The sequence below is a fragment of the Callospermophilus lateralis genome, unplaced genomic scaffold (assembly GCF_048772815.1).
Source record: "Callospermophilus lateralis isolate mCalLat2 unplaced genomic scaffold, mCalLat2.hap1 Scaffold_530, whole genome shotgun sequence".
Lineage (NCBI taxonomy): Eukaryota > Metazoa > Chordata > Mammalia > Rodentia > Sciuridae > Callospermophilus > Callospermophilus lateralis.
In genome coordinates this window covers 344,407-416,495 of record NW_027514463.1, presented here as the reverse complement: position 1 = coordinate 416,495, position 72,089 = coordinate 344,407, and the positions used below count along the sequence as shown (strand labels likewise).

General features: G+C 39.4%; 1 protein-coding gene, 1 long non-coding RNA gene and 1 pseudogene across 2 annotated transcripts; all 3 read right to left on the bottom strand.

Annotated features, from left to right (window-relative positions):
• Positions 1-10,022: 10,022 nt before the first annotated feature.
• Positions 10,023-11,347, bottom strand: LOC143389288 (ras-related protein Rab-12-like). Its single transcript, XM_076842446.2, has 3 exons — positions 11,305-11,347; positions 10,990-11,245; positions 10,023-10,794 (listed from the first exon to the last, which is right to left on the bottom strand). Exons 1-3 carry the CDS (start codon positions 11,330-11,332, stop codon positions 10,368-10,370), a joined length of 711 nt encoding a protein of 236 aa, XP_076698561.2. The 5' UTR covers positions 11,333-11,347; the 3' UTR covers positions 10,023-10,367.
• Positions 11,348-40,525: 29,178 nt separating this feature from the next.
• Positions 40,526-44,884, bottom strand: LOC143388278 (melanoma inhibitory activity protein 2-like; annotated as a pseudogene).
• Positions 44,885-64,823: 19,939 nt separating this feature from the next.
• LOC143389274 (uncharacterized) lies at positions 64,824-70,327 on the bottom strand. Its single transcript, XR_013090124.1, has 3 exons — positions 70,105-70,327; positions 69,228-69,398; positions 64,824-64,914 (listed from the first exon to the last, which is right to left on the bottom strand). It is a non-coding gene; the product is annotated as an uncharacterized LOC143389274 (long non-coding RNA).
• Between the last annotated feature and the right edge of the window lie 1,762 nt (positions 70,328-72,089).

Sequence of the window (72,089 nt, the reverse complement as noted above, 5' to 3'; positions counted from 1 at the left end):
CACTCCACTATGTCAGCTGGCACACTTGGATTCATTGAGGCTCCACCTATATTGGGGCCTGCTGTGATGGCTTCTGAAGGGCAGGTGAGATGATCTATGAAACCAGGAGACTTGGATAAAGCCTGCCCACCCACCTCATCTCCGAGCTTCCTGTACTCCCTGCTCACTCCTGTGTGTCTCCTGCCACTCATCCCTTCTCTCTAGAGGAAATGTGGGTGGCATTTTAAAGCATAAGTCTTATCCTAAGAGGTCCCCACCAAGCTGCTCATCACCAGTCCCTGCATGATGGCATGAACTCACTCAGGAAGTGTGCAGGTCTCAGAGGGGCCTGGCTGCCTGCCCTGGTGGCAGAGCTGATGGGGTCCTCTATGAGCCAGGTCCAAAATGCCCATTGTGTATAGAAGATAAGGCAGCTTTGTGTCCCTGTGACCAGGTGTGGGCAGACTCAGGGCAACCAGGTAGCTTACTTTTCAACAGGGACACTTTCATGGTGTCCCTGTTGAATTGATAGGTCAAGACTGCCCTGGGCAGATGGGCATATGACCAACCTTCCCACATAGGACATAGCACCAGCCTGAGCCTTTGTGAGGACAGTACAGAGGAGCCCCTGAAGCACAACAGGATCCCAACAGTAAAAGTCTATCATGGGTGGCTGACAGATGCAAGGAAATGGACAGGGCTTCAGAGGGGGACAGAAGTGAAATAAACTTCTTCAGATCTGTGCAGGTCTTGTTAACTTTAATGTGGTAGCTTTTGAAGATTTTTGGTGATAAAAACATGAGCCCTTGGCCTTTATGTGTAGGTCAAGGGGGGTGGAGGGAGGGAGAAAAGAGGGGGAGGGAAAGAGAGAGATAGGGAGAGGGAGACAGGGAGAGAGGAGAGAGAGAGAGAGAGAGAGAGAGAGAGAGAGAGAGAGAGAGAGAGAGAGAGAGAGAGAGACTGCAACCCTACATCTATTCTGGTGTTAAACCTGCCTGGCATTTCATGTTACAATCTCCTGCTAGTATTTCATTAGAGGTGTTCTTCTAGGTGTACCTTGTCACCTACATAAATAGTTCAAATGCAGCCTGCATAATATGCATAATTTTGAAAGAGGCTCAGTGTCAAGCCCTGCAGCTGGCTGTGTTCGCTGTGGAATGATGTGAGCTCAAGGCTTACCTACAGGAATTGCCGGGACTTGCTGTCCAATAAAATACCTAAGCAGTCTTCTAAATTAACCTCGTGGACAAATCCCCTAGAGCCTAAGATGTTTCTTAATGGAGGAAATGAGGTTATTGGATGGGAGGGATTACCTGGGTTAGCTGGCAGCTCAGAGGATCTGGAGGCCCATCTCTTGCACCAAAGCAGGTACCAGGTGGGCATCTGAAGATGAAGAGGGCTGGGATCTGACTTGGAGATGGTCTACAGCAGATGGATTAATGAGGATCTTAGTTGAGATCTGTGTGGCTGATTCAATGCCTCTTACTAGAAGGGCCCTATTGATTGCTGACCTTTCATTTTTCCTGTGTGATAACAATGTCACATGGCTAAGCATTGTGTATGGATATAAATTGGGTGTGATATATTTCCTGCAATGACTTTGTGACCTCAGATGACAACTGTTATAAATTTTAGCCTGTTTTTACTCACTACTATTCACTATTGCTCTTTCAGTTTAGAGTAAAACTTAAAGTAAATCAAAGCTCTCATCTAGCAGTCATTTAATTTCTTCACAGACCCAAATCCCAAGCATTCCAATTGGAAAGGTAAATCTCACACAAGCACCTTTGCTCATTAGCTTATTCTTTCATTGTGGTGAGATGACTTCACCCCTGATCTACCCATCTAACACCACTTTAAGGGCACCACACATATTACTAACTGCAGTCATAGTGTCAAACTTGTCCCCAGCTTGCTCATCTTGTGTAACTGAAACTTTACACCTGCTGGACAGCAACTGTCTGTCCACCCCACCCCAGTCCTGTTGATTTGGGAATGGCACAAAGCCTCTCCACCCTCATTTTCCCAGCCACACAGTGGGAGCACTGCAGGCTGTCCCTGTCAGGTGGTGACTGACATCTGTTTCTGGCAGGCCAGAGGAGACATTCTCCCTCCCAAACTGAAGTGGAGGCCACTGGCACCATTGGTTATACCTTACTTATCTAGGAACCTGACCACTTGAGATGTCCCATGTGAGAGGACAGTATTAGCCCCCTCTGTTACTGGCTTATCAGCATAGTGACCTCTAGATACATTCATGGTGTTGCCTATGGAGGGATTTCTTTCTTTCTTAGGTTGAATAACATTCAATTGTATATATTAGAATTTTTTCAGGGTGGAAAATGTCATTATCATAAGAGACAATCTTTCCTTCAACATGTTTTCATTTTTAATTGACCCACAATAATTGCATATACTGTGAGGCTCATGTACCTATACCATATGCCCAGTTTATAATGGTCAGATCAGGGTTTTCAGCATATCCATCTCCTCAAAATTTATCATTTCTTTCTGTTGGCAAGCTTTGACCTCTCCCTCTCTATTCCTCTACCCTCTAGTACTGACCTCCACATTGTCCCTTGCAGAGCATGGTAACATTTCTCAGCCTTGGCAAGAAGGCCATACATCTTTCTGCATTTACTTAGAAAATTCTGTTGGCAGTCTTTACTCAATAATTTCAAATATCTGCAGAAATCCTGCTCTATCTGATATTTTATCTACTTAACTTCCTCATGTTCAAGGCCTAAAAACCTAGGACACAGGAAAGACTTGGAAAGATGGAATAGCAGAGTTCACAGAGGGGCTTCTGCCCACTCCTTCCTCTCCTGGGAGCAGCTTGGGGAACTTCCCTCTCAAATCTGCACAATGTTTGAAGGTGTCAGTCATTGTGGATCCAGAAAACCAAGACAGCAAACTCTCAACTGAAATATCAAATGCTTTACTTAGTCAAAGAACAAGATAGAACATTCCAGAAGATGTGGCATCTGGGGTCATTTTAGTCTCCCTTCCCCATACTATATAAAAATGTTAGTTTTCATAGGCTGAGGGAGGGAGTGGGGCCATTACAGAGAGCATGAGCTTTTATTTTGGGGAGTGCTCCAAGCTCTGTCCAGATGGGGACCAGCCACCATTAGATGGAGAAAAAGCTGGAACTTACTTGGCACCTGACAGCCATTTTTCATTCCAGGAGCACCATGGATCACCTGCACCAGTGTCTGCCCTCACCTGTGTGACCTCCTGCCACCCAGGAGGACTGTTTATCACAGAATGCTACACAGACCTCAGTAAGTCTCAAATACAGAGGGCTCTGCATCCCAGGGAGTACTTGTAAATGTGTGGGGACACTTCTAATTGTCACAACAAATAGAAGGTGTCCTGACATTCAGTTTCTGGGAACCAAGGGATGTTGAAGAGCCTGGGAGAGGTTGGGCATTTCCATAAATTAGAGATCCTTCCCTCCACCACATCAGGGGTGCCCAGGGTAAGCCCATAGACCTGAGCCTCTCTGTGTCCCAGGATTGATCCCACCAACATCTGACAGTCACTTGCAGATCATGCACTCATCATGGCCCCGCATGTGAAGCCTTTTTTTGTTTTGTTTTGCCATGGAGAGCAAAGGCTTGCTCAGGGCATTTGAGTGACCAATCAAGGCTGCACAATGGCATGATTCTATATCTTTCAGGCTCAACCTTTTCCTGTCACTCATTTTACTTCCATAATTCAGAGCTTACTTTCTTCAGTGGCCAATTCTGTGCTTTTCACCAAATGCATTTAATTAGCGTGCTGCCTTGGGTATGGAACTTGAATTAGATTAACACAATGATCAGTTTAATTTTGCTCATTTTACTTTGGCTAGTTGTGATGCATGTGACTGAGAATGTCTCTTCTTATCCCCTGCAAGGGATCTGAAGGGCTTCTCCTGTCTTGTGCTGTACCACATGGGATCCAATAGCAGTCAGGTAAGCCTGGCATGCATCTGCCACAGGGCCGTTGTGGGGACATTTATAATCAATATCAGTCAGCCTCATTATTGCTGTTAGTTCTATCCAGTAATTACTCCTCATTATTTCTGTGGTTGGTGGATAAAGCCTTGGTTGGAAGTGAAGAGACCTGGCAGAATGTCACCCTCTAAAACTGTGCTGACTTGGGAATGGCACAAAACCTCTCTGCCCTCATTTTTCCCAGCCACACAGTGGGAGCACTACAGCTTGTCCCAGCCAGGTGGTGACTGATATCCATTTCTCGGAGGCCAGAGGGGACGTACTCCCTCCCAAACTGAAGTGGAGGCCACTGGCATCCTCTTGATCACTCCCTGAAATAGCAATGGGGTCTCCTGGGGAGCCCTGACCTAGCATCTTCAGAACCTTGCCTGGATGGCTGGGACTCCTCTGATTTCCAGATTATGAAGTGGACAGGATGGTGCAAATGCCAGATCCCTGGGACCTGAGCTGCAAGTTGCCCACCCCTCAGGGAGTAGGGCTCATGCAGTCTTCTGATGCCAGCAGAATTGGCTCCCATGCTTGGGTGTCCAGCAGGTGAAGGTCAAGGCCAGGATGGCAGTCATGTTTCAGTGTTTCAGTATGGCAAAGATATAAACTCTTTATGTATTTATTTATTTCATATAGGGGGTTCAACTCAGGGACACATGGCCACTGAGCCACATGCCCAGGCCTATTTTGTAGTTTTTAGAGACAGGGTATCACTGAGTTGCTTAACACCTCTCTGTTGCTGAGGCTGGCTTTAAGCTTGAGATCCTCCTGTCTCAGCCTTCTGAGCCACTGGGATTACAAGTGTGAGCCACTGCATCCAGTCTTCATGTTTGAAGATAGCAAGACTCTTTGTTCCCAAAGCTGTGGCCACCCTTGCTACAGCACAGTCTTCTGATAGGGCTGGATTTCACTGTAACACTGTTGGCTTTTAATACCATAGTGAATGAGACTTGAAATAGGATAGCCATCACACACTGTAATAGGCTACTATCCTTAAAGAGTGACACCAAAGGCTTCTAGACACATACATCAGCCCTGAGTGAGGAGACTGGTTCTTATTTCATCACTAGCCTGAAAGTGCTACAATTAAAGTGAGTGTACTACTCTTATCCACTGCCCAACCCACTTGTTTTCTGATCTCACAAATGTTCCTGGAAATGATCTACTGGAGGTGGTGAGATCTTCACATGAGATCAATGCAGCTCCTGAAAAACACATAGCAACATTTTATCTCTGCTGTGTTTCTACTGCATATATATATTAATGTATCAAGACAGGAAATTCAGAGGTCCTTTTTTTTCACTTGGAAATTTTCTGATTATTGGAGAGAAATTTAGACAATGTACTTTGTTTTATTTTGGAGGGACCAGTTCAAGTCATCTCTAATTTTTTCCACCAGTGCTTTTCTATGTGGTAAGGAGGTGTTGGTGTTTATATATATATTTTTTAATTTTTTTTTGCTGTGTACAAACTGTGTTGACATAATCTGGGTTCTAGACAAGTTCAGGTGTATAGATGTTTTCAGTGACTTTCTAGATTCCTGGGGTTGCATGCAGCGAAAGCCAGCTGGACCTGTGGAGGAGGGAGGACCTGGTGCTGGAGCCCCGGGATGTGGCTTGAAGAACCCACTGTCATTTGTAGACAAGATAAAGAGCTTCAGGGCTCAAACTCTCTTGCAAAACATTGTGCAGAGTGAGTAACAAGCCCACGGTGCCCTTCCAGTCTCCCTTGGTTCCTGCCGGGTCTTTCCGGTCTATAAAAGCATGGTCTCATGCTTGTTCTAGTCCAAAAACTGCCTGATTGCCTTCCTCCCAGGGTACCCCTCCATCACCCTGGGGCTCTAAGTAGGAGGGTCAGTTATTATGCCACTTACAGGGGAGAGAACTGAGGCAGAAGCAGAGCCACTGGCCTCCAAGCCCTTGCAGTTAGCGGGAGGCAGAGATGGGTGCTAACTTGGATAGGGCGCCTGGTGTCATGGATGATACCACCTCTGGTGCAGCCTCTGAATATAGCTGCCAGATCCCAAAACAGATTTGTGTGGCCCCTTGGAGTCACAGGCTCTGGCTTAAAGCTCCATCAGGAAATCTCTGACTGTGCCCATTGCATAGGTTTATGTCCCAAGGGAGGGACATGCAAGAGTTTTCAGTGACTTTCTAAATTCCTGGGGTTGCATGCAGGCAGAGCCAGAGCTCCCACTGGGAGGACCCATGATCTCCAGGGGTTAGTTTGCAAAGTATTCAACCTGGCCACAGACGACTCCCTGAACTCACTGAATTTTGCTTCTTCCAAAAGTTGGAAAATGATAACAGTAATAGATACATCATAGAAAATAGATACAATGTTCCAGACATACTTGTACAGCGCACACACACACACACACACACACACACACACACTAAAAAACTTAGATGTATTTCCCATGTAACATGAATGTAGTGTACTCCCATACAAATGAAATATGTGTAATTCATATCTTGCAGACATCTAGAGACCCGTGCAGACATGAAGAGACCTTCGTGCATCCCTGTGTGTGTTGCTCTCATCCCCCTCTCAGAGGTCACTTAGACACAGAGGGTGGAACAACTTGCAGGTCACAAGTAATTTTTGCAGGTGGAGGCAAATTAAAATCCAGGACCTGCAGCTACAGAGCTGGGCTCATGTGTGACTACCTGCAGCACTGCCTCCCTTTCCAGGCTCTGAACTTCTTTGTCATTCAGAGGTGCTCAGAGAGTAAAATCTCACCATTAGCCTCTTGGATACGCTGCCTCCCATGTCATCCCCCCCTACTTTTTAAAATTTCTGGTGAGTACATTCAAAAATATCCTTTAAATTACTCTGCCAGTGAGAATTAATATTCTCCATTTTGCAGCACCCACTCTGTTCCAGGGACTAAATAATGTCTCAGGAGAACAGTGCATGAGGTTGACATAGTTAGTACCCTTGTTCTCTCAGTAGCTCTGAGTAAATAAGCACAGAGAGGTTAAGTAACTTTCCCAGGTTCTCACAGCATGTAAGGGGCAAATTAAAACTGGGAGACCAAGGCCTGCATCCCTAACTTTCCCAACCTTGCTGACACCTCTGGGATGGTTACCATATGTATACCTGTGCCTTGGATGTGGCCCCTGACAGTACTATTCCTTCATGATACTTCAGCTTCTGGTGGAAGCCCATGCAGGTGCATCAATATAGAGCTAGGTAGAATGAAAGGAGTAACCTTGAGGCCCCAAACATGCAGCCTCAGAGGCTGGGTTTTATCCACTGTACCATAGAGAGGCTCCCCACTTCCCCATGACCTTCCCTTGCCTTGAGGGAAACCCCTGGCCCCTTCCATATACAAACCAAAAGGGCAATTTTTTATTTAAGCTTTATATTTGCTGTTTACAGGAGTTTTCTTTGATTTACTGTGTCAAGATATTATTAACATCATCAATTGAAGATGGGGAGGCATCATGTCCCTAGCCAGAAAGAATCACATCATTGCCATTAAAAATTCCCTAATGAAGTTTATCAGTACTTTTACATATTCATACCCAGTATAAAAATGCATCATAAATTCAACAAAAGTGGTGAGGAATAGATTACATTAACAGGAAAAGTCAGATTAAACTGAAGGCTAGGAAGTAAATGGGCTTAGAGCATCAGCTAAACCAAAACCCATGTTGTAAGGGGTGTTTGGCATAAGCCTTCATGTGGATTCAGGGCCCCTGGATCCTCTCATTCCCTGCACTTCCCATGGCCATAGATCATCAGATTCTGTGCTCTTCCCTGTGGCTACACACTTCCACTTTGTAGCTGTCTTGGAGTTGTCCATCTTCTGTCCCCCATAACCTGTGACAATGTGGGAGCTCACAGGTGATAGCAAGTGAAGGGCTGTGAGATGGAAGAGATGGCCCCAGAGTTTACAGGTAGGAACATAACCACAGAGAGACTCCTGTCAAGAGAGATCAGGTGAGAGAACACTGGGATAACCCAGAAAGAGGTTGACTGATTTGCCCATCAGCCAAGGGATGAAGCTACACCCAAAACCTGCACAAAGCAAGGGAGTTAATTCTCACTCCAGAGGGAAATAGCCTGTCTACACCCTGATCTGTTTCAATGCTGACTCCCAGAGCTAAATAATAAATCCATGTTGTAAGCCATTGCACTTCCATTAATTTGTTATAGCACCTACGAAACACTCATACATTCCTCTTGATTCTAAGTTCCCTAAGGCCTGGCTTGGGCCTTTATCATTAATTTCTGCAAACTGATGGCCACAGACAGTGTTTGGACCCACATAGGCATCATACATATGAATTGAATGAATGAACAAAGGACAAAATGAATCCATTTTGGCTGAAAATGTGTTAAGAAGCCATAACTCTAGGTCTTATTAACCAAACAACAAAAAAGACCTGTTCCTGCTATGTAACACTGATGCTGAGAGCAGAGACTGCATCCAACCAGCTCTGGGGGTGCTTCCCTCTGCCTATAGTTCTGGAAGATTCCCCTGTGGTTTTCCACTAAAGCAGAGAGCATGCATGATTGGCCACATATAACATGTACATGGAGACTATAAAGTTTCAGAATTTACCCTGTGCAGATAAATCAATTGACCAGAATCTATATGGCAGCTAGAGATGATTTGCCTATGGTCTAGAGCATGAGAGGCATAACTGAATCACTGGAAAGGTGAGCATTAGGCATCTAAGGAGAAGAGAAAAGGCCCTCAAGCCTTGATACATGCTGTAGATGTCAGCAGGTGAGGAATTTCCACAATGGCAGTTCTTATGCATCCAAACAACTTGGCATGTATAGATGGAACCACATCCCTCAAGTCTAATGTGTGAGTGGCAGAAGATGCCCATAGATATCCATCACAGGTTTCCCTCACCCCACAGAGCAAAGTACCTTTTCTTATCCCCCTAGATTACTACTGTATTAATTCAGACAGAAACCAATTCAGAAAATAAGCATCCCCTTTACATTAAAAATTAGAATGATGTACTTGTAGAGTAAGCCAGGCATTGAAATGTAGCATGTTGATCAAGGCAATCAAAAATGCAAAATAGGAAATAAATATGTAGGAGGAGCTGTGAGGAGCACAAATTCCCAGGCAGTAGAGGTCATAAGGCAGCTGAAACCAGGAGACCCTGAACAGAGTGCATCAAGCTCAAGGCAGACAATGGCCCAGCAGACAATGGCCCAGCAGGTGAGGCACACCCGCTTTGCCTGGGATAATTCTGCCGAATCAACTTTTGGAAAAAGTACCTTTATAAATCATCCTCAAAGCAGAAGCTTCTTTTTTTTTACATAAATACAAAATTTTATTTGCACTTCATTAGTGTAGAAAGACCACAATGCTTCTCATACCACAATACTCAGGACACGCCAAGTTATTCAAATACATACTTACTTATTTACCTTGACTAAACACAACAGTGCAGTTTAATAAAAGATATACCAAAGATAGAGTTCACAAATTCATTATCAGACAAAGAAAAAAAACAAAAAACAAACAAACAACAACAAAAAAACAAAAACAAATATTGAACACAGTCTATGCTTAATAGGAATAGGCTTCACCATAAAGGGGAAAAGTTTTATCATCACAAAGATACAGGATGTTTAGCCTAATACATGTATGTTCTTTGATATAATAAAATGAATCTCTTTAAAATTCCTTTAAACAGGATTTGTTTAGGACAGCAGCGTTGTTTTAAAATCTTTTTTTTCTATAGTTTCAAAACACTTCTTTATTGAATTTTTGTCTTTCTTAAAAGCATAGGATACATCTATCAGGAAACCATGAGAGATTCTGTGGCCTCAGGACCAAGTCAAATCCAACCCTCTAGCTAGGAATATCCTATCATTAGAGAACACTAATAAATAACCTTCAACAGCTATGAGTGGAGCTTTGCTTTGTGGCAGAAACACTCCAAAGATGCTACAGCTGGGGAAACGTCTTGTAAATAAAGAAAAAAGCACTTAACGTAGCTTTTTTTTTTCCACAAAAGTCTTTAGTTTTACAAATTTTCTTTAAAACAGTAAGCAAAGCACCACATTCTCTCTTCTTATCAGAATATCTTCTGTCCTCATAGTATAATTAACAAGGACAATTATATTATTTAAGAAACATTATACTTTTCTTCTCTCCCATTCTTCATATTAGAAGTACTATGTTTCCCAGTGTATGTACACTAGACACTGGGGCTATGAATGAAATATAATTTGGAGGGAAATATGTAATTTATAACCCAAACTTACCCAGGATTGCATATTTGCATATTTACAAGTTAGTGTATAGCTCTGACTTGGATTACAAAGTGCGAAAGGAAATTGTCAAAATGATTGTAGTGCAGAATAGAATGTTTTTTCCCCTTTTCAGGAATCATTTCCACCTTGTTTCAAAGTAGCAAATCAACAACATCGGACATGCGGTCTTGGTGGAGGCAATTCTGGCGGGATTTCAGGTTCTGGTTGTAATGAGAGAATGCTATTGGACAACTCATTCCTTAAAATATCCAGAGGCATCTTTTTCAGAATATTGTCAACAAGTTTCAGAAATATCTCGTCCACATTGAAGTTGTCCTTGGCACTTGCTTCACAGAACCGCATCCCAGTTATCTGCTGTCTGGTGATTTCTCTGTCCGATTCACAGTCCATCTTATTTCCAACTAAGAGAAGTTCAGCATCTTCTGAAGCATACTTATCAATCATCTTCATCCATTTTGGCAAATCATCAAACGTCTCCTTCTTAGTGATATCATATACTAATATGATCCCCTTGGCACTTCTGTAATAAGCTGAGGTAATGCTGTTGAATCTCTCCTGACCTGCTGTGTCCCTCAGATACTTGGAAGGCGACCAGTGCTGGCTCAGCTCCAGCAGTGCCCCAGACAGGGACATGGATGAAGGATGGAGACATGGCACTAACATTCAAGCGTTAGATGACCGGCGATGCCACAGATGAAGCAGCGATTAACGAAGATGAAAGCAAACACACACAGATGGTGGACAGACAGTCAGAGCTGAGGGTAACCAGATTTGCAATAGAATGTTCTTTCCTCTTAGTTCTACAGTTTTGATTTTAAAGTCAACAGCCACGGTGGACTTGCAGGCCTCGCAGAAGGTGTCGTCGGTGAAACGCTCCATCAGGCTGGTCTTTCCCACCCCGTGGGAGCCGATGATGATGACCTGCAGCTTGAAGTCCGCGGGCCTGGGGGCCTGTTTCCTCCGATGCGCTTGGCCGCTGGTCAGCACCGCGAAGTCCGCGCCCAGGCCGCCACCGCAGCCGCCGCCGCCGCCGCCGCCCCCGCCCCCCCCCCCCCGCTGCCCCCGACCCCCCCCCCTCCCCGCTTCTGCAGCGCGGCACCTGGATCCATGCAAGCATACGGCTCCCGCTCGGCCAGCCACCCGCCCGCCTCGCAGCCGCGGGCCCCAAGCCCCGGTGCCCCCTCGGCCTCCGCTGCGCGGGGCCTCGGCCCCGAATTCGGCGTCCGCCCACTCGAGCGGCCCCGGCGGCCCGCGGGTTCCCCGCTGTAGCTGCGCCGCCCGCCGGATTCCCGTGCCCCACTCCCCGCCGCCGCCACCGCCGCTGCCGCCGGGAGAGGAGGAAGGCAAAGCAGAAGCTTCTTAGGAATACATCTGGTAAGACTAAGTGTCTTGTTTGTCATTTTCTTTTTTTTTTTTTTTCTAAAAACTAAATAAAGATTAGTTTTTAGTTTTTAGTTTCTAAAACTAAATGAAGACAGCAGAATTCTGGCCTGATCAAGGGTAAGAGCCTTTGATCCTCAAAGTTCTTTAGAAGGAAAGGGACCTTGAGTGTGACCTGCAATCTGAGCCACAGGAGGGAGAGGCAGGGTGTGGACTCCTCAGGCTGAGTCCAGCAAGCCAAGCTCAGGAAAGCCATGACCTTGACTGTAGATTAAACCCCTGCTCCCACAATATGCTAAACTTTATTGATTTTCCCATTGTTTGTGCAGTTAATCTTTTGTTTGTAACCAGGGTTTCAGCTGAGGACAAACAGATGGATTGAAACCCAATCTTCAGGAGCTAATGACCCCTTCTTTCATTTCAGTGGTCCCTGCTGGAACACAAAGGATCGAATCCCAGTTCAATCATGTTTATCTCTGCCTGGTCCTGAGCCCATGGTAGCCTTCAAGTTAGTTTACTATTCACTTTTCTGTTTTCTTTTTTGAGAATTCAGTGATATCAAAAATAGTAGTTTAAGTTTATTTTCTTATATTCTTCCTTAAAATATGGATTTTGCTCTGGGGATAGATGATCATCTTGTAACCACTCACCAACGTTGTATTACAGTGAACTTCAGGAAGAAAGGCCCCTGCTGGGTGAAACATGGAGAATTTGCTCCTGTGTTCTGTCTGGCTCAGGGTGTCCCAGGGGCCTCATCACCCAGCAGGAACACCAGGTCTCCAGGCTTCACCTGGGGGTGAGGCCCACTTCTGGTGAGTGCCCACAGGGGGCAGGGAGGCTCCTTCTCTAAGTTCATCCTGATTTGGGGATTTCAGCCTGTGGATTTTCAGTTGCTGTTCAGCTACAAGCAGGAGGCACCTGGGGAGGGAAACTTCTGTTGGGGCTGTTCTGGGCCAAGAGGAGGAGCTGACCAATAAATGCTCCTGGAGAGGAAACCCTACAGCCACCGGCGAGGAAAATGGTAAATATCCACCAGAAATTATATGCATTGGGCAAAGTTTTGAGCCAGAAATTCTGCTTCTAGGGAATTATCCTGAACAATAATTAGAAAAGTCATCAATCTTCATATCCCAAAGGAGGCTTATCCCAGTAGTATGGACAGGAATGCAGATGAGACAGCTGAATGTCTAGTGACAGGGTAGCAGAGAAGTCAGTGTACCAGTATAGGGGAAAAAAGAGAGTATTTTAAGGAATAACACAGAAATGTGTGTAGTTACATGGGAAAATGACAGTTGCAGAGCTTATATTAAGGCATGCTGCACAGTGTGCCTTAAAAATCTACAGCCACATTCATGTTTCTGAGTAATATAGAGATGGCCCTTCAAACACCACATTCTTACCTTGATCTTAAGGTTCTACTTGAGCAGCATGATGGTTTTAGAAAAAGTGATTCCTAAAAGCAGGTGCTGTGTCTTAGCAGAGCAAGGGTACTTTCTTTTAAAAATATATTTTAAAGTCATTATAGGTGCATTAAAAATTGCAAAGAAGCATGGAGGGGGTCCATAATTCTTCAGTCCATTTGTCCTGATAAGTAGACCTTGCATAACTCAAGAGAGCATCAAAATCAGGAAAATGACACTGTGCATCTTATATGCATGTTGTGCCATGTCCCATGTGTGTCTCTGTGTGTTTGCAGGTGTCTGCACACTTATCATGTGTGTTCTTTGGAGTAGCCACAGGCACAGTCCAGGCAGGAAACTGTACCTAGCCCAAATCTCCTCACCCTCTCTTCCTCTCTCCATTCATGACCTCTTCCAGCTATAGTTGCCATCTTCATCTTTATTACCTTTCCATATCTTTGCAATGTTACCTCACAAATGCTGTATCATATGCAGTCTGGAACATCTGTAGATTGGCTTTTCTACTCAGGATAATTTTTTTGATAGTTAAATAACTGTTGAATGTGTTAAGAATTTATTTCTTTTTATAACTGACTAGTATTCTAGCCTGTGGCTACAAAACAGTTTAATTATTCACCCAATAAAATTTGTGTGGGTAGTTTTCAGTTTAGGGCCATTAGGACTAAAGCTGCCAACATTAATGGACAAGGTTTTTCAGATAAATCAGCTTGCATTTATATGGAATTAATGCCCAAGAATGCAATGGCTATGTTGTATGATAAGTTTATTTTTAGTTTTTAAAGGAACTACCTAACATTTTTCCAGAGTGGTTGTACCATTTGAAGTTGCCATGTTTGAATGATCCAGGTTCTTAGCACCTTCATCAGCATTTGCATTCAGTGATAGGGTGAGGGAGAGAAAGAGAGAAGCTAGAACAACATACATTTAAATATGCAGTCTTGAACAATAATATCCATGCTGATAACATCACAATACCTGATCTCAAATTTTATTACAGAGCTACAGAAACAAGGCCTGCATACTGGACATCAAAACAGACAAAAGACACATGGAATAGCAGAGAAGACACAGAGGCAAACCCATACGGAGTCTTCTTATCATTGACAAAAATGCCAAAAACATACACTGGATGGGGAAAAATAGCCTTTTAACAAATGGTGCTGGAAAAACTGAGTATCCATTTATAGAAGAAAGAAACTAGTTCTTTATCTCTCACCCTGCCCAAAAGTCAATTCAGATTGCATCAAAGACCAGGGAATTAGGCTGGAAACTTTACAACTTCTAGAAACTCAACACTCCAACATCTTGAGGCAGACACTGGCTTCCTTCATAAGACTCCTAAAACTCAAGAGAAAAAAACAATAATAAATAAGCAGGACAGCATCAAATTAAAGAGCTTCTGCACATCAAAGCAAACAAAAATGTGAAGAGAGAGCCTACAGAATGGGAGATCTCTGCCACCTGCTCCTCTGACAGGGGATTAATATCCAGACTATATAAAGAACTCAAACTTAACACCAGAGGGGAAAAAACAAGGAACCCAATGAATAAGTAGGCAAATGAGATAAACAGACATTTCTCAAAAGAAGAAATGCAAATGGCCTATAGATACACAAAGAAAATATTCAATGTCCTTTGCAATCAAGGACAATCAAATCAAAATTGCATTGAGATTTCATCTCACTCTGCTTAGATTGCCAGCATTGAGAATACAAACAGCATTAAGTGTTGGAGAGGATGTAGGAATAAAGGTGCACTCATCCATTGTGGCTGGGACTGCAAATTAATAACCTCTCTGGAAAGCAATATGGAGATTGCTCAATGATCTAGGAATGGAACCACCATATGACCCAGCTATCCCACTCCTCCTTATTAATCTAAAGAACTAAAATCACTATACTGTAGTGATACAGCTACACCAATGTTTATAGCAGTGCAATTCACAATAGCCAAGTGATGGAACTAGCCCAGATATTTGTCAACAGATGAATGGATAAAGAAAATGCGGTAGATATACACAACAGAGTTTTACTCAGCCATAAAGAAGAATGAAATTGTGTCATTTGATCGGAAATGCATGAAACTGGAGAACATTTTCTTAACATTTTCAAGCCAGACCCAGAAAATCAAGGATTGAGTGATTTATCTTATATGCAAAAGCTAAAGACAAAAATGAATTAATATAAAAAAGATCTCATGAAAATAGAAGGGAGAACAATGGAGCGAAAATGGAGGGAATTGGAAGAAAGGAGGAATGGGAAAGAGGAGGAACTGCAGAATGAGACTGTCTGATTATGCTATGTTCATGAGCAGATATATCACAATAAATTCTACTTTTATGTATAGCTATAGTTCACAATTAGAAACAATGAGTAAAGAGAAGGAAGACCAGTAGGTTAGAGGAAGGAGGTCTGGAGAAGAAGGAGGGGAGGGAAGAAAAAGTCCTGGGGAAATAGAGTGAATTATGCACTAATAAAAACACATTAATCGATCAATAAATCTTTCTTAGAAATGGTTACCCACATTTTTACCATGCACATCAGAGCACTAATCTCCAGAATATATAAAGAGCTCATAAAGCTAAACACTCAAAAAACAAATAACCCAATCAATAAATGGGCTAAAGAAGTGAACAGACACTTCAAAGAATAAGAAATATAATCATGAAATACAATAACTATACTATAGTGCTACAGCTACATCAATGTTTATAGCATAAATATATGAAAAAGTTTTCATTTCTAGCAATTAGAGAAATGAGAATCAAAACTACTCTAAGATTTCATTTCACTCTTGTCAGAATGACAGCTATTAAGAATAAAAGCAACAATAAATGTTGGCGAGAATGTAGGGGAAAATGCACACCCTTACATTGCTATTGAAATTGCAAATTGGTGCAACCACTCTGGAAATCAGTATGGACACTCCTTAGAAAACTTGGAATGGAACCATTATTTGATCCAGTTATCGTACTCCTCAGTCTATACCCAAAGGACTTAAAAACAGCATACTATGGGGACATAGCCACATCATTATTTATAGCAGCACAATTCACAATAGCTAAATTGTGGAACCAACCTAGATGTCTTTCAAAAGATAAATGGATAAAGAAATTGTGGTATATATACATGATGGAATATTACTCAGCATTAAAAGGTAAAAAAATCATGGCATTTGCAGGTAAATGGACGGAGTTGGAGAAAATCATGATAAGTGAAGTAAACCAACCCCCAAAACCAAAGGCTAAATGTTTTCTCTGATAAGGGGATGCTTATCCATAATGGAGGGAGGCATGAGAGAAATGGAGGAACTATGGATAGGGAAAATTGAGGACAGGACATGGGGTAGAAAAAATGGTGGAATGAAATGGAATCCTTACCCTAGGTACATGAATGAAGACATGAATTGTGTGACTCTACTTTGTGTACAAACAGAGAAATAGAAAATTGTGCTCCATTTGTGTACTATGAATCCAAATCCATTCTGCTCTCATGGATAGTGAATTAATACAAATAAATAAATATATAAATAAATAAACAGGAAAAAATCATTTGCCACAGTTGGTGGTAGGGTGACTGAAAATAATTTTTCTATTTCCCCTTCCTCTACTGTAAATATATACTGCTTTTATTTGGGCAAAACATTAAAAAGTATGCTATTATTTAAGAAAGTATTGGCCTTGGCAATGAAAGAGCTTTATGGATTGAAACAAGATGATTCTATGGGTTTATGCAGCAGGAATTCTTCCCCACTTCATCTACTTGAAAAAATAATCTTCAGTTTGTTTTCTACTATTTTATATCCACATTGTGGAGGACAAAAGTGATGCTAACTTCACTAGTATTTAAGTTAAACACAGTACAGTTTACCTACTGGCATTCCTCAGCAGGTAAAATTAAGTAAAATTAAGAGGTGCTTTGAAAACCACAATTTTTGGCTGGTAGATGAAGGAAAAGTCATTAGTTGGTCACATTTCTTCCTTAGGAATATCCTCATTTTCATCCTGGCATTCAGGGACTTATCTGGATGGATTGTTCCTTCTGAAAGGGACAGGTACAGAGAGTAGGTTTGTTGTTGTTTGGCTAGGCAAGCCTGGGGATGAATCTGCTTTATCCAGAAACAAGGGCTACAAATGGCAGATTATTCTGTTTTATTGCACCCCACAGAAGTCTTTTGAAATGAAGTCATTTACTTCTTGTTTTTTAGGCTAAAATTCATTGGAGTGGTAGATAGATTGTATTGTTAATGTTTGTTTCTGGAACCCTTGAGAAGCTCATTGTTACTGGATATGGCTTTAAACAGCCAACTCCACTGTGAGCACATTTCTGGGGCCCTTGTCCATTGTCTGCAAAGGAAAGGGTCTAGCATCAGCATTGCTTGTGAGTTTTGGGTTTTCCTCCCCTTTTTTTCTGAGTCACTTTCCTTATTTTGGAATCTCAGAGAAACCACCTGGACCAGGTGCTTCAGGCTGGACCTTCTGACTGGCACAGCAGGGCTGGTGCAAGATGAATGAGCAGGAAACCCCCATTTCCCACCTCTGTCATCAGAAGGTGGTGGCAGGGGGTGGGGGAAGTGCCAAGCATCGAATTGCACTTTGAAATTTTCTTCCCAAAGTTCAGCTGGTCTGTCCTCTCTCTGCAGAGCAATTTGAATGAAAGATGCATGAACATTTCAGCCACTTTGGATTTCTCTGCAAAAGATCATGCCATCCGTGGGAGCCAGGGAGAGAGACAGGCAATCCCTCTGCTCCTGGTGCTGATTAAGACTGAATCACCTTTTTTCCATTGTGAAATTCAAGCCCCAGAACACCAAAGAGAAAATGTATCCCTACAGCTGTGGATGATTCTCCCTCCTTTGGCCTCCAACCTGTTTTGCTGCATGGATAGAAATAGAATGGTGAATGGCTATTTGTTCTAAGAAAAGCTAAGCCCTTGACTGGTCAAAGAGTCAGCAATAGAGGTATCTGGAATGTTCTTTTGTTGAGTCAGGGAAAAATCCCATGAGAAGAGTGGGGCCAGGGCTTCCTGGGTCACAACCTACCATGAATCTGGCTGGCTTTCCTCAAACATAATAGGAATAAATCTAAAGAGGGTGAAGATGCACACAAAGAGGCCTTCTTTCCTCTTTGTTTCCAGCAAAAACAGTCAATTATGTGCATTTCCCATTGTTAATCAAGAATATTGAGGAACCCAAGGCCTTGTCTCCAGTGTCTTGGGATGTGGGAGGATGCCTGTGCCTGGGGCTGAGGGCAGGGACTGATCTCAGGGCACTTCATCTCTGAACATGCTCCTGTCTTTGCCTGTGGAAAGGTGATGGTTTCAGTAGCCACTGCACCAGCTCAGGGAGGATTAAAGAAAATAATACATGCAATGTTCAGCACGGGGGTGGGGATCCATGAGAGAGCACTAGTAGTACTCTCAAATACTTACCAGGTAGTGCCATTGTAAGTAAATCCTAGACTTCAATGTCATTCTTGTGGCAACACCTCTCTCTAATACAGTAGAAATGGAAATAATCCACTTTCATTTTCACTTGTTTACACTTACCTTCTGTGTTAAAGACATGTCAGTATATGCTCCCATGGGTGCAGGATGTCACTGTTGAATACTTCTAGTGCAGTCTAATCTCCTAGGAAACCTCCAGAGGAGCCCCTGTGCCCCCCAGGACAGTGGATACCCAGGCACATGGTGGCCTCTCAACCAGTGCTTGTGGATGATTGAATAAGTCTTCAATATGCATCTGCTTTCCCCCTCCTGTCAACCTACCAAAATCTTCCAGGCAACAGAGACATTACAAAAAAACTGCCTGTAGTTTTACATTTTGAAGATGAAGAACAGGGCCATTGAATATTAAAAAGAATAAGAAATTTTAGAGAATGGGATCAATCCAGAAAGGGAGGTTCACACTGACTTATGATGACCTTTCTCATAAACAGAGCTACCTGAAACATCAGTGGATCCTGTATAATCTTTATATCCTTTGAATCATGTGTGAGCTGTTTGTGGAAGCTATAGTGTATTAGTGTTCAGGTGTGTGTTTGTGTGTTGTTGGGCTGGGGAAAGGAGTACAGAGCAGAGAAGGCAGAGGACTTTATATGAGCTCACTATGGTCATAGTGCACTCTTTCCTGTGACCTGTCCCAGTCCCTGAGAAGTTCCCTATCTTCCAGCAGTAGCTGCTGGTTGTGAGACCCTGAGAGCGAGCACCTGCTGCTTCCAGTCACCACTGAGTCCACAGTTCCCAGAATAGCACCAGGATGCATTATGTGCCAAATAAACATTTGTGGATCTAATATTTGTTGATTTGTTGAAGAAACAGACCCATTACTTCAACTATTTTCTCAATTCCTTCATATTGATGAATTCCACATTGAACTTTATTATGTATGCCCATCAATTTCACATGACTGTGGCCCTATCTTTCATGGTCAATCCTACTCTACAGCAGCTGCTATGGACTTAGAGAGGTGCTGAAGTGGTGTGTCTGGGTCAGGGAGCAATACTTGCATTGTGAAAGGCAGGCCAGCCCTAGAACACTTAATAGGTACTGTGCAGGGATGGTGGAGGGGCACCACAGAGAAATGTCTCCTGAGAAGTCTATGAAGAGGTGAGAGGCTTCCCAGGCCTGCAGTGAGCCCAGATACTATCTTGAGAATAACAAGAGTGAATAGCAAGTTTTTTCTTGAAAAATACACTTAAGATTTTTTTTTCTTTAGAGCGTAAAATTTGAATACAAGAGATAGGGATTATCTACTCCCACTTACTAGTGTATGGTGGATTAAAGTTCCTAAGGATCTAAAGTTAATATTCTTTTCCTTCCTCTTTAATCTCCAGCTTATTTCCCTTGGCATTTCTAATATGATGGAAAAGGGCCACACACTTTGGTGTTGATGGGCGTGAGCTGAAAGAATGTAGAGACTATGGTTGCAATACTAATTGTGTGTGCTTAGGTTCAGTGATACTCAAATGGCTGGTGTAACACTCTCCCTGGTGGGTATCTGATGAGACCAGCATTTGACCATAGGCCACATAAAAATGTTTTTGCTTTATTGATTTCCCCAATACAGTGAAAAGGAGACAGAAGGGTAAATTCTCTTCCTTTCTCCATTTCTCTCTGTCCACCCGCCTTCTTGAGCTGGGATGTGCATAGTATCCTGCCCTTGTACATTGGAGCTCCTAGTTTTTGGATCTTTGAACTCCAGGACTAACATGGGTGACCCTTTCATCTGCCCCTAGAATCTGCCCAGATCCAACCCTGTTCTCAGAATTTTGGACTCAGACTGAATTACACCACAGGCCTCCTTGGTTATGTAGCTTGTAGATGGCATCCTGTGGGACTTCTTAGCCACCATGTGAGCCAATTCCCATAATAAATACCTTACCTATCTTCTTATTTATCTCCTCTTGGTTCTGTTTCTCTGGAGAACCTTGACTAATATGCTATTGAGATAGAATGGACACTGCTCTGAGTGTTGCCATTGTAAACATTTATGGAGTCTACTTTGCCATAATATTTTTTCCATAGTATGAGGATTATGCCAGCTCACATTTTATCCTAATAGGCTATATGGTGTTTATGCTGCATAATCTATAGCAAATATTAATTTTGGCATCGTGCTATGGCTTTTTTTTATACATCCTTAGCACAGATTTTCATTGGCAGTTTGAAGAGCAACAAAGAAACAGGTAGGAGTTATTTCATCCATTTGCAAATAACACTTGTGTTAAGAGAGAATCTGAATGAAGTGCACTTTTATAGACTAACAGGCTTGCTTTATGCAGGGGGTGGAATGCAGGAGAGATTACTCATGTGGACTTTGCAGCCAGAAAGATCTGCATTCAAATCCCACCACTGCTACTGGACATTTGAGTGACCACGGACAACTTGGGTAACCCCTTCAGACCCCAGTTTTGCCATATGTGAGTGGGAAAATGTCTGTATAAGCCATTTTTTAAGGTTCCTCAAGGGCTTTGAAAGCTCATAGCAATGATGACTGGCCTATTTTTATACACACTATTGATAATGTTAATTATTGCATTTGTTGGTACCAAGGGCTCTGGTGTAGGGATACTTTGCTTGTGTTTTGAGGCAGATGGCACTTCCATATGAAGAAGTTATCCATGAGAGTTTCCATCAAGAATACTTTCTGAGGGGCTGGAGTTGTGGCTCAGTGGTAGAATGCTTGCCTAGCACATTTGAGGCATTGAGTTTGATCCTCAGCACGACATTAAAAAAATAAATAAAATAAAGGTATTATGTCCATCTATAACTGAAAGAGTAAAGTCTCATACTTGCATCAAAAATAGACTACTACATGCTAGTACTTGTTAACAATATTTGCTAATTTGGTGAAGTCCATAATGAGTTTCTAATCACACTTCCATCTTGGTGGTTGAATTTACAATGTACAATTGAGTGATTGAGTTTCATTTTGGTGCATGTTTTCAATGAGGCTTCTGTGGGAGTGTTGCATTTGAAGTTCTTTGGAAGTGAAAATCTCTGCAACACACGAGGGGATTCTCAAAAAACATATATAGTAAATGTCTTGCTTTTATAAAAAGATGGAGTTACAGAGGTCAGTTTTAGCCTCCTTCCTGAAACAATAATAATGACAAAAACATCCTGAAGTAAATGAAAATATATAAAATGACCACTTGTAAGACACACACACACACACATACTCACAAAATCAACAAAGGATGAAAAGGTAGGATAATGAGGGTAGCCCTACACCCACTCTGGCTCACTACCTGAAGATTCCCAACTGTAGAGTCTAGCAGGGGCCTGGTGGATGCCTGCATTGGGGAGACAGAGCTGAGAGTGAAAAAGATCAGAGCAATGGAAGTGTGGGGGTCCAAGGATCAGTCAGAGAGAGCTGTGCCGACAGAGCTCCAGGGTTGGTCAAGGATACTCAGTGTTCAGCTGAGTATCCATTAATTCACACTGTGAGAAAACTACCCAGACCTGGAGAAGAACCCCACAAAGCATGAAGCAGGACAGCTAGGTGCACACACAGACTGGTAATAGCGCCTGCTTCTGTCATCCGCATCTGCTACCGTGAGAGGCGTGGGGCACCAGGCAAGATCCTCAGAAATGCCGCTCCTTGTCAGCAGGGAATAATGAATTCTAATCTGAGTGCTGTTCCTGTGCAGCCTAACAAATCTTAAAAGCATCATTTCAAAGGGTCCAATTGCAGCCAGGCAGAGTGGCACACACCTGGAATCCCAGCAGCTCTGGAGGCTGAGGCAGTAGGATCTAGGGTTCAAATCTGGTCTCAGCAAGTTATCAAGGCCCTAAGCAACTCAGTGAGACCCTGTCTGTAAGATATATACATATATATAAAAGTGCTGAGGATGCGGCTCAGTGGCTACATGCCCCTGGGTTCAATTCCTGGTACCAAAAATAAAACCACAAAGAGCAACCCAAAATACAGGGATCCAACTGCATCTAAGCAACTTAATTGAATCCAGTAACAAAGCTTGAGTATTTTTACAATACACAAAGTTCTACGAGTTAACAAGGTGAAATTCACAGTGCCTCACATCCAATTAGGAACGATTAGCTATGCAAAAAAAAAACAGGTCTCCTGAGACTTGCATGAAACAATTAATCATCCATCAATTAAATCAAACAAGAATAGACATAGCTATTGTCATTAGCAAATTAAGACAGTAGGAGTTAATATAATTGTAATTTCTGTGCTAAAAGATAAAGTAATTTTTATTTTATTTTTGCAACCAACATTAATTAGGACTTTGAACCCATCCATTTAAAAATATTACTTTTCAGAAATCCTGGGAGGTTTGTGTTGTGTGGTGTGGCTTTAGGGATTAAGCTGAGCTATTAAGCTATGGCTCTGAGGTGCTCTGTACCACTGCTCCTGCCCCACAGCCCAGGAGGATGGTGTTCACTTCTTCCTAGGTATTTTGACATTTCTTAAATTGCAGCTCTCCAAAATGCTGTCCTGCTAATATGAAGTCAGCATCCTGCTCCAGAGAAATTACATTTCACTGGAAATCACACCTGAAACTATTGCTTTCAATCACTGCATCATATGAAACTCAAAGGAGATCCAGGATAGAAGCAACCAGCAGAGAAAAAGTATTTGTATTTTAAAATCACAGGGCAGTTAATTACCCAGGTATTCCTGAGGGTCAAAACCAGGAGCAAATAGTGTCAGACAGCAGAGAATGCAAGAGAAAATATTTCTGTGATTTCTGTCACATTCCACAGGACACCGTGATGAGTGTTTACCTAGGTCCAGTCTCTGACCAGAATGAATGTGCTCTGTTACCTATTACCTTGCTGGTTTGTTTAGTAATCTTTATTGATTTTCTTTATTGATAATATTATTGTTGATATTTCAGGACTGCATTGAATTAAATTAAGAGAAATCATAAAATGTAAAACTTGACTAATATTTTATTATAATGTTAAGACTTATACTACACCACCATAGGATAGATGCATAGTACTTATTGTTTTGGGTACATGTGTTTGCATTCAACAAAAGAGAGTGTTAAATCAAATATAATTATTTGGAGGTAATCTCTATTTCAAACTACAATAAAAATTCTCTGAAAACAAGAAATAGGGTATGGTTTAATTTACATTCTCTTTTCTCTTTGAACGTTAAGCCCTGGCCTAATCCCTGATAATTCCTTAATTTAATTGATTCAATATATTTGTCTTGGAAATGGACACAGAGAAGTGAAAGTGGCAACATGACTCATCAATTTATTTCAACAATAGAGAGTGTAGCTGTCCTATTTGGGGATATTAACAGCACAAACATGAGATTCTGCATTTGTCCACAATAAATTGACCCTTGGCTGATAAATATGAGAACAAACATGAAGAAATGTTTTAGAAACATTTTTAGAAGAAAGGTTTTAGAGATCAATAGGTCAGTATTACATGTAGTTGGTTCTTATGCCTATTTCCTACTCATAGCATTTTAGATATTCACCATGGGCTGATAGATTCCCAAAGAAAATTCATGGCATGTTAAAAACTGTCCTATTTTATTGTGGATGAAACAAGCAAATATATCAAGGAAGTGAGCAGGACTTGAGAAATGAATTACATTTCATTCTGTGTTTTCAGAAAATTTCAGACGGCTTTCTCACTCCATCTAAATGTGGTTACCTGCATCCTCCAAGGATGCTCATTTACCAAGGGCCTGACATGTTTGGGATTTGTTGTGGTGGTAATTTAAAATTATACCCTGTGACTTTCTCCTCCTCTTTGAGTGAAGCCAGCTGGGCTGACACCACCTTTCTGTCTTCCCTTTGTTTGTCTTTCCGCACTTTCCAGGTCCTGAGTCACTAGGAATGGAAGGAAAAGAGCATTTCCTTCCCCAGCAAAAGTTACACAGTGCCAGAGGACGGCTGTTGAGGTCAATGTCAGCTAAATAGAGCACATAGACTCTGTGAGGGAAGGCTTTAGCCTACAGCTCCTCATTGCTAACTTAGGGCTCACACAAGAACCCCCAAGCACCTTCCACATGCCATTTTGGAAGAGCTGATCCCAACTGTCCTGAAACCCAAATTCACAGTGCTGCTTAGTGGCATCACTGGAAACCTTCCTGGGTGATGCTCATTTGCTAAAGGAACCAACTTTCATCTCCATGGAAGAAACTGCAAATCTTTCAGGTACTCTGTTCAGGGTGTTCGGGGAGCTTTGTGAGAACACTGTTTGCTCCTGCCCCTTGTCATGACCCCTGGATGGAGAAATGTTTTAGTTCATAGTGAACTAAAAAATGATTGATCTTAAAAATGTGTTTATTTTTTTTACAGTAGTTTTGAATTTACCGAAAAGTTGCTGAGGTGATTCAGAATTTTCCTGGACCCCAGACTTCATCTCCTTTTATCCACAGCTACTATTTCTATGGTACATTGTTCTCACTAATGAATTATTGCTAATATTTAAGGACTGTATTGAATTAAATTCAGAGAAATCATCAAATGCAAAACTTGACTAATGTTTTACTATAATATTAAGACTTATTCTACACCACCACAAGATAGATGTGTAGTACTTACTGTTGTCCATACTTTGCTCAGACTTCCTTGGCTTTATCCAAGGTCCCTTTTCTGTCCAGAGGCTCAGGAAACCACACTGCATGTGTTTGACCTGTCTCTTGACACACTTCTTACCTGGGACTGACTCTCAAGTTTTCTATCAAGCTATATCCATTATTGAACTCCTGATTCTGACAGTTCTGAGGAATACTAGTCAGATATTTTACAGAATCCTCTCTGATTTGGGTCTGTTTGTTGTTGTTTTTTAGGGCTAGCCAGGAATAATTTTCTCTGTGTGTATATATGTGTGTGTGTGTCACAGTGTTCTCATCCAGGTAGGCTCCTGGTGCCATGTCAAGCTCCATGTGTGTCGTTTGTCTGTTTACCACCCATCTTCGACCATCCCCATTGTTCTTGCCTTCCCCAGTTTCTCTCAGCCATTCATTGTCTAATTTAAGTAAAGAAACATTATATATATATATATATATATATATATATATATATATATATATATATATATATATATATATCACAAAATAAATATATGGTTACTTGTGTATGGAGATTTTACTCCATATAATTTCTTGGAGATTCCAAGCTGTATGCATCAACATTCCAGGTCTTTTTAATTTCCAGGTGCATTACATGGTATGAAAATATTACCATCTGTTTAACCATCCACCTGTTGGAAGATACTCAGACAAGTTTCCGTTTGGGACAAATAAGTTGCTATGACCATGAATTTATAATTTGTGAGTTTTTCTTGGGTGATTTTTTTCTTTAAAAAGTTCCAAATTGAACAAAACTCCTTTCTATGATGGATTCTTGTCTTTTCTATTTTCAGGAAATGAATAATTTTATGATGAACATCATCTTCATTAAAAGCTCATGTCTCCTTCAAATCTTTCCATAGACACAGTTTGTTAGATATGTTAAATAACTGGGTTTGGGGGATTTGGAATTTAACACCTACTTCCATTTTTTTTTTTCCCTGAGACCTGCTTATTATTTACTACATCACAAGCACAGTACTGTGAAAGATGAGGATCCTGTTCCTCACAAAGCTGTGGAGAGCTCAGAGAGGAAGAAAGGGGTTTGATATACATGGCTCCCAACCTTTGATCTCTGTGATAGGGCTGCTGGGCCCATCAATCTCATCTGCTGATGGGAAGTGGATCCTAAGTGTGGGGGCAGAGAGAATGCTTGAGAGGGTGCCTGGCTGCCTTCACAGCTGGGTAATGGAGACTGCATGCTTCCAGTTTCAGGGCCTAGGGCAGTTCAAAGCTTTAATCTCACATTTGTTTTTCTGAGTATTGAATTGATTTTAAAATGTCTTAATTTTCATTGAAACAACACTCTGTTCCCTTTCCCAACTTTTGGCCTCCTGGAGCTAAACATTCCCCACCCTGCCATGCAGCTTGAAGTTGGCACATGGTTAGGGGTGTTCAGGGAGCCCCTTTCCTGTATACAAAGCTTAAAGAGCCCAGTGGGTACCTGCGACTCTGTCTTGCCCCACACTCTCAACCTGTAGCTGAGAAGCGAGTTACTCCCCCGGTTTCATTGTTAAGTCTAACAGACCAGCCTTGGGGACAACCTAAAGAACTGAAATTAGGAGCAGCATGGGGGACAACAGATCTATACTAGCACAGGAACAAATAATGTGTCCAGGTTGGTGGGGCACCCAGGAGTGACAGCCATAATGAGCATGTCTGACCCACACTCTGTGGCTTCACCATGTACACAGCTCTGGGGCAGGTGTGTTGGATATCAGGAAAGCAATCTTGGAAAATCCACTAATGGCCCTCTGGAGAATCTGCAGGTTGGTTGAGAAGATAAAACTTCACTTGCAGAAGGTGCAGACAGGACACAAGGCATGCCATCCACTGTGCGGTCATCCACTGTGCCAGTGTAGCTTCGAGCCAGTGGGTGCACAGGCATGGTGGAATCTGCTGGCCCTATGGAAAAGGGCACTGCAGGTGGAAGGACATCAGGATGAGGAGTTGCCTGCACAGGGTGATGGTGGAGGGGCAGTGGAGGAGGCACCTCTGACTTGGCAGTGAGTTACAGATGGAGTGTGTTACAGATGCTCTGACAGGCACATCTCTGTGGAGAGAGAGACGCACAGACAGCTGGAGTGGCAGGTATGGGCAGAGACAGGGAGACGTGAGCCAATGGCTGGCCTCTGGGAATGCACAGCTTCACCCTTATAGACTGATCTGGATGCCCACAAGTTGTCTTACTTAATGTAGGAGCACCACGATGTCCAGAATAAAGTTGACTCCCCCAGTCACCTGGGAACTAGACAACAATCAGGACCCTGAGCAGAGCTCAGGATGAGCTCAGCTCCACAGCCAGAGATCGGGTCTGAGCCCCGAGTGCTGGCCCTCACTAGAATGGGGTGTCAGCAGCCCCCAGCCCTCTGTGCCTCAGTTTTCTGCTCTGTGAAAGAGGGTGGTGTTAGCTCCTAAAGTAGTGAGTTTTCTATAGAAAACCTTAAATTTTGCCCTTAAAATAATTGCAAACTTCTGAATGAAGTGTGTTACAGATACTCACAGATACTAATTAGCTGTTTTTTCTGCAGAGATATTTAATAATTACCACAGATGATGCCTAGTAAGGCCATCATACACACACACACACACACACAAACACACACACACACACACACACACACACACAGACAGCCTTTTATCTCTGGCTTTTCAGGTAATGTGATTTCCACTGTCTGTCCTTGGTTAATGTCTCCTATTAAGTTGGGTGGGACATTCTCAGAATGAGGTTTGAATCTTTCTGTGGCTGCAGGTGTGCCTGATTAAATAAAGCTCCTGTCAGGCCCACAAACCTCGGAGATGCTGCTTCCATGAAGAAAACACACAAGGGAAATCCCAAGTGGTTTCATCATTGGGCACAAACAGAGTGCCAATGTGCACTCGGGTTTAAGAGACTCTTGTATTCCCTGAAGGGGAAACTCAGCCCCTGATATTCATGTAATGATCATATGCTGGGGATTAATCAGTGTGATCAGTGCAAAGTTTATTAATTCATGCATTAGCATCTGTGCTGGGTGGAGGCTCGTGTAGAGTGGGGCAGTGCTCATCTCAACCTGGCCTCAAACAGTGAGTCAAGGCCAGAACAACCAAGCTTTTGGGGCTGGGATAATCTTACACGTGTAAGACTGCTACAAAGCATCTGTGACCTTGTTTATCAGACCAGGATTGATCCCTGGCAACAGAGGCCCTGGGTTCCCAGGAGACTCGGCATCTCGGGTCCTGTGGTCAGTCATATCCACCCAAGGTGGCTGAAGGTGGCTGCTTTTGCTGCAGCACCAGCCTAGATCCTGCAGGTGCAGAGGAGCCCAGGAGGAGAGATGGTGTACCAGGTGCTATCACACCAGTGTCACAGGACCTCCAGATAAATTAGTGGCCACAGGCACATCTCTGCATCCAGTGAAATCCAGCCCTCTTTCTGGTCCTGTCCCGGCTCTGGGTCAGCTCTGCCAGGACAGGGAGCTAGATTCAGGGCTGAGTGCTGGGCATACCACCTCCTTACAGCAGGGGCAGGTTACGAGTTCTGTCTCCAGACATGGTACAGAGGATGTGTCTGTGTGTACCTGGGGAGAATGACACCTGTGCCCCGTGCAGTGATGTGAGCGGCCCTTGGTGACAGTGAGATGAAGTACGGTGAAGGTAATAGATGGAGTAATGAGATGGAGAGATTTGGTGGGTGACAGGGCTGCCTGAGACAGTAGGGGCAGGGCAGGCTCCCCTGGGACGGCATGGGCACACTTTCCTCTGAGGAGTAAAGATGCCTGGGAGCCCAGCCAGGCAGATGCCAAGAGGGGGCCCTGAGTCAGGACTGAGTGTGGCTGGCTTCAGGAATAGAGGCACCCAGGGTCACCAACAGAGTGCTGACCAGCTTGTCGTGTGCCAGCAGGACCCCATGATGTGGCTTTGCAGCAACTATCTAAACCAGCTGAGTGGCAGCAATGTAATTTGTACTCATTTATGATAAGTCGCTCATTGTGGCTCCAGTTTTCATCTCCTTTATTAGCAAGCTCATCTGCTTCTATGTTAGAGGCCCCCTTTGTGTGCGTGTGTCTATTTGCCTGTGGAGATGACCAGGAGTGTGACTGGTGATGAAAAGTGGTTTTGATGGGGGGCAGACAGCAGGGCATGAGGCTGAGTGGTACCCCAGGATATTGACACACCAGCCAGAGAAGTAGGTGTGAATTGTGTGAAGTCTTCCAAATCTTTGATTTGAACATGTGCATTTTGTCTGCTTGGAAGGCAGGGAATTCTTATATTAGAGGCCTCAGGAAGCTAAGACACCCAGCATAATGGAATTCCTTGATCTGTGGTTTTGTTGGGAGAATTAGATGAGCAGTAAATGTAATGCTCAGTGGTGGGCACAGGGTGAGGAGTGAATGGAGTGCCTCACCTGTGGATAAATCTTCCTTCATGGAGAAGGTATGTTTGCCAAGGGCTGTTGGGTATGAGCAAAAAAGGAGAGAGAGATAGAGAGAGAGAGAGAGAGAGAGAGAGAGAGAGAGAGAGAGAGAGAGAGAGCAGACTGAGGTGGGGTGGGTGGGTGGGGATAAAATGCATGACTTTTTTGCTACTTGTTCAGGAATGTTGTGCATATTCCCACCCTCCTGCTGCCAGGTTCCTACCTCCTTGTCAATCACACTGGAGCCATTGACCCTGGACAACCCTTTTACCTGCACTGCTATTAAACATGCTGGCTAAAGATGGGTCTTCTGAAAGTCCACTGTGGAATTCAGGGCCGATGAGCATCGGTTCCTCACCATGTGGCATTGGGTCTCTCTCAAACAAGAGGCTGCATCCTTCACTGTCCTGAATTTTGCTTGATGGTGTTTTCTTTTTTTTTTTCTTTTTTTTTAAAGAAAGAGTGAGAGAGAGAGAGAGAGAGAGAGAGAGAGAGAGAGAGAGAGAGAGAGAATTTTTTTTAATATTTATTTTTTTTTAGTACTTGGCGGACACAACATCTTTGTTTGTACGTGGTGCTGAGGATCGAACCGCGGGCCGCACGCATGCCAGGCGGGCGCGCTACCACTTGAGCCACATCCCCAGCCCTGATGGTGTTTTCTTTATGGCTGGATTTGCCAGTCCTCAAACCAGTCCAGGTAACAAGCTTCCTGGAATCTTGGTGGTTGTTACACAGTGCTAACTAATTAGCCTGCACTAAATGGCAAAAACAACAAAACAATAGCCAAGTTCATTGCTTGTGCTAAATAAAATACTGTATTAAGTGACAATATAGACAAAGCTTAAAGATAACAGAAATATAGTGAATAAACATACATTTTTTTTCCTGGGATGTGGAAATAATACCAGTGTTATTCCTCACTGCTGAGTGGGATTTTCCTAAGACCTGTGTTGGGAAAAAAAGCTTTGAGCCCAGTTCCTGGTGCCAATGGAGGGTTTAGTAGTGATTGATAGAAGGCACCATTACCTGTAGTGCAGTTTTCCCATCTTGATTCTGGAGGTTGGTTAATAACATAGCTCCCAGAATCCTGTGGGGTCTTTCAGGTTGGCCTCTTGTGCTCTACATATGGCAGTGTAGAGGACTCCTGCTACAATGTCCAGGGACTGGGAAGCTCCCACGGCTGGCAAGTGTCTGGGAGCTTCCCCTCCTGCTGGCCCTGTGGGCAGAGGGGGAACATGGGCCTACTACAACTTCACCCCACAGAACTTAGTCTGTAAGAAAAGGGACTAGATCTAACTGATAAGTCTGCTCAGCTCTATCAGTTCAAACACAGAGAACTAATTTTTGAAATGTAGCTTCTAATTGGGCCAGCCCATGCAGAAATGGTTATAATTAGATTTTGACATAAAAGCCATATTTCACAAAAGGTCTAAACATGTCTTTTAAGAGCTTTAGATTTAGATGACCTTGATTATAACCTGATTTTGAATGCTGTACCATTATTAAATGACTATATTATGGTTCAGATTTTCTGTTTGTGAAACTGGGTGGTCATTTCCAACTCATATGGCTGCATTCCTGGTACAAGTCCAATCCCCAGCACTGCACTCACCTGCCACACCCAGGAGCTTGAAACCAACAGCTCTGATTCTCCTGTTCCACAGCATCAGCCAGAGCTTGCCTTCCAGCTCCAGAGATTACAGGGCCTTCTGGGAGACAGAAGCAGCATGATGGCCCCCCTTCAAACCCTGATTCTCATTATCAAGTCAGAAAGATTGCAGATATGTTTCTCAGAGTAAAACTCAAGAGTTCATTAGATGGAACAGGAAAAGGAAAAAGGGACACTCTCAAGGGGGACAATGAGTCCCCTCCAAGAGAAGAGGGACATCATGCTTCTCCTGCCCTCTATCTTTACTGGGGGCCAGGGAAATTTGCAGAGGGTCTTACTCAGGTTTAGCTCTTGACTTTTGACTGACAGCAGGATGACATCCGATTTTCAATTCTCCACTGCTATAACAGGAAATTATCCTTATCTTCCCGAGTTCCAGGATCTGAGTGGTATAAGGGTCCCAAAAGTTGCTGCCTTTCAGGGTAACTAGTATTCTCCATATTAGCATTTCAGAGCCTACATTTATTTTGCAGATAACAGGTAGTTTGCTGAGGAATGGGACACAGTCTGTGGACTAAGGCAGGCAGGTAAATTGCTTTTCAACAGTGAAAGCATGTGGAGGTCAGCAGGGTAGGCCAGGTGGATTAAATAATTCCCCATTTTAATGTTTCCACCACCCATGTGTCTTTCCTCTATCCCAGGGATGGCCTTGTTTATCTGAGATAGCACTGCCAATACATCTACTCTTGGTGAACATGATCTCATTCTTTGCTCAGAAGTGTAACCTCCAGCATTAAGTAGTCACAAATCCAACTGGTCTGGGTTTTCATGTATGTGTGATCAACATTGCTTCTCCATTCCCTGAAGGAAGGTGTTTCCTACAGGTTTACAGGGCTCTCCTTGTTTGTAACTCAAATTGAAATTACTACTGTGGTCTGTGGACTCGTGGCCTCTGTTTCTGCTAAGGGGCAAGAGACACTCCTAGTTTGCTTCTCTAAACTGAGGGCTGGGGCTCTGTCCTCTGCTCTTTCTCCATTAATCTTGCTGATTGGAGCCAAGATATCAGTCAGGCCTCTTCAGTGCCGAAGAGGATGAGGGGTAATTCTTTATATATATTTGTCAGTAGATGCATAATACTCATTTTCTTTTTCTGTTTAAAAATGCTTCCTGCAAATGATTTTTGCAATGGCTTCTATCTAAAGCCCTGTTATTTTTATAATGGTGTTATCAAGATACATTTATGTAGATATCTTGTCCTTGGTTCTTCAGAGTGACCTTGGGGTGACATTGGGCTTGCACCTGAAATGCTTATTCTTCAGCCTGAGGCTAGGGATGTGCATATGGCCCCTTTGCACTAATGACTTTCTCACACTCTTGGGAAAATTCTAAAAGGCCACAATGCCCCCCCCCCATGTGATCTGTACTCTTCATCATGTAGATATGGCTAGAAACTACACTATTTTTTTCCTTTTCAAAATATAAATTACCTTCATCAATATAAAATGATACTAATCATAGGAACTTTACCCAAAGTGAAGAAAACAACATACAACAAAATAAAGGAAAATATCAAAATAAAAGTGAAGCTTATGAATATGTGAGACTAGTATTTTTTCTCTTTTTTTTCTGTACATTCTTATATTTTCTCTTGAATATATTTTATGTACTATTTTGTATTCTGTTTTTTCACCCAACTATAAACATAAATATTTAACATATCAGTCCAAATTCTTCTTAAACATCATCTAATGCCTGCAAAATATTTACTTTTTATGTGTGGCTTTGATTTAATTAATGCCCTATTTTGCAAATTCGCAAAGCACTAAATGTGCTTTTTGTAGTATTTATAGCAGAACTAGCTGTGATGGCTAGCCTGATGGAACAATCACCTGGGCCAGAGCTGGGCTAAGTGTGGTACAGTCTTTATTTCTAGAAACCTCACAAGTATGGGAGTGAGGGTCTATCATGGTCACCCCCAGACTCAGAAGCTCACAGAGACTAACCAGACTTAGTCCTGCTGGAGCGCATTTCAGGGCCACTGTGACCATGGAAGGGAGTCCAGGATGTGCTCTGTGTTTGGATTCACCACTGGAGGAAAAAAGTAGCATCCCCTTGTGCTCCAGTGCCACCATCAGGAACCTCTCTGGGTAGTGCACACTGGCGACTGCAGCTCAATGATGGCCCACTGGCCTCTGAGGACAAGGGCCCAAGCCCCCCTGACTTCTCTGCTGCCACCTGTGGTCCTGTGGTGCTTCATTATTACCTTCCCTGAGTGCTTCCACTTTGTCCTTTACCTCTGGGAACCCTGGGGCCACTGGTTGCTGTGCATCTATTCTTAGACCTTTCAGAATCTGTTGAAGGGAGGTCTTTGGCTCATGGTGGAGTTTGGTTTAACTCTCTGGATTTCTTGATTTTGGCACAACAATTTTGGGAGTAGCTCTATCTTATTAATCCTTTGTCACCCACCACTCACTCTGTGACTCACATCATATCAGAGTCCTCCTTGGCCCCACAACATCAAGGCCTCCATGCTCCCCTGATCCTCTGGGGAAAGTGAGGCTTGGAGATGTTAAGTAAGAAGCTGTTGGTTACACAACCAGCAAGGGGCAGAGCTGGGTTCAAGCCCAGATCCATCTGAACCCACAGCCAGGACTCTGGATCCTTTGTTATGTTGTTTGTTTATCTACTTCCTTGTTCACTTGCCTATTTCTGGGGCAGTTTGAAGTTCTGAATTCTTAGTATTTAAGCTATTATGCATGTTACTGTGGGGTAAATAGCTCCATTTTAAATTCATTTTTCAGTTGAAACTGACTTTGCAATGTGAGCTTTCATAAGAAACACAATAGTACGAAAGAAAAGGGTGTGCAGAGTGCATGTTCTAGGAAAGCAGAGAAAAGCACAGGCTTGGGTATTGGATGGCTGCTGATGCCCCTCTCAGTGCTACCTCTTTCTGGTTTGTTACCACTGGTAATTTATTAAGATCCATAAGCTCTTGCTCTTTGTCTAATAGGGACAATCTATTCACACGATGGACATGGAAAGTATAGAAAACAATGGATGCAGACCCTGAGCCCCATGTTGGTGTGGGTGAGTGGCTGGGCACACAAATCTATGGTGATAGTTGCAGAACATCCCTTTTCAACCCAGGGATATTTCTTCTATGTGGGATCTAGTGGGTTTCCCAAAAGTGATGGTCAGGACATACAAATGAATGAAAAGTGCATCACTGACAACTCAGGAGTGAGAACAAATGACGGCTTTGGGAACACAAGTCAGGAGGGGAAACAAGGGAGGACACACAAACACATCATCTGCACAAAGTCATTCACTGCATGAGCAAAGATGCCAGAACCAGTGGGTGGGTGGCCCAGGATGTCTCACTCTGAAATGTGTAATATTGTAGGGAAGCTTGTCTTGGAGGTTTCATGGACTCACCAACGCAGGGAGATGATAGTATGTCCTACTGACCTGATCTAAGGACCTAGATTCAAGCTCCAGAATTTCTACAGAATTCCAGCCAATGATTCTCTTTTATAGCTTTAAAAAAGAGATAAACTTAAAACTTTAAACTCCTCACACTGACACAAGACCCACAGGGAAAGACTGTCATACCTCCAACATATACCCAGCATTTGAAAAAAGCCTACTACGTGGTCAACACCCAAGAATATGTATCAAGTAGACTGCTGGGAAGTAGGAGACTGAGCTTAGTCTGAGTTCTCTGAGAATATGGGAGAGTTGGGCTGAGGATAAATAAACACCAAGTCCTGGCTTTGACAAAGCTGCAAACATTTATGAACCCAATAATTTAAATTTTCTTCAAAGAGCACAAATTTGTGATTTCTCTGACTCTCCTACTCCAGTGTCCCTTTTCTCTTGTCTTCCTTAGAGTCGTGTTCAGCAATCATCACCTCCTGGCCACACTGAATCTAGAACTCCAGTGTTCTCAGAATGTGGCTGTCTTAGTGGGGCTCCCTAGAAGCAGGGCATGGACTGGGGTGCACATGTTAATCTGGTTGAAGGATAGACCCATCAGAGAGCAGACTCATGGAACAAGAAGAGAAAGGGAGGCAGACAAACCACTGACCATCTCAGACCTGGGGCTTAGACCCACTGTAAATCAGACATGAGGAAGCTGAGCCCACAGTCCACAAGTCTGGAAGCCATGGACTGTGACTCCCTTTCATCAATCCCCTAGCATTTGATCCCCAACATGCCCTGCCAGATAGACAGACAGAGCAATGTAAGTGGGCAGCTCTCAGGTGAAGTGTAGAGGCGGCAGGTGCTGGTGGTTACCAGGACCCTGAGAGGGTGGACATGGGGCAGCAGAGCAGGGTTGACAGCACTGTCCATGGAACTGGCACTTTGAAATTGGGTTTTGGTTCCTGGTTCAGAGCAGAATGGTCAACAGTGCTCCCTTTCTTTCACAGAGCAAAGCTCTCAAACATACCCCAGAGATCTGGGGCAGGTCAAGTCACCCTGGAATTCTCTAAAGGACACCTTCTGTAATCTGACCCAAGATAACCACAACCCAATGAAAATGGCTTTACTCACAATTCATGAGGACATGTTATACATCTCATTCTTCATAGAATGAGAAACCAAGGTCCAGACTAATCAAAGATAGTACTAATTTTACTAGCAATAGACAGAGAAAGTTGTGTTATATCCATCAGGACACATGAGAAAGTAATTAAATTATGGCCATAGAGCTGTCCTGATTGCATAATAACTCATTATATCAATTAATAATCACATAAAGTATTGTAGTGATGTGTTCAGTTCCCATTTTCCCTAGCTCTCCATCTCTCTCTTTGACCTTCTCTCTTTCTCTGTGTTCCTCTTTCCACCTAAATTGTACACCATCTCCTGCTGTTGATCTGGCTTGCAGCACATGGTCCAGGATACACGGCTGGTGGTGGACTTTTGACCTGTTGATTCCTGTCCCTTAGGAATGGGATCCATTTTGTTAATTGGTGTGTCTTTGAGCATCTAGGTTCTCCTGCTGTGGTGCACACTGTTGTTGTTTGTTCAGATACAATGGTAAATAGTAGGTGCCCTTAGATTGCTGGACCCCCTTGTTTATATATCCTAGTAAAGCAACGTGTTCCTGATCCTGAGAAGTGCACTATGCTTAGCAACTCTGGGAGGAAAAAGAGCAGCTTGTGAACCCAAAATACCCAGCCCCTTCAATTGCCAAATATACATCCTTTCTGTTGCTGCTGTGACCCATTCTGGCAAGTTCTCAGAGCCTACAAAATTGTGGAGCCCTGCTATATAAATCCTTTGGATTGCTACATGTTACAGCTGGGATGAGTCACCAGGGGTCTCTGTAATTCCATTATTTCTGCCAACTACCCAGACCTCCAACTAATCTAGTGCACTGAGCATGGAATAAACATAACAGACAGGAGGACTTGAGCTCTAATCTGTTGCAGAAAACTGTCTCATGTTCTGGCTATGCTGGCTGGAAAATGAGAAGAAGCATTTTCCCATTTATGTGGCTAGAGGCATAAAGTGAGAAGTGAGGGAGAGTCTCAGAGAGTTGGGGCCAGCTCCCTACATCACTTTGTTCAACCCAATTACTTCTATTACATCAGCTCAGGATGTCTACTTTCCTTGATAGCCATGGATTTTAGAAGTTGATGTAACGGGGTGAATTAAGCCACTACAGTGGCTTGGGGCATGGTGACAGAAGACTCCACGTGGCCCACACTCCAGGTGCAGCTCAATGTGACTTCCAGAGTTACTTATAGACATTTACACACCTCCTGTGCCCAGACAAGAACCTTGAGCCATGCCCATGTCTGTAATCTGTGGCCCATTGTTAAAGCTGCAAGAGGGAATGAGAATGCTAATATGCTGATGGTTAAATATCATGCCCTTCAAGCTTAACCACCGAGGGCTTGTGGACCATGTTCTCAAAGGCAGAAGATAGCATTTTAACCAGTAGCTCAGTTGTTCCATTGAATGAAGACTCTCAAATCTCCATCCCCAAATGGGAAGACCCCTTTGTAATTCCATTTGCAATCACTTTCTTCCTTCTTTTCCTTCCTTCTTTCCTTCCTTTGTTTTTGCTGAGGTCTATTATTTACAACTTCTCCCTTTCTCTAATTTATAAATTAGAAGTTTGAGTTATAATTAAAATTATTTTAGTCACTTATAACTATAAAGAGTGAGTACATTAAAAGGAGATAGACAACTTCCACTTGAGAGTGATAGAATAGATGTACTTCCTTATTGCTCTTACTTAAACATACTGGAAAGTTAGAAAAGTGAATGTAGAAAAACACAAAGAGAAGAAAACAGAAGATAAGGGAGACAAGCTAAGGATTGGGAGACCAAGGAATAGCATGAGGTGAGTTTCTGGGTTTTCTCTTTGCCTTCTGTATGTTTAATTGCGTGCTGGAGAAACTAGCAGCATGGAAATACTAACAGACATAAAGAAAGAAAACTCCCTATAGCCCACTCCATCCCACCAAAGAACAGGAAGAGGAGGCTTAACAAGAGAAAACTTTTCAACTCTGGTCACTATAAAGTAAACTGTGGCCCTACCAGAAAAATATGAGCAGGGAGCCTAGACTTCTGCTCTCATGATTCCATGGTGAAGTAGCCCAATTGTGTTGTCCATGGCTAAGTCATAGAAGACCAGCAGGGAAACTAGGGCTTTCATCCTATTTAGTGGTAACAAGACCCTGAAATCCCAGTGTCAACAGAGACCACCTGGGTGTCTGGACTTTCCCCCTGTCTGGAGGTAACAAGGCACTTTTCCCTTTCCAGTGAGTTGCTGCCAGACACAGCTAGTGGGGCAGGAACAATATATCCCCACTCAGAAATAACAATACCATCCCACTGCACAGCACCACTGGGGACGTGTGAAGCTAAAATGAGGCACTTCGGCCCCTCAGTTGAGGGTGTTTCTAGTGGAAATGCAGTGTGCAGCTTGAATTTCACCCAAGTTTATCAGTGATGAGCTTGCAATGAGAGAGCTAGACTTCCTCCTCCATTGGGTGAAAATGGAATGTGCCTCTCATCTCCCAAAGGAGTGGTACCAATGCAACCAATGGAAATAGAGGAAGTTGGTGCCTGCATCTTCATGATGGAGTGTTAACCCTCTGTTTTCTTCTAGAAGTTGCAAGGTTTCTATTCTAATTCCCAAGTTTTGGTTTATTTAGACTTGACTTTTCTCCAGGGTGAGAGACAGGGGCCTAGTTTCATTCTTCTACATATGCACATCCAGTTTTCCCAGCACCATTTATTCACGTGGACACAGAGGAATGGGCATGAGGGCTCACTGAAAGTGGAGTCCTCAGGGAATGAGGCCCAGAGACAGCCCAGCCTCTGGAAGCACAGGCTGTACCTATAGCTTCAGGTGGGCACTGTACAGTGAGCCAGGAAGGATGGAAAGAGCAAACCTGTCACTGAGGGGCTTTCATGGATCTTTATCCTGAAGAGCAAATCATGTATGAAATTTTGCAGAAAACCCTTATGTATATGGTCAATATTATTATGTGCTGAGGCATGGCCAAGAATGAATGGGCATGTGAGAACAGAAAAGAATGGAGTCAGACTGCCTACATCACTTCATATGCACACACACACACACACACACACACACACATACACCTTCAAAATATTTCACAGAACTCAATACAAAATTAAAGTTACAGACTCCTAAAAAAAATAGGAATACATTAGTTTGGCCTTACATTTAGAAGTGGTTACTTATTTAAGGCACCAGCTAAGCAACAAAAGAAGTAATAAGTAAATTAAATTTATTGAAAATTATAACTTTTGAGCAACAAAGAATGCACTAAAAAATGAATTGACATCTCACAGAATGGAAGAAAATATTTGCAAATCATAGATTATAACTCAGAAGTGATTGTTATCCCAAATATAGAAAGAACTGTTAAAACTAAACAACAAAGAAAATCCAATAAAAAAGTATCCAAAATCTTGAATATGCACTTCTGTAAAGATCATTATGTTTGAAAAGCAGTCATCATTTATCATTTATCATTAAGGAATTGCAAATCAAAGTCAAAACAAGAGACCACTTTATGAGTAGAAGGATGGCTACAATCAATGACATGGACAATAGCATACGTTCTCAGGGACAAGGATACACTGTGACCTGGTGAAGAAATGTAAAGGATGTGCCTGCTTTCTAGCACAGTCTGGCAACTCATCCCATGTTAGACACAGACTTACTAAATGACCCAGCAATACCACTCCTAGATGTACATCCAAGAGAAACAAAGTTATATGAGTGTTCACAGCAGCATTATTCAAATAGCCAAAAAGTACAAGTGACTAAGTCAACTAACAAAATAGTTTAATAAATAAGACATATTCATATAATGGAATGTTGTTCTGCAATAGAAAGGAATGGAGTACTGATGACATACTATGACATGAATGAACCTTGAAAATATTATGCCAACTCAAAGAAGCCAGTCACAAAAGACAGGGTCTCACTAAGTTGCTTAAGGCACTGATTTTATCCTTGATGAAGGAAGGGTCACTTGGCACTGTGTCTCCCATGCAGACAGCCACACACCTCTTCTGGCACAGTTAGAAACTTGCTTACTGAAATGTTCCTAGGAGAAGCCAGGTTTCACAGCATGCTTTGCATGGATTCTGTCCCAAGTTCCTTGATGCCACAATTTCTTTTAACACTTGTTTATCTACTAGGACCTCCAGACAGAAGGAAGCATCTCCTGGAATATTCCTTATCATGCTATGCCATTACCCTGCCCAGACTTCTCCATTCCTGCCTTCCTCTTGACCTCACCAGAGAGCCACTTTCAAGGTTCCTCAGGGCAGAGTGCACTACTCTCAGGGAGCATGCCCTGCAGCCTCAGAAGATGCTCTCCCTAGAGGCATGGAAGAAAGGGGACAGGAAAAAGTGCATCATGTAATTTATATAACAGAATTTTCCTATGGATATGTATATTATATTCATATTTTGAACAGAGGTTTACATGTTCCAAAGGAAATTGTCATTTCTTATTTCCAGGAATCTGTCACTTTAAAACTCTAACAATAAGAGGCCACGTTTGTCATATTTTTGACCTTCATAAAGTTGTATGTTGAAAAAAAAAGTTGTATGTTGTCCTTTGACCCAATATTAATATACCAGTGCAATAATGACCCATTCAACCAAAAATTCAGGCAAGGATTTATGAACAGCATGCCATCACCAACCAAGCCTTCCCAAATGAATCCTCAAATGGACACCTCACCAGGCTGGATATCCACGGATGTGTAACCATATAAAACACCTAGTTTCATTCCCTTGCACTATATTTTTCCACATAAGTCATATAAAAAGACAATTTCTTTAATTATGACAGCTCAAATATCAAGAAGAGGATTCTTCTTAGTTGTGGGAATTTTGATTTTTATAATAACAGCCCAATTATTTAGGTAAAGTACATATAAGTATGTATTGTATATATTTTTGAGATGCTCCATAAGTGTTTCCTGGAGGACGTGGAGGAAGAAAAGGTCCTCTTCTCATGAACGGACTTCGTGGATCCACAGAAAACAATGGACCTCTGATTGAAGGGTAAGAAAAGCCAGAGCCAGTTGTTTGGTTTTCAGCAGGGAGAGATGAATCAGGTACATTGGAATCACGTTGATCAATTTTGGTATCATTTCTACTAGATTCCATTTCTGAATATGTAGGCCCATCCATTTTATCTAAAGACAGCATAGTTAAATTTCTGAGTACTGCTGATCCAGACAATCTACCATATTTAGAATTACATCCATCTTGCCTTTGTAGAGGAAGATGTGGATCTGAATATGGTTGGCCTGGTGAAGGGATCATTATCCTATGGGCCTGTTCCCATGGATGTTCCAGGTGCCCTATGTCAGGAGGTGCTCTCTGTGGATAAGTTGACCTATCACAGTTTGATTCTCTTCTTTCATTGCTAGTTGGATGGTCCAGAGGATTCTCTGGGCCCCTTAAACCTCTTTCTCCTCCTACTTGCACCAAAGATGAGAGTATAAATGTACCCTTTTTCCAAATGAGAAGGTCTTATTCCACATGAAGGTTGACCCAATGGTGAGGGACCATTTGGAGAATTCTCTTTGCCAAAGGCTGTATTTGAAGCATCAAGCACAGAAGGATCTTTTTCTACAAGCTTAAATTGTGACTCTATTTCAGTTAATTTTTGTCTAGTGTGAGCATTTTTTTCCTTAAATTATTGAGGTATCTTTCAGCACTCCAAACTGCCAATTCATTACCATGAGCTTTTTTCTCATAGTAAATAATGTGCCCCTGATAAAAAAACAAATGGTTCTCTCCAATTCTTCTTCATGATCTTTGGCTCAGGGGCTGGGGATGTGGCTCAAGCGGTAGCGTGCTCGCTTGGCATGCGTGCGACCCGGGTTCGATCCTCAGCACCACATACAAGCAAGGATGTTTTATCCATCGATAACTAAAAAATAAATATTAAAAATTCTCTCTCTCTCTCTCTCTCTCTCTCTCTCTCTCTCTCTCTCTCTCTCTCTCCCCTCCCCTCTCACTCTCTCTTTAAAAAAAAAAGATCTTTGGCTCACTTTCTTTTGGTCTCCAGCAGTTTAGTTGTACAGCTGATCTTTTCTTCCTCTTTGTAAAGTTTTTCTTATTGCTCTACCTGGTAATTTTCCTCTCCTATTAATTTTCTTTGGAGTTTCATTACATTTTCTTGATATAATTCCATCATAAATTTAAGTTTCTCCTGAAGATTCTGATTCTTACTTTCAAACTGTGTATTTTCTGCTTGCAAAGATGCTTGTTTTGTCTTAAGATTTTAATATGTTCTATCAGGTCTTCCTTTGTTTCAATTACTTCAGATAATAAAGTATAAATTTGATTTTTATCTCTTTCTAAGATTTTTAAAGAGGCCTTTAACTTAGTATCATAAACCAGTTTCTTCCAAGACCCTTTTGGCTGATATTCTCAGTGAGCACCAATTTCTGATTCACTTTTCAATTCCAATTCCAAGTAACCATCATCTCTTAGGACTTTTTCAAGCACAGGAGCCCAATCTTTTATTGGCAGTAAGTGTTCAGTCAGAGACATAATGAGATTTTTTTGTCTCTTAGAACTTGTTCTGCATGTACTTTGGAGTGTTCAAATGTAATTTTCTGTTTAGTAAGGCCATTCACTTTTTCTTTCCATACTTCAACTTCTTGTAAAAGCTTTTTATGACTTTCCTGAAGTCATTCAAAGCCTCTTTTATTGCTACTGTAATTCTTTCTTTATTCATTTGAAATATTCTCAAGGTTGTTTTAGCTTCAGGTATTTGTGATTTAAGGGATTTTGATTCATCTTCTAGGGACTTAATCCTTTTTGATATACCCACCATCAATTCATCCTGTTGAGGATATTTAGTTTTTCCTTCTTTTAGCTTTTTTTCTAGAAAGAGTATTTCATCCTCAAGTTTAGATATGAACCTCTCCAGGATTTCATATATTGCCTCCAAGTTTTCTGCTTTTCCTTACTCCTTCACCAAAATGACATCCTTTAAAGGTGACTCTAAGCCTTCATACTCTTTTTGAACAAAACTAACATTTTCAAGTAGTTGACATTTTTCTTGAATTAGTCCAAAAAAGTTTAGAGCAAGTTTTTTTCTCTCTTCTCAGGTAATGCCTGCTTCTCACAGACTGATAACTTCTCCACAAAAATAAGAGAACAACAAAAATCTAATAGCTGTACATAACACCAATTCCCATGGACATCCATAAGGACTAAGGTGTGTTTCCACGTCTTCAGGCAAGGTAGACCACAACCCTACTTACTTCTTCCAGGACCACCCCCAAGTATGTCTGAGATACAGCTCTTGCCCCTCCATCATGCTAAGGCTACTTTGGCTATTCCCTCCACAACCATACCATGCCCAGCCATGACAAAACAGGGTGTGAACACTCAGGCCTTTGGTCAGAAAAAAACCTGCACCAGGCAATGGAGCAGACCATTTTGAACCAGTGAGTGGTGGAGAGGAGCTGTGGGAATGGGCATGGGCAGCCCTGGTTGTGGTATCTCAGGGGCCTAGCACACTACACTGCCTGCCAGGGAAGTCTTGGTCCCTTCACTATGCTATAAATTCTGAACCAGGAAAGGTTCAAGATTGTCTCAATCAAACCAGAGAGAAATCCTCTCCAGGTCATCCACCAATTGATTTGGTTTAGGCCAGGCTAAGGCAGAACTTATTATGTGCCATTCTATACAGTCATAATATCACCCAGTTAGATGTAACTAAAATTCTACAGCTCGGTAAATTTTCAAAGAGCTAGTACACCATATATTTATATTTGTACCACTTGCCCTTTTGTTTTAATGACTCATTCCTTTCTCTCCCCTTCTCTCCCCTCTCTTTTTCCTTCCTTCCTTTCTTCTTTCTCCTTTTCCTTTTCTTTCAGTGTTGGGGGTTAAACTTCAGAGCCTTGTACATGCTGGGCAAGCTCTCTACCACTGAGCTACATCTTCAGCCAGGTTGACACTTTCTATAGAAGTCATCTGAATTATTTCCATAGAAAACCTCTTGTGTTAGACATTTGAAAAATAATTTGAGAAGAGTTGCGAACATGGGCATAAATCAGTTTTGATAAGTTATTTTTAAATAGCATACAATATGTAATGTTTCTAAAAAGAAGTTGAGTTGGTTTTCATGTCAGTTTTTGTAGACAACTATTTATTTAAGAGTTCTTTGAAATCTTTTTGCAGATATTCTTTTCACTTCTCATAGGATATAAACACTTCTAAGCAAGCTGGTCATTAAAAATATATAGCAAAGAGAAGGATAAGATAAGAGAAGGAAAAAACAAAATTAAATGTTGCATGGGATTCTCACACAGACAGGAAACACCAGGGTATTTAACAGGAAGCAGTGTTTATTTGTGTGCATCTAGCCTCAGTGCATTCTTATCTGAAGGCTGAACATTTAGTGTAGAAAGTGATCTCTTATATATTCTAGTTAGTTTCCTTTTACATACTAGTCTTTTTCTTCATATGAGGTAATACACATTCCTGATGGACATTCTATTTCTATACTACAAAGTAGCAAGAATGTTCAAGATTGATTTCTGGAGGGCTCACAATGATACAGATGGCATCGTGTTCTTTTTCTTCTGAGATATCTCTACCATAAAATGTAGCTCAGTGGTAAAGAATCCCTGGCTTCTATTCCCAGTACCAAACCAAAGCAAACCAAATAAATGGCAGATGCACTTCATTTAGGGCAGAGAATTTAGCATTATAGTGAGTTATAGTGAGCAAAGTTTACCCTAGGACACTTAGAAGAGCAGCTGTGTATCTTTGACTGGTTTAAGGCCTTTTCTAAAGAGCAGTTTCTGAAACAAAGAAATAACTTCAAGTAAAGTTAGCCGTGAGCAACTCTCTGCCTGCAATCACAAGTGTTCCTAAGTTCCTGCCTGGCAGCTGAACACTTTGTAGGCCATTTCCTAGTGGGGAGAAAAGTCTGAAGGGGGAGAAAACTTGAATTCTTGGGTGATTCCTTTCTTCTTTGGCTATTCTAATCAACTTTCTGTCAGTATCTCCAGTATCTAAGATGCAGAGAAGTTGAATGGCCTCCAAATCTGGATCTTTGAGACCTGATCCTGACCCTCACCTCACTCCACATTCCTTGATTGATTTCTCAAACACCTCAATGCCCCGGTTTTGGAGGATTTCACTTCCTTCCACCTCTATTGCCTCCAGTTCACTGAGGGCTTTGATTTCAGTACATGAAATTGGGAAGGAGTTTCTCCAGGCAGGAGATTCAGCCATCCTAGCAGGCTGTCTTGACCTTGAACCTACATAAGGCAGTCCCCTTAGGGCTACCCAGTAGACCACATTTGGGCTATTACTTATGGGGTTGAGTGTTAGCAATTGTTGCCAGAAAGGCATTTCTCCCTTGTTACCAGGATCTCCCTCCCTGAGATAGTACTTACTCTTTGATGGAGGATGAAGGCTATCTAGGTGCCAGACACTCACTTTTCTCACCTCCTTTGCCCACTGGTATCAGAATCAGCTTTCTCTCATACAGCCCATTGCCCAAGGCCCAGAAGACCCAGGAGGCTTTAAAGGCTAGTTCTGTAGGAGTGGGTGAAGCCACTCTGCATTCTGTAAAGAGACATCTTTGTTCTGAGAGGCTGTAGTGATAGGAATCACCTGCATGTTTTCTTCTAGAACACCTTGACAGTGGGGTTGTGATGGATGCAGTCAGGTCTCCTTTAAAGCAGCAGTTATTTATGGCTAGAGACATACCCAGAAGTCTGTAGTCCTGGACTAGAGAGGAGAAAGCATATTGGTTTCTTCTATACAATTTCAGTACAAATTTTCATTTCTCTGGTTGTACCTGATGTAACAATGCACTATATGTGAATTCATATATGTACCTAGGTTAATGATGTCCATCTCTTTCCACCATCTTTTCTCTCCGCATGCTTCCTTTCATCCCTTCCTTCCCTTTTCCCCATCAAAGTTGCTCCATTTTTTCCACTCCCCTATTATCGATCAGCATTCTGTTATCAGAGAGAACACTCAGCCTTTGTTGTTGTTGTTGTTGTTGTTGTTTGAATTGGCTTACTTCACTTAGCATAATATTCTCCAGACCATTCATTTACCTACAAATGCCATAATTTTATTCTCTTTTAAGGCTGAGTAATATTCCATTGTGTATATATACCAAAGTTTCATTATCAATTCATCTATTGAAGGGCATATACGATGCTTCCACAGCTTAGCCATGGTAAATTGAGCTGCTATAAACATTGGCTGCATTACTAAGCCATGATCCCAGCCCATATTTACCATTTTTAAGTGCACATAGAATTCAGAAGTGCTCAGTTCATTCACTATCACCACCATCTATTGCTAGACTTCATCTTCATAACAGAAACTCTGCACTCATGAAATATTGCCAACCCATTGCCCATCATCCAGTCCCCTGCTTTCTGTTTCTGTGAGTTTGATGTCTCTATATACATCATCTAAGCAGAACTACATAGTAAGTGTCCTTTTGTGATTGTGTGACTACACTTAACATAATGTGGGATGAATTATGTCCCATTGTGTGGATGTACAACATGTTTATCCATTTCTCATCAACGGATACTTACATTGCTTCCATTCTTCAGTTTTGGGGAACTTCTACTTGGCATTTCTGGAAGCTTGAGCACTAGAGGAGATGGGGACTCTACAGGAAATGAGCTGTGGTTGGGATCTCATGGGTCCATGATTTCCACCTTGATGTAATTTGTAGGCAAGAGGAGACATGAGCTTATCCAGGTGAGGGCACCTGCAATAAGCACAGATGCTACAGGTAAGGCCAGAACAACCTCTTGTCTCTAAAGAAAGAGAGGAAATTATGAAACTCAAAGACAGACTTGACAAGAGGGCCTACACCAAAAAAAAAGGTGAAGTGGTGCCACACAAAGAACACTAAGAAGAAATGAATGTGAGTAAAGGATGAGCAAATCCCAGGTACACCCTTATTCCCAAAATCACAGGTTGCACTTGCCATCCTTTGTTGTTCAGTTGGTAAGCAGAAGGCTTAGTATCTACTAGGTTTAAGCTTTCCAATTCCAATATCACTGTTACCTGCACCATTTAACATAAGGATGCCTTTTTAGACTTTCCTTTTAAGGACTGAGTACAAGAGCTAAGTCTAATCTTTGAATGTTCCAAGGTGCCTCATGCATAGTCAGCACTGGGCCTTTCTGCAGTGTCAGACTGAGGGCAGGAGTCAGGCCCAAGAATAAAAATTTAGGAATCCATCAGTTGAAAGAAGATGCAAGGCACTGGGAATATTGGTCATTCTTTATTCAGAGGTGGCAATAGCCCCTAACAAGCCCCCAGGGGCATTTCCATGTTTCTGTTTAATATAAAGGCCAAACAAAGAAGCCACATTGCCAACAATGTGGTGCATCCCCACAACCACAAGTTTATGACCTTGATTATGAAGTTGCACCCCCTTTCTCCACAGAAAAGCCTTAACTGGTCTTCTCCAGAAATCTTTACCATGGCTATTTTTAGGACTGCCAGCAAAAGAGTTCAGTGTAGATAAACTTTCTATTTTTGTGTCACCCTGTTTACTTGGCCACTGGCCAATAATATACCAGCACTTCAAGTGCTGGACACCCCCTTACTAGTTTTTCACAAACATATCCAATATAGTAGTTTGTAAAAATTCATAAACAAAGCCTCTGTCCTTGAGTTGGGCTTCACAGATATTTCTACATTTTTAAGATAAGAGAAATTACCAATTGGGCTCTATTGTTTCAGCTGACAGGGGGAGGAAAGAAAGGGGAGATAAAGAATCTCTCCACTGTTCAGGTGTTTTACTTGAAGGGATAACTTGCCCAAAACACTGAGAGAAAATGCTGCTTTTATGTGAACTTCTGTAGACTGTAAATTTGTAAGCCTCTCCCCTTACATGCTGGGTATAAAACTTTGAAACTACCTGAACTCAGGGTTCAGGGAATTGATTGATTACAGAAAAGCTGTTTTTTATTTGATTTGCCAGAATTTATTGAGAATTTTTGCATCTATGTTCATTAGAGATATTGGTCTGAAGTTTTTTTTTTCTTTTTTTCTTTTTTTTAATGCGTCTTGGCCTAGCATTGAAATAAGGATGATATTGGCCTCATAGAATGAGTTTGAAAGTTCTGCCTCTTTTTCTAATTCTTGAAATAAACCGAACAGTATTGAGACTAGTTCTTATTTAAAGGTCTTTTAGAAGTTGGCTGTGTATCCATTTGGTCCTGGGCTTTTCTTGGTTGGTAGACTTTTGATGGCATCTGCTATTTTTTCACTTGAAACTGATCTATTTAAATTGTTTATATCATCCTGATTCAGTTTGGGCAAATTATATGATTCTAGAAATTTTTTGATGCCTTCAATATTTTCTATTTTTGGAGTAGAAGTTTTTAAAATATGTTTTTAATTATCTTCTGTATTTCCATAATGTCTGTTGTGATATTTTTATTTTCATCACATATGTTAGTGATTTGGGTATTCTCTCTTCTTCTTTTCATGAGCATGACTAAAGGTCTGCCAATTTTATTTATTTTTTCAAACAACCAATTTTTTGTTTTGCCAATTTTTTCAATTATTTCTTTTGTTTCAAATTTATTAATTTCAGCTTTAATTTTAAATATTTTCTGCCTTCTGCAGCTCTTGGTGTTAATTTGCTCTTGTTTTCCTAGGGCTTTGAGATGTAATGTTAAATCATTTAATTCTTGACTTTTTTTTTTCTTTTAAGGATTAAACTCCATGCAATGAACTTTCCTCTTAGGATTGCTTTCATAGTGCCCCAGAAATTTAGATATATTGTGTCTGTATTCTCATTTACCACTATTTTTTAAAAAATTATCTCCTTGATGTCTTTGGCAACCCTTTGTACATTTATTAGAGTGTTATTTAGTCTCCAGGTGTTGGAATGGATTTTTTTTTGTAATTTTATCATTGATTTCTAATTTCATTCCATTATGATATGACATAATGCAGGATAGTATATCTACTTTTTTATATTTACTAAGGATTGCTTTGTGGCATAGTGTATGGTCTATTTTAGAGAAGGATCCCTGTGCTGTTGAAATGAAAGTATATTCTATCATTGAAGGATAAATTATTCTATATGTGTCAGTTGAGTCTAAGTTATTTATTATATTATTGAGTTCTATAGTTTCTTTGCTCGGCTTCTGTTTGGAAGGTCTGTCTAGTGAAGAAAGAGGTGTGTCAAAGTAATCCAAAATTATTGTGTTGTGGTCTATTTGACTCTTGAACTTGAGAAGAGTTTGTTTGATGAATGTAGATGCTTCATTGTTTTGGGTATATATATTTATAATTGTTTAGTCTTAATTATTGGTCTATAGTTCCCTTGAGTAGAAGGTAGTGTCCTTCTTTATCCTTTTTGATTGACTTTAGTTTGAAGTCTAGTTTATTTGATATGAAGATGGAAACTTCTGCTTGCTTCCACAGTCCATGTGAAGGGTACGATTTCCCCCCCACTCTTCACCTTCAGTCTGTGGATATCTTTTTCTATGAGATGAGTCTTTTGGAGGCTGCAGATTGTTGGTCTTTTTTTCTTAATCCAATCTGCTAGTCTATGTCTTTTGATTAGTGAGTTTAGGCCATTAACATTCAGGATTATTATTGAGACATGATTTGTGTTTCCAGCCATTTTTGTTTACTTTTGATATTTAATGTGACTTGGTTTCTCCTCTGATTAGATTTTTCTTTGGTGTAATCCCTCCCTCTGATAATTTTCATCATTGTTTTTCATTTCCTCTTCTTGGAATATTTTTCTGAGGATGTTGTGTAGTACAGGCTTTCTAACTGTAAATTCTTTTATCTTTTGTTTGCATGGAAGGTTTTTATTTCATCATCAAACTTAAAGCTTAGTTTTGGGGGATATAAGATTCTTCATTGGCATTCATTTTCTTTCAGAGTTTGGTATATGTTGATCTACAGTTTCCTAGTTTTGAGGGCTTGGGTTGGAAAATCTGCTGAGATATGAATTCAACTCCCCCTATATGTGATCTGATTTATCTCTTTTATGACTTTAAAAATTATATTTTTATTTGGTATGCTGGGCATTTTTATTATAATGTGACTTGATGTAGATCTGTTGTAATTTTATACATTTGGTATCCTGGAAGCCTCTCATATTTGGTTTTCCAATTCATTCTTCATGCTTGAAAAATTACCTAATATTGTCTCATTGAAGATATTGTGCATTCCATTGGTTTGAAACTCTGTGCCTTCCTCTATTCCTATAACTCTTAAATCTGGTCGTTTGATGCTGTCCCATTATTCTTGGATGTTCTGTTCATGATGTCTAACTATCTTCGCTGTGTGATCAAATTTATGCTCTAGATTGTATACTTTGTCCTCATTATCTGACATTCTTTCTTCCAAGTGATATAGTCTATTGGTTATGCTCTCTGTTGAAATTTTTATTTTCTTTATTGTATCCTTCATTTCAAGGATTTCTGACTTTTTTTTCTAGAGTCTCTATCTCTCTCTTAAAGTAATCTTGTGCTACCTATATTTTCTCTCTTATCTTATTGTTGAAGTGATCAATTTCTGCCTGTGTTTGCTCCTTCAGGTAATTTATAAATTTACAGATCATTTTAATTATAACATTTTGAACTACTTCTCTGACATTTCATCAACTTCACTGCCCATGGGTTCTGCTATTATAGCGTCCTTGTTTGTTTGGGACACTTTCTTCCATTATTTTTTTCAAGTTGTGTTTGTGTCTTTCTTTATTGCAGTCTGGATCTGAGATATTACATTTTTTCCCTATATTCTTGTAGTGCCTGTGCATATTGTTTGTACCTTGACTCGATGTTGGGCTCCCAGACTCCACTGGTGTCCTTCAATGAATGCTTCTGCATACTGAATCTGGGTCCTGCATAAGTTGGTGTGGGTAAATGTGGGCAGCCAATTTGAATGTTTCACATTCTCCTCCCTGGAGCAGAGAGGTTCTCACCATCACTACATTATGATGTGACCTGGACATTGCCCCAGTCCTGGAGGTTGAGGATGCATCTTCAGAGGTAGGAATGTTACTCAATGGATTGAGCTATGCTCACCTGTTCTTTTGTGATATTACCCCTTTGCTCTATTAGGGATAGAAGTTCCATGGAAATGCCCTTTGTGTGTCCATTTCTCTTGCCCTGGTTTTGGGTATGGCCTTCTTAGATGTCAGCCAACCTGCTGACAGCAGAGTTCAGAAAGATAGTCTCAATCCCTGAAACCAGATCTCTTGCCTCATTTGAATGTCTTCTCCTCAACAAAAAGGTTCAGTATGCACTCACTCTCTCTCTCTCTCTCTGAAGACACTTAAAGTCAGAGGAAGCATCACAGGAACACCCCCCCCCAAAAGGTATCTCTGTCTCTTGTGTGGTTATTTCATGCAGCCTGGTTGTTCTGGAGTTACCCTTAGTGTGTTTATCATGAGAAACATGACAGGTGAATCTGGGTCACTGGGCTTGACCTCTCTTTGCAGTCAGGTGGCTGTGGGTGGTCTGGGCTGAAATTTGGCTTCCACAGTACTCTGCTGGGCAGAAGGGGTGGTCCTGCACCAGAATCTAGGCTCTGCTGGGTGTATGCCCCACCAGGGTAGGGTGGAATGGGACTGCTGTGAGCCTGGAACCACCAGGCCAGTGTTGATTTGTTCTTCTTGAAGGTTATTTTGTTGCAGGAGAACCAAGATAGCAGCATGTAATTTTTTATTGATTCTTTTTGAATCTCAAAAGCAGTTCTTATTTGTTGTGTTATGTTGTTATCAGCAAAAAGTAAATAAAAATAAAGAGCTATCTCTCACCATGGGCCAAACTTAACTCAAAATGTAACAAGGACCCAGGAATTAAACCAGAGACTCTGTGTCTAATAAAAGAAAAAGTAGGTTCTGATCTTCTTCATGTGGGATTAGTCCACAACTTTCTTATAGCTCAAGAATTTAAACCAAGAATTAATAAATGGGATGAAATCAAACTAAAAAATTTCTTCTCAGCAAAAGAAATAATCTGTGAAGTGAAAAGAAAGCCTACACCTTTTTACCCCTCACACATCAGATAGAGCACTAATCTCTAGGGTTTATAAAGAAATCAAAATGCTGAGCACCAAAAATCAAATAACCCAATCAACACATGGGCTAAGGCCTGGAACAGGTACATATAAGAAGAGGATATACAATCAATCAACAAATATATGAAAAATATATTCATCATCATCTCTAGCAATTCAAGAAACGCAAATCAAAACTACTCTAAGATATCATCTCACTTTAGTCAGATGGCAACTATTATGGAGACAAACAACAATAAGTGTTGATGAGAATGTGGGTGGAAAAGGTACACTCATCCATTCCTGGTAGGACTGCAAATTGGTGCGGCCAATATGGCAAATAGTATGGAGATTCCTTGGGAAGGTGGGAATGAAACCACCATTTTACCCTCCTCTCCCTCTCCTCGGTCTATATCCAAAAGACTTAAAATCAGTATACTACAGGGACACAGCCACATTGATGTTTATAGCAGCACAATTCACAATAGCTAAACTGTGGAGCCAACCTAGATGTCCATCAGTGGATGAATGGATAAAAACAACGTGGCATATATACACAATGGAATTTTACTCAGCAATAAAAGTCAATGAAATCATGGCATTGGCAGGTAAATGGATGGCATTGGAGAAGATAATGCTAAGTGAATTTAGCCAATCCCCAAAAAACAAATGGTGAATGTTTTCTCTGATATAAGGAGGCTGACTCATAGTGGGGTAGGGAGGGGGAGCATGGGAGGAACAGATGAATTCTAAATAGGGCTGACGGGTGAGAGGGAAGGGGAGAGGACAGGGAATTAGCAAGGATGATGGAATGTGATAGACATCATTATCCAAAATACATGTATGAAGACACAATTTTGTTTTCACCATACTATATGTAAGAACAGAGATATGAAAAATTGTGGTATGTATGTGTAATAAGAATTGTAATGCATTCTGCTGTCATCTTTTATTTTAAATCAATTTAAACAAACAAACAACAACAACAAGAACAGCAACAAAAGGAGCTCTGTATGGCAAGGGAATGGAGAAGTTCAAGGGTACTTTGGAGAAACCTATTGGATGAGCAATATCTTCAAACAGTTGAGAACTATTGCTAAAAATTTGAGGAAATTGTCCATCCCTTTCTATACCTATAAGGAAAGGAGCATGAGCCATGAAGGTCCACAAAGAAATAGTCTGTGTACTATTAATGATTAAAGTAGTTAAAGAACATATTAAGAATATAGAAGCCTGGGAGACATTTTGATGTGAATTTCTCCCATCTGTTCAGATTGTTTGACCAACCCTTTGACACGACCACAGGTTTTTGAAAGTTGTGGTTCATTGTCATTGATGATGCTTTCTCATCTTGAGAGTCAGTTGTTGCATCCAGGGAATCAGCCATCAAGTGTTGCACAAGTCTTGCTGGGATCCAGATTTGTCCACATATTCTGGAAAAACACAAGCAAAAGCTTTCACTAGGGTTAGTAAAGGGGCTGATGGTTGCCATTGTTGTTTCTGAGGATATTTCCAGACCACTTATGGAAACTTGAGGGGCTTGTTAATGGCTAATATTTCTGTATTGGGTTATGGATAATATCATTAAATTTCAAAAAAAAAATAAGGTAAATAAACCTATTTTGGTTAACATATGAGGAATTGCATCAGTTAGCAAGGGATTCCATCTCTAATTTTTGTGATTTGAGCCATAAAATTTTGATGCGCTGTCTCAACTATGGCTTGTCCTTGGGAGTTATAAGGAATTCCAGGAAAATATTTGATGTTCCATTGTACAAAGAATAGAGCAAACATTTTGAAAGTATAAGCTGAACCATTCTGTGTTGTGACATTATGTGGAAAATATTTTTTCACAATGCATTTGAGCATATGTTGAATGACATTGTTAGTTTTTTCTCCAGCAACAGGAGTAGCTGTAAGTATTCCAGAATATGTGTCAATTGTGCTTAATTTATCAAACAAGGGTATGCCTTTAAACCCCATAAAATGACTCCTTGAAGTTGTAAGGGTCCCCCCCCCAAAAAAAAGAAGCATAACTTTTACAAGTTTTCACTATCTGTTTAGTTTGTAGAATACTGAGTGTAGAAAACAACTGTTTGAGGGAATGAACTGAATGATGGAATTGAGCATGTAACTCTTGCAGATTCCCAATCAGTGCCATATGCATTTCACATAGCTTGATCTTTTAAATTATTAAACTTTGAGAGAAATCCAGGAAAAACAGTATGTGATGAATCCAGCCTAATTCCATCTTAAGATTGGCAGCCATTTGTCACAAGGTCATGAAAATTTCATTAATGTTTTAAAGTAAAATACTAATATTTCTATTTGGCCTGATCACACTTTGGTGTTTTAAACTTGCTTGGAACCCCTGCCAAAGCTTTAAACTTACTTATGCCTGGGCTCTCCCTGACCAGATAACAACCCTTCCTAAAAATCTCAGCTGCTTCTCGTTAAGTATGATGGTGGAATCTGAGTTTACACCTTACATTGAGATGTTAAAACATGTAGATCATTAACCTGCTATCTGCCTTTGTATTATGCTTCCCAGGACGCTGTCAGCTGTAAGCTGCCAATACATTTACCTTTGTAACTTTTTATGTTATAAAAACTTCCCTGATCTTAGACCAGGCACTGTACTCTGATCCTTACCTTAGGTGAGGCAGTTCACTGATCAGCTCTCTTGTGAACACAATATAAGCTTGCTTTAATTTGGTTTAAAATTGAAGTCAGTGGTCTTTGCTTTGCATTCTGGGTTCAACATATAAGCTCTGATATGAGTGATGAACAGTGAGTTAGTACATTTTTGGAGCACTCTTTGAGAAGAATAAAGGAGTATATCTAAAGCTGATTTTGCTTTTCCTTTAATAAAGGAACAGAGAAACCTGGCTATAAGTTGGGCACAATAAACACTATCAGTAAAGATACATATAGATTGTGGCTTAGCTTTAGTGGCCCAAGTGGTGGCCTGTAACTCTAATAATTAGGGTGAGGCAGGTAGCTCCTTATAAGTTCAGGTTTTATATTCATCCCTGGTAAGATTATAAACAAGAATTAATAGGCCACCAGAATACCTGGCATCAGTAAAGATAAGGTCAGCTCCAGGAATTTGTTCATCACAAATTATCTTTAAAAATAAACTGTTTTATCAATTAAATCTTGGATAGATTTACAATGAGGTAAATGATTAACCAATGGAAAAGTCATAATTGAATCCTGAAACAGGATATTATTATCAAATTGAGGTTTACTTCCTGTTTAATTAATGGCAAGACAAATTTATCAGGTTTTAGCCCAAATAATTGAAGAGTCCTAGTTTGTAGTTGTAATACCATTGGACAAAACATACTAATTTGGGAGTAATTTTGGAAGAAAAAGCAGCAGAAAGATGCACTGATTCTAAATTCTACTTTATTCCTGGAAAAGAAGACCAGTGGAAATAGGTGAGGTGTCTAAACTATAGTAATAATGTCCTTGTCAGGATCCCATTGGCTACGATGCAAATCAGCAAGCTGATTATTAACCTCTTATAAGTCTTTATAAGCTTCAGGAGGTAATCTTCTTAAAGACAAAGGGTATGGATCATTCTCCAAACATTGGAACAGGGGAGGTAGAGCCCTTCAAAGAACCTGTTGAAATGATGTAAGCCAATTTCTGTTTCCTAAAATCTTTTGTAACTCATTTAATGTAATGGGAGATTTTATGTAAATGTTGGGAGCCTGTATTAAGATCTCTGCAAGAGTTAATAAATGATTCACAAAAGGTGAAAATGGGCTAATTTTTGAACATTTCCTGGAGCTCTATTTAAATCAATTTCTTTAAGTGTTAATAAGGTCTTGGGCAGAGGGGTGGGCTAAAATAATGTCATCCATATAATGTATAATCATGAGGTCTGGTACCTTGAAGAAAGGCTCCAAGGCTTGGAATATATAATATTGACAAATAATAGAACTGGTTTTCATGCCTTATGTTAAGCCTAACATTGCCATCTCTGACATGGTACAGCTTGATTTAATGTATGCAGAAGGAGTTGACTCTTCTAGATGGCACTGTTGCAACATCTGTGAAAAAGAAGGATATAGGAGCTTATAGCCAAAGAGGAGACTCCTTGCTCTTTCTACATTCTTTCTCCTCTTCTTTCTCCATTTCTACTTAAATCTCAACAACTCACATCATATACCCATGTTCTTCTATATCTGTGTTACCCTCCTCTTGCTCAATATCTTTTCTTCTTGTTAGCTTCCCCCGTTTTCCTTCTGATCTTCTCTTGCGATAGCTGTCTCTCCAAAACAACAGTGGGCAATCTCTTCTCCACCCAGGAGTGAGCCAATAACAGCTAGCAAAAATAGCATAAAAGAAGTTTGAGGCTTGTTTACGTATTTGCCACTCCTGCTGAAGAGCATTTTTCAGAGCCAGTTGGTTGCCAGACATGGTATTGAATATTCTTTCAAAAGGAAACCATAGATTTGTAGCTAAAAATTTTTGCCAAAAAGTCTCTAATTCCTCATAGTTCACTTTTATACCCTGGAGGTTTAAAACCTGTTTTGTAATTAGTAGATGAGTATGTTTATGTGAACCAGGTAAATTACTCATTGCCCTGACTGCTTATGTTTTGAGCTTTGAGTTTCCTTATGGCCAGGAATCCCTCAAGCAAAATCACCTGATAATCCAATGTTTGAGCACCAGAATGCTGAAGGGCCTGCCCTTCCAACATCTACTGTGGGAGCTTGAGGGCATGGAGAAACCTTTCCAGAGATTGTTTCATAGAAGAGCATATGCTTTATTTCACAGAAAAAATAGCTTTAACAGTGAGTATGTGCCAATTTACATATAACAGTCATGATATGCCAGAGGTGATTCACAACATATGGGTATGCAGACATCAAGAGTCCAGAAACTGACATGTAGGCTGACCTTGCCCCAACAGGGGAATAACTCCTTGTCAAAGGAGCAAGGAAATTGCACTTGGCAGTGTTCTGACAGAACTTTGTCCCCGAATATAGTGTTCTATGTTAGGACTTCCCTGTTGAACAATGAGTAAGATAAGCATTCCTCCATGTAGTTCCAAGGTCAGGCCCTGCAACAAAAACTGAAAATAAAAATCTATAAAGACTTCCTTAGAACTAAGGCCTGTTTATCTGAACCTTTATGCTAGTGTCTCTTGAGTACCTGGAATTGTTTCTTGTAACAAAATCAGTAATGCATGTTTATTTGCCATGGCATACACTACCTTCAAATAGTTAAAAGGAAAATACAATTTGTAAAGGGCGAAAAGTACTCTAGTGAATGAAAAAACTATACTAACCTCCTATCTTGACCTTCACTATACACATATTCTGCATAATTTCAGTGCAAAGGCCTTTACTATATGCTGCAATACTTGCTCTTGACCTCTCTTGGCCTCCTACTTCTCTGTAATGACTTTTAAATGAATGCCCTACTGCTCTGTTCTGTCTAGTAAAACCTTATGCATCCCTTGTAGACCTGGAGTAGATTTTCAGGCTTAACCCATTAAATTCCCAAGAACTCAATTCTATGACTATTTCAATGAAATCAATACAGGTGCATTAAAATAGGCTTGAACTTATCATTGAGAACTTATATATTATCACATTGCTATTAATCAATATTATATTTATTTTAATGTACTTATAGTCTTATAACCATTACATATCACAGAATTATATGTCATATACCGTATTTAGGCTTTCATATGTGTTCCACATCTGGGACGATGGGACACAGTTTCTCTTCCCATGGCTGCATCTCACACAAAGAAAAAGGGCTAACATCAGCTTTTTGAGTACATATGCATAAGACACCTCTTGGGATGCAAATAACATTCAGAAGTCGGTTCTGCACAGATCCACCTTGGCTAGAATAAAGGCATGGGACATGAGATTTCAGAGATGGCAATGGCCAGAGGTTCTGGAACATTGTGCTGGGTGAGAGGCAATGTCTGCTCAGTATCAGTGGCATCAGAAACTTCCCTAAGCAATATGCAGTATAACTTTATGGTTTCTCCCAACCGTATAATTTCCAACCCAGATTCTCAGACCCCTTTAGAAAATCTGTAAGCTACCTAATGCCCTTCAATAAATGTTTAATTCCTGCAACTAAGTATTCTGGCAGATACATAAAGTACAAATTTTGCATCTTATTCGAAGATATTTTAAGACCATTAGTGGATCATTCATAACTTCATTCTTTTTGAATACACAGGAAACTTAAACATTATAGTGATAGTTGAAGACATCAAAGTGTAATGAAGAGTGGAGTCACAGGGCTTTTTGTCCTGGTAAAACAACTTTGAGCAGAGTGAGCAGTCTGTTTGACCACTTCTTACCTGCCCACTAAGAATTAGGTAGTGTGTTTTCTGTATTGAATATGGGCAGAACCATGACCAATTGCATCAGTGTTAAAGAAGCTTTGTGACTTCCAAGAATAAATCAAATGAGACAATAGACACACCTCTGCCTTCTATCCTGAGATACCCCAAGCCATCATAAAAAAGTCTGGCTACCCAAATACCACATGCTGAAGGTAGCTGAGACCATATTAATGAGTTATATTAGGTGATCTCACTGATAGACCCAGCTGAGGAATCAGTTGTGAGACACAGTCTGATGTTTTTTTGTTTTTTTTTTTTTTAATTTGACACTTGTATTGTCTGGTCTTGACTTTCTTGCCATGATTTGATTATTAGGGGAAAGCTAACTCTTGCCTGGCCTTGCCTTATCTGGCCTTGCCTTGCTTCTTCGTGGCATGACTGCTGAGAAGTTAAGACTTGCTTGGCCTTGCCTTGCATGACCTTGACTTGTCTTTCCAGCCTTGTCATGGCTTGTTCATCAGGGGAAGTCAAAGCTTGCCCTAACTTGAATTGATGGCTTGCTTCATTGACCGACCATGGTTTAGCAATGAAGGGGAAAACCAGAAGAATAAATATTTCAAAAACAATATTTCTTTGTAGACACAAATTAGCTTATTCCAGGATATTTTGTACTATTCAAATATACAAATTGGTCATATGGATTAATTGAATTCAAAAACAGAAATAAAAGAGGAGAAAAATTTTAAGTAATGTCATTTAGAAATCTGAATTTTTGAAAATTTTACATAGTCACATAAAAAATATTGTGCGACAGAAGTTGAGATATGCTTACAAAGCAGCAAGAGAGTTACATAAAGTACCTTTAAAGTGATTTGCTACATTAGCAGAAAGTTGGATATTGCATGAAGATCAACAAATTCATGCCTGTAGAACAATCCACAGCATGGTCATATGTGTAAATAAAGGCATCTTCTCGATTATTTTCTGTTATTTTATAGCTGCTAGGCATCAATCTCAGGGACTTTCATGCACACTCATAGTAGGCAATCACCCTGCCACTATTCCAGTAATAAACAGATTTGGAATGAGTCCATTCCCATTCATTTATTGTCTATTACAGATTTCAGACAATAGCAACAGAAATTTATTGTGTCCCAATTCCTAACATAAATAAAATTATTATTTTCCAAATTTATCTCTTATTCATATCTCATTGTGATTTTAAGATATTGAGGATTTTTTTTTACAATATATCAGGTTTTCTAATTGAAACATTATAAGATTAATAATGAAGAACTTTTAATCTTTCTTGTGTATATGTCATTTATTTCCTTTCTTTCCTTAAATGTTTCTATTTTCTATATAAGTATATAAACAGAATTAGCTGGAATGCCTCAGGTTCAAGATTTTAATTGAAAAAATTAAGTGTTTTGCCATCTAAAAATGGTACTGTCTCCTGATTTGCAGAAGTGGTGCTCATTTCTTTTTCACTTTCAGTGCTGTTTTAATTAGAAGTACTCACAAAGATGCACCTTTATCTGTACTCCTCATTAAACTGTTGATTAGACATGAGAATAATCTCTTTAACTTATGGATTTCTATATCTGGAATGTATTTTTCTTGTTTTATAGATTCTCTTTACAGATGTTCTAATTAAATTTTTCCACTTCCATTCATTTGTACAACTTTTATGCCATTAAGTTTATATTCATGTTTTTTTATATTAATAAAACAAGACTTCCATGATAAAATTCTGCAGTCCAGAACATATTGAAACACCTTAGAATATAATGATCTGATTCTTCAATTTACCTAGAACTCAATTATTAACCTATACTGTGTGCTTGCCTACTTAATGGTAGCTTATAGTCCCCTTTCTGATATAATTTATCCATTCATATTTGTTACTGAGTTATTTTTGTTTGAAATTGATTTTAAAAATAGTCCTCCTTCTTGGTTCTCAAGAGAATTTCTATTAATTACCTGCCATATTCTTTTGTGATTTTGATTAATTTATTCATTGGTATAGGAGATTGAACTCAGTGGTAGTCTTTCACCAAGATCCATCCCAAACTTTTTCATATACTAATCTGACACAGAGTCTCAATGTTGCTTAGGTCCTTGCTAAATTGTTGCAACTGGCCCTGAATTTGTGCTCTGATTCAGCCTCCCAAGTAAAATCATTTGGAAAAATGTACATGTCAATCTCCTGAACTTTCTGTTTGTTAAATTATCTTTACTGGACTGTGGTTACTATTCTTTCTCAACACTAGTATTAAAGTTTCACTTGCCTTATTTTTTTCCCTTTATTTAAGTTTGAGAAGCTTGGCACAGTGCCTCATGCCCTTAATCCCAGCATGGTAGAGGTGGAAGGAAGCAGAGAACCCTAAGTTGGAAGCCAGCCTGGGCACTTAGTGTCTCAAAATTAAAAGTGGTCATTTAAAAAGGATGGTGTGTACAGCTCAGTGGTGGAGTACCCCGGGTTCCATCCCCAGTACTGGGGGTCAGGGAGATTGAGAACCACAAATTTAATGATCATTTGTATTTTCAATTATATATTTGATAGATTTATTCCTAATATTTAATTTATTGTCATTTATTTTTCATTGTTTAGTATTTCTTAATACTTTAATAACTGAAATTTTTGACATTCTTGTTTCTTAACAGAAACACTAAGAAACCTCATTTTCTAGGCCCCACAGATTTAACAGGATAGCATGGCTCTGCGTTGTGGCTTTTCTTGGGGTGCTCCTTGAACTAGTTTGCCTTTGGTTGAGAATTTTAGTTTCAAACTTCTCTCTCCTGGTGGCTGCACACAGGGGAAGATCTTCACCAGCAAGCCCAGTTAAGTATTTAAGGGCTCTGTCACCCTTTCTGTGGACACACTCTCTTCAGACACTTAGCTTTCCAGGAAGAAAGCTGTGGAATTCTATCAAAAGTATATAAACTTTTCTTCCACCTGGTATCTGCACTGTAGGTTCTTTGATGTTCAATGTTTTTCCCCTTTCTCAGTGTGACTAATTATCAAAATATGCCACCAGTTCTGTGTCACAATAGACAGAAAACAGTTCCCTAAAAATCCAGAATATTGGAGCTACGTTCTCCTTTCTCTGATGCCAAAAAAGGAAAACTGAGAATTGGGCAGTTTCTCCTGATCATACTGGGGTGTCAACTTGGGGGAAAAGCTGATCTGTGAGAAAGGCAAAAGTTTTCCTTTACCATTTAGTGAGGCTGTTCTTGGTTTTGGCTGTTCTTGGTTTTGCCCTCTATCTCCAGTTCTTATTAGTTTTACTACAACTATTTGGCTGGGTATTGAGGCTGTTTATATATATTTATGTGTGGTTGTGGGAAAGAGAAATCACTTGTATAGCTGTTTTTGTGGAGTCTAAACTCCCTTCAGCCACTTGGGAGTTCTTTTTATTAGAAATGGAAATGTTCCATTGATGAATGAGTAATTGTAAATTTAAGTGCATGAAATTAAGTAGAGACGTGTTAAAAGTAAAATTCAATGGTAACTTTGGGAAAAGTAATTCTTAGTTATGCAGGAAGAGAAAAACACAAGAGTGAGATTCACAAATGAATGGAAGACTTGGGATATGGCTCAGGGTAGAGCATATTCTGGATTAGATTGGAATATCTTCAATCAATCAATCAATAAAATAAAATAAAATAATTAAAAACTGATTTTAGTGTTTGCAGACCCTCCTTTTGAAAGACATTGTATCTAAGTGGAATAATGGAGAATAATCTTTTTTCTTTAACTGTATTTTTCAATCTTTACATAATGATCATATGTAAAACTCTGAACATTTTAAAAATTACATATGTAACACGAAAAATGCTAAAAATGTATTAAATAATAAATTCATAAAAATTTAATCTACAGTCACCTTGAAAATTTCTTCCTGATTTATTAGATAAACTGAGTATTAATTTTCTTATTTTTAATGATAACATAGGACTGCGGTTGTTTTTCAGTGTTAGAGAATTTTTCTAGCATGGTTGAGGCACTGTTTTTGATACTCAACACCACATATAAATAAATAAATAAAATAAAAGTTTATCAACAATTAATAATAATATTTTTAAAAAGATAACAGAATAAGTTTCAAGGGCAGATATGCAAAGTACTTATTAATATTGAAATGGTGAATTCAATAACAAAACCTGAGAGCAAATTCAGAAAATATTCTTATTTCATAAACTGAATTGTACAGAAAGTCTGTAGAAGAATGATGTGGTGCATATGAAGTGTGTCCTGCATACAAAAGAAAAGACATGCACGCAGGTCACCACTGAAGTTTCACAGCATTAGAGGAACATTGGGCCACCAAATCAAGACTAAATCCAGAATGTAGCTTGTTTTGGCAAATAAAGTGTTTCTGTTGTTGTTTTCTTTTGCCATGCTGAGATTTGTCCTCAGGCTTCATATGTGCTATACACGTACTCTACCACTGAGCCTCACCCACTTACCCTGAAAATATAGTTTTACTGGAATGCCATCAGGCATTCAATTATTATATATTGCAGATTTTAGGCTATGACCAGAGAACTTCTGGTCCACAAAGCCTAAAGTCTTCATCATGTGCTCCTCTAAAGAAATATTTTGCAAATTCCATTGGTATTAATTTTAATATCACCAAATATAGTGACATATTGGTGGAACAGGGATCCCTGTGTGCAATCTACCAGCAGCATTCAGGTTAATTTGAGAGTCAAATATTTTGAGCATTTATCCACTGGTTATGAAAATTAAAATTTAAATATAAACTGAAGAAACATCTATAGAACTACTACTGAAATACACCATTCAAAAATCAAAATCAAAGATATGATGAATAGCCCAGAAATGCCCAGAAATCATCCCAGATTAAAAAAACATAACAAAGAACAACACAAAAAAAAGAAGAAGAAGAAACAAGACACAGTGAATAATTGATATTAAAATTTCCCAAAATTGGATTTATTTTGGTTCAAAGACAATTGTTAAAATGACTGTCAAATTTTGAATAAGATTTGTAGAGTAGATATTCACAATATAGTTTACCTATTTTGATCATTGCACCATAGTTACAGAGATAATTTCTCATTTTTAGAAAATGTGAGTTTTTTGATTTACAAATAAAAAGACATTGTGTGCATCTTGCAAATGGTTCAGAGATAAAAACTGTTATGTACCTAGACTTATGTAGAAATGAAGAATAACATTTGGGGAATGTTTCTTATGAATTCCTTTCACTACAGTTTTAAATCTTCTATAAATCTGAGATTATCAAAATAGAACATTTCTGAAAGAAAAATAATTTTTTTAAATATTAGCAAGTAACAGCAAACACAATACAATAAACCATGAATCTGTATAGGTATAATAAATGAACAAATTTAGTGGTGAATGATACACAATTATATTTATAGTCTCAAACTATCTTCACACAAATAATAATTACAAAGTAAAATCCTGCAAATACCCCATTAATGACCAATATTAACATCAGCAGTAATGAGGATATTATAGGTCACATGATGTGATTCAAAGTGAAAATCATAGAATTGATTTCTGTGGTACTCTTGCCAAAAACATGTAATCTAGCTCCAATCATAAAGAAACAAGAGAATCCATTTTAAGCACATTCTACAAGCTTTCCCCCTGAAAAATTCAAGGTCATGAAGGTTAAAAAAAGACTAAGGAATATTTAAATCAGAAGGCATCTATAAAATAAAACAATTAAGTTCATTTCATGCCTATGAATGAAATATTTTTTTTATAAAGAACAATATTAGGCTACTAGAAAAACATGAAAATAATCTGAGAATTAAGTGGTCGAAGGCATAATGATAGAATGTATAGGTGTTGATTTGAGAAACAGCATTTGCTTAATGTGTTTTTTTTTTTTTTTTTTTTTTTTTTTGCTTTTTTTCTCTATACAATCTTGGAAAATACTAGTGAAGTTGCAGGTTCTAATGCAAAGTACTTTTTCCCACCGAAGCACTTTAAAATGAATTGTTAACATATGCCATCTTTCATGATAGGTTTAGTATTTCCTAAAAGTCAGAACATGCTAGATAACAATAACCTTCATAATGAAACTGATATAATTAACAACTATGCTGTTACCTGTTAATATTTGAAAAATATATTCATAATGAATGAATGTTGAATTGTAGTTATCTAGCATGTTCTGACTTGTACAAAATACTAAAAATATCATAAATGATAGCATATGTAAGCAATTCAATTTAAAATGCTTCAGCAGACAAAAGTACTTTATATTAGAACCTGTAAATTTACTATTATTTCCCAAGATTGTATAAACAGAAAAGGAAAAAAAATATATAGATAAACCACTAAGCAAATATTCTTATTAGAAAAATTATTAAGTCAGTGCCTCAAATATAAATTTAAAGATGGCAGTATAATAATTGCAATACATTAATCCATTAGTGAATATAGTAACCAGCATGTAAAAATAATGTTGCCTAATTCTCTGGACCCATATTCAGTGATATAATATAAATAATCCATCATTAATGTGATATTTAGATCTACCAAATTAGTGTTGACTTGGTTGCTGAATTGAGCTTAAATGCTAACATTTAGATAGTCTGAAAACACATCTCCATAAAAACTGGTTTGCACTTGCACTTCAAATTTTCTTACAGATATAAATAATTTTCATATTTTGATAATTTCATCATATGTTACACATATCCATTTCAATAAAGTATTTACATCACATTTCATAAATAATTTAAATATTATATTAACAGTCTGAAAAACACAATATTAGCTTTCATTTTTTTTTTTCTTAAAATCTCTGTATATCCTTATGATGTTTCCAAAAGAAGATCTTGTCTTGTCTTATTAGTAATTCTTAAGGCAGAAGCTCCCATGGTCAGGATTCAAATTCTGCAGCAAGTGAAGAGAAAAAAAAATTATATTTTTTCTCAAACATTTTATAAGTATAAATCAGTGAAGAAGTTTAGAACTTTTCATTGTTTATAAGAAGAAAAATAGATATGTCCACAATACAAAATCACTATGGAATGCAGTCTGCCCATATTTTCATACACAGTTGTCATTATGACTGAGTATCAGAGCTTTGGGTTTTCCACCCCTTATGCATAAATTTGACAACCATATGCTAGGGTATTCTGGCAAGAACTGGGATGACAACATGGAGATGATAATGGACACGTCTCAACAGTCATATACCATAGCTTCAAAAGCAGACAATCAGGAAATTTCCATACAGAGTCATTGGCATTAGGACAAGGATAAAACAGGATACTACTGGAACACTTAGAAGGGACTTCGGTCCCAAATTTGTGTCAGTGTTTGAGGTCCTTCAAAGGAAGTGATACATGAGTTAACACCTGAAGTAAAAGGAGAAATTGTGAGAGAAAGGGAAGAGGTGCATGCAGACACCGAGATGAGAAAGAACACTTGTGGAATCACAGTAGTCCAGTGTCACTAGAATCTAGAGCAAAGTGGCAGTAAAGCAAGTGAGATGAGATAGGCTGAGTAACCTGACAAAAATCCAGTTGATTTGGATATTTTAATTTTTGGCTAAGAAATTTCATACTTTTCTTGAGGCAAATGTAAACTAATGACAGAGTCATGACAGGGTTTTTTAAATGTGTGACTGTTACTAAGTCAGTCTGGGCTTTTGGCTGTAAACCACAGAAAATTGGTGATGCCATTTTTTTCCCACTAAAGAATGTCAGTGTACAGGGTGAGACTTTCATAGTGGGGCAGAAGTGGGAAAAAAGCAGTTTCACACTTAAGGTCTTTAATTTGTTGATATTCAGAATTGAAAAAAATACATATCTCTTTAATTGTAATTGATTTCAGAAGTTATGACCAGCAGTTTTTAAACATTTGGCTCAATATAGATGTGCACTTGATGAGATATGTGGTAAACACTTCCAAATCTTATATAAATATCACCATGTAGAGTGTTCTTTGTATAAAACTCTTCTCTTACTAATTCCCCAAATAGGGTCTAAAATATATTACTGAACATAGTAAGTATGTTGTAGTGATAACAATAAGGTGGTGTCTAATGCCTTTACACATTTGATGTGAAAACAAATGATTTTGACTGACAGAATTCCCATTCCTGTCTTTATGTTCTATTTTTAAAGAAAATTATTTTAAACAAAAATTTTTACTGGTGCATTAGACTATATATAATAGAGGAAGTAGTTATGACATATTCACAGATGCACATAAAATAACTTGATCACTTTTCCTCTCTAGTAGTTTTTTCCTCTCCTTCTCCCTTCACCTTTGAAGGCATTCTACAGTGATTATGGAGACATATCTTTGTATCGTGATGAGAGAGTTTAAAAAACACTCTTCTATTCAGTCTAACATGATATGGAAAACTAATGTTCCACAAGGAAATGTAGAACCATTACATTAAGTTTTAAATAAACTAGCTTATGCATAAGTAAAAAAGAAACATCACTTTCTCCCAGAAATACATTGGAAAAACAGTTGCCTCCCAAATCCCCTTTGCATTGTGTCTACATTCATACACAATTTATCATTGTTGTGTAAATGGTAAATTATCTCATTTTTTCTGGTAAGAACTAATAAGAACAACTTATACTTGCATCATGCATAACAACTAACTTTCATTCTCTTTTTGTATATAGTCATCCAATTTCATGACTCTGAAGCACTTCAAAACCGATTCTCTCATTTTTTCAGAAAGATATTCATGTAAGCTAAGAAACTGAAAAAAACATATATCAGCTATTAAATTAAATTGTAATTTATGTACTAAAATTATTTCTTTCTGTCATAACTATTTAACTTCAGCATTGTTTTATAAAGCTTAGATTTGTTCTCCTGTGATTTTTTAGGTCAAAATGCCAAATAAAAGAATAAAGTTGAGGTCACATTTAACATAGATATGCATGGCTTTACTATGTGATAAGAAGTTCATCAAAACACATTGAAGCAGGGTGTTATGGCACATGCCTGTAATCACAGTGGTTTAAGAGGCTGAGACAGGACAGTCTTGAGTTCAAAGCTAGCCTCAGCAACCATGAGGCCTAAGCAACTCACTGAGACCCTGTCTCTAAATAAAACATGAATAGTTTGGGGATGTGGCTCAGTGGTCAAGTGTCCCTGAGTACAATCCCTGGTACAAAGAAACAAAAAACCAGGAAAAAAAAAACATGGAAGCTCTAAACCAAGCTGCAATGAAAGCAAGGTAGTATCTTTTATTTGTTCATTTTCAAGCAGATATTTCATTATTGTAATAATACCCCTGATAAAAAATTGTCAAATATTATAGAAATATCTTCAAATGGGTTCAAAATAGCTGGACATTGTTTTTCTTTTCAGCTCTTAAAAATATAACTCATCATTATTGGACTAATATTTGACTCACTCAAATGAAGTCTTAGTATGAAGGAAATCACCTGGTTGTACTGAAGGGCTCCTGTTCCAGAATGCAACTCTAACCCTATCCCTAACCCAACCCAAGCCAGGGAGTTGGGGAAAGCACTCAGTGTGGAATAGTGAAATGAATCTGATCAAGTTTTTTGTGAATCCATATGAAAATATCACAGTGAATTTCACCTTCATGTATATTCATAATGCATAATTAAAAAAAAAACTTAAAAACTACAAATAAGTATAAGATAAGTAGAGCAGAAGAAAGAGAACACAGGGAGGAAGAAGGGGGGGATAAAGTGGAAGTACTGGTTACTGAATTAGAGCACATTACATTTCATGTTGTTAAATTATGTCAAAATTAACCTCAATATTATTTATGTTAAAATGCACTTTCAAAATTTTCATCAAATAAAAGAATAATTTAAATTTTCCATAAGAGTAAGTGGAGGGATTTTTGCTCAGTGGTAGAGTACTTGCCTACACATGTGAGGCACTTGGTTCAATCCTCAGCACCACACAAAATAAAGAAAATAAAAGTACTGTTCATCTATAACTAAAAAAAATATTTTAAAAAGAGAGTAGGTAGAAACTCTCCATATGTTGGCACAACACTGAAAAGAATCAGAACAGAGACAGTGTATGCAATTATGGGTTTGTAATTTCTCTAAAGAAGTGTACATATTTCTAGGGGGCTTCAAACTTCCAATTAAAACAATGTTGGTGGAAGAGAGACAGAAATCAGCGATGTATGACTTTGCAAGTAACAATGCTGCCTTCTTGAAAGACTCTCCTTGGAAGATTCTTGAGGATGCCATTAGAAATATTGGTATTTTAAAGATAAATATAGCAGATGATGTATACCTTAGTTTATTTGACTACCAAAGTCATTTTACTATGTTGAAGTATATTAAATCATTATGGTTTCCTTAAACATATGCAACTAGAAAATTTTAGTAAAGCTAGAAAGATTCATATTTAGTGAACCAGTTCAAGCACTTAAAGAATGTTCCTTGAAGATATTGTCAAGCATTTATTACCATCATATGTATATTCTACCTATTACCTAGATAAATTAAGCATTTGACACTGAGACAATTCAGAGCAATAGCCACTGGTTCAGAACAAGATAGATTAAAGCTGCTGCCTAGAAAGTTGGCCCATAAATTTGTTACCAGGGCTTCAGGAGACTGCCCATTCATTCCGTCATTCACAGGCCCCAACACGGATCATCAGAATATTTTTAACCACTTTTGCAGGTTATACTTCCCATCATCACAAGTATGACAATGTAGAGAGAAAAAATTATATAGAACATTTTGTCTCTAGATACCATGTAAGGATAATATTAAAAAATTAAAATAAAAATCAGTTAATCTGTCAGGTGTCAGAATGTGCTCAGAGTGTAGTTACAGCAACACTGGACACTTAAGGTTTCAGATATAATCTTTCAAAAATTGTGAAACTTGTTCATGTTTCCAAGTAGAAGCAGTCACAATATTAATATGTGAATCACAAAACTTCAAAAATACTTAACTAAAAGTCTAATAGACCAGATTACATATAGGAGAACACTAAGGGAAGAAAGCTTAATAGTTTACCTTCAGATGTAAAATACAAAGGTGAGTGAAAGATAAACTTCCTAGACTAATATTTCAAGAGTACATTCATTTCCTAACATTACTTACACAAATTATAGGGTCTAGTTAGCTTTTGCATGCTACCGATCTCATCAACCTGTCTCAAAGTTATGCAGTAGACACAAATTAAGGAGACTAAGTTGCTCTCTTTCAGTCTAGGTTTTGACATACTTGTGGAATCTGGATTGTTCTATATGGAAGTGTCTATATTCTCTCAGTTGCATTTCTTAGAATTTTCAGTTCAGATTCCAGATGGCTAATTCTGAGTTCCATCTGACTTCTTATTGAAGTAAAATTAGTCTTTCTGAACTGCTCTGTAATTTCCGGAGCTGCTTCTTGTGTCTAAAGAACATAAAAAAGAATATATTTTAAAAATAATTAGAACCCAAATAATTATTATGTAGTTATTTTATTTAGTTCTGTGTAAAAAATCCAGACAGCAATTTTAAATGTGAAGAAAAAAAATATTAGACTGTAAACTTCTGTCATCAGTATCAATTACATTAAATCTGAAACAATAATAATTGGGTTCTTCCTCTCCCCCTTTCCCTCCTCATTCCCTGCCCTCCTCCTCCTGCTTTCTACTGCGAATGGAACCCAGGATGTTACACAGGCTAGGCTATCTACTATTGATCTGTGCTCAAAGTAATGAATCATTCTCATATTAGCACTCAGATCATCTGACAATTTAAAGAATAATAGAATCAATTCAAAATATGAAAGTTGAAAATTTTAACTTAACAATTCAAAAGTATATTTCTGCATCACATTTTTTTTCTCCTCATACTCTTACTATGCCTACTATTATCAAATATCCAAACGTTATCTGATGAAAATTATTACTCAGATCAAATTAGCTGAAAGGATGATGTAAATTGTGGTATTTGAAGGGGCATCAAATGTCTTCCTTCTCTTTGAAATCTACACAACATCTTTCCTCAAGAGATATAGAATACACCTATAATATGTATATCCAAAATACAGTTTACAATGAAAAGAATTAAAGCAAATTGCAGATAAGTAATATAGCTTGTAAAATCAGAAATACTTGTTTTTGCTTCTCCTCTAAATCCCATCTTGCTCGATGTTCAATGTCACATTCCCACCATACTCCTTGGCCTCGTTCTACTCGAGTGCTTCGTGTGTGCCTTGGAAAGTTTACTACATTTTCTTCCAACTTCTTTTGATTCCTTTCTATTTTTTCAAATGTATCTTGCATACTTTTTATAAAAAACAAGTTCTGCATAAAACAGTCATAGTTTGTTCTCAAATGTAAATGCTTTGAAGATGCATTTTTCATCTTTGTAGTAAGATCACCCATCTGCATGAATAAAAAAGTATGAAAAACCCAATATGAAAATAAGATACTGAAAATATTCGACACAAACTCAAACAACAAAATTTACATAATTTCAATTGCAACAAAACATAATCTATACCAGCATTTTGAAAAGTAGATTAAGTTCCTATAATAAGGTATATTAGCTTTTCAGTTGGTAAGGATTACACATCTATAAATCCCAATTCTGGCTACATAATTATAATGAAAATATAAAGAAAGCTGTTCATTGAAATTAGTATCCCAGAATAACTTTTATTACTTAAGCAGGTGTTGATTTACAGATGACATGTTCAATTTTCTACATACTTGACTTGTCATTTGTCTTAGTTTCTTCATTAAATCCTGTCTTTATATTTTAAATTTATGTGAAAATATGCTAAATCTTCTAGAGAAGACTCTGATACACATTGTAGTTTCAGGGTACCAGCTGGCTGTTTTTCAAGATGTCTCGCAACTACCTGATATTTCTGTTAATGATTTTGTTACTCAGTTCACTTTAAAAATTTATTATTATTATTGTTATTGTTATTATTATTACTATTGTTATTATTATTATTATTATTATTATTATTATTATTATTATATAATGATGTTTACTCTGAAAAAAAATATCACTACATACAACAGTAAGCTGCTGTTTATTTCTGAATTCCCTTAAGAAAATAGAAGACTGTGTACTCCTGCTGAGTCACTATCACATTCCTTACACAACAGGGAGAGCCCTGTATCTCTACATACTGCCCTTGATAAAGTTGCAATGTTTAACAAACTACTGAAATCTCAATCAAAAATGGTTACACAGGTCTCATTGGTAGTGGTGAATTCTACAGAGGTTATTATCCCTCTCTTATTAGAGACTCAAATTAATACCCCACACCTCACATCTCTAAAGCTTTGCTAAAATAATTCCAATATACTTTCACAAAGAATAAAGGAGATGCTAGGTAACCTGGTCTCCACCTCACTGCCTGTCCACATCTCCTAGATTTCTCACTGATCCTCAGATCACTCCTGCTTTACATAAACCCTGCCACCCTCATTAGTGTGGACATGGGGGTTCAATGCCAAATTAATGGATTTTAGATGGCTACAATTATCTTTGTACTGAAAGTCACTATATAATAGGAATTAGGCCATGAAATGAAGAAAACTATTAGCAAGTTATCATGAATATACGCATCAAATTACAGATGAAATCAACTGTGGCTTTGCTGCAATTCATCACATTAGTCCCAGTTTATGATAATGACAAATAGATGCTTTTAAAGAGGTGGACAAGACATGAATAAAAACAAAAAATATCAGGACAGTTATTTTCAGATTTATGTTAAACTTAAATGACTTATTAATTTACCAACTAGAAATATACAAAAATATACTGAAGAAAGTCTATTACAAAACACAGCATCTACATTTCAGTTCAACTGGAAAATCTGGAACAAACTGTAAAAGTAACTAATTTATTTGAAACTAGGTATGAGCATTTCCATTATTTGTTTCATTGTGATCTTCAAGTACAGCAACAAGAAGACATTAAAATTGTTATTCAGTAATGGGATGTAGCTCATTGGTAGAACATGTGTTGAGCATGTGCAAACTTTGGGTTGAATTAATGGCACCAAAATTAGATATTGTTTCAGCATTATTGAGACCATATTACTAATGGCAGCATATAAACCTACAAAAAAATC

Excerpts from the sequence above, each read along its gene's own strand:
- LOC143389288 (XM_076842446.2), bottom strand. The coding sequence starts at position 11,332 with ATGGATCCAGGTGCCGCGCTGCAGAAGC. Across the intron at positions 11,246-11,304 it reads AGGTGCCGCGCTGCAGAAGC|GCGGCTGCGGTGGCGGCCTG; the intron begins GGGGAGGGGGGG and ends GCGGCGGCGGCG. Across the intron at positions 10,795-10,989 it reads AACATTCTATTGCAAATCTG|GGACACAGCAGGTCAGGAGA; the intron begins GTTACCCTCAGC and ends CAAGTATCTGAG.